Genomic DNA, 72,089 nt, shown 5'->3' with positions numbered 1-72,089 from the left:
GAACAAAACGGGAGCTCATTCCTCCCGGGGCGTTCGGGGACGTCTACAATAAGCAACCTGTCCTAGTTTGGAACAGTCTATAGATTTCGATATGCAACTAGGTCGATTGGCCAAAAATGGTACCTCTAATGAGGATTCATGCATGGATTTCTAATGAGCATGGATTTCTAGTGCATGTGTTGCTTTAGGCATTTCTGTATAATTAGGATTCATGCATGGATTTCTAATGAGCTTCTGTTTTGGCTTGGAGTACTCGGTAAGTTTTATGCTTTAGCATCCTTGCATGCGTGTGAGTGACTGCCATGAACAGCATGCTTACCATGAGGCTATTTGCTTATGTGATATAACTGCCTGAATGCCTGTGGGTGAAGGTTGGGTTATTTGGATTGGAACAAATCATTGACTGTGAGTTTTAAGCCCACTAGATAGTGGCAAAACCATCTTTCTTAAGCCCACCTGAGGGTAGAAAAATCTGCATCTTTAAGCCTACTTGCGAGTAGCAAACCATCTTTCAAAAACAAACATGAAATGTTTTGTTCCAATTCAGGTGACCCAGTCTATACTTGTATGCTGTGCGCATCACATAGTAAATCTAGGCTAATAACCGGAATAAGAACACACAATGTTTTCAAAATTTGATATCATGGTTAGTAGAGGCCGATCTTTGATCGGGCGAGCGGGGGTGCTCACGAAGTGACCTTCCCCAATCGTACCCAAGTTCTCGAGCCGAGGCAACTTTGGTGATGACGGACACGTGGCCTTTGGCACCGAGTCAGGGTTTCCTAAATTTCCCATTAAAAACATTTAGGTGGCGACTCTGTATCTGGCAAAGCAGTCCATGTTTGGCACTTCTTTCAAAAATCTGTTTTTCTCAAAAGGATTTGCCGGATTTGGACTCTTTGGTTCAGACTTAGAACCGTGACAATTTGAGAGTCCTGAGCTGTAGTGACCCCAAATGAACAGAACGGGAGCTCATTCCTCCCGGGGCGTTCGGGGACGTCTACAATAAGCAACCTGTCCTAGTTTGGAACAGTCTATAGATTTCGATATGCAACTAGGTCGATTGGCCAAAAATGGTACCTCTGCAAGACTACCTAATATACCTCTTACACCTAACACCGAGAATGAAATGAGGATCAAATGGTATAGCGGTAGTCTAGATCCAACGGTTGTGTTCCTATCGTGGCAGAGCTCGGAACTAGTCATCCTTTTGGCAAGCTTTTTCAAGCAAGCCTCCGGCAAACCGTTTAGGAATAGCAGATGGCCAACACAGTGACTTAGGCGCACCAATGCAAATGCAAATGGAAAGAAACACATAAGTGTAGATAAAATATGATATCATAAGTTCGAGTCATGTTCTCTAAATCCCCAACAGAGTCGCTAGAAACTATAGCTCGGCTTTTCCGTGCCCTTTTCGAAAGCTCGAAAGAAAACCCTCCAGTTCGGACTCACGTGGTTCTGAATCTAATCTCACAAATGCAATGTGAAACTGATAAACACCAAAGAGTCCAAATTTGGCAAATCTTTTGAAAAATTGATTTTAGGATCAAAAATACCAAAATTGGACTGCTTTGCCAGATATAGAGTCGCCACCTAAATATTTTATTTTTGGGGAAATTTAGGAAACCCATGACTCGTGCCAAAGGCCATGCGTCCATCATCACCAAAGTTGCATCAGCTCGGGAACTTGGGTACGAGAGGGGAAGGTCATAAATTTGGCACCCCCGCTCGCCCGATCAAAGATTGGCCTCTACTAATCATGATACGATTTTTTATAAACATTATGTGCTCTTGTTCCGGTTATTAAACTAGCATTACTATGTGAAGCGCACAAGCAAGTATAAACTAGTTTGCTCAAATTGAAACAATTCAATTTCATGTTTGTTTTGTGAAAAGGGATTGAATTTGCCACCTCAGGTAGGCTTAAAGTTTGCAAATTTGCCACCAAACAAAGTGGCTTAAAACTGATTTGCCACTCAACAAAGTGGGCTTTAAAACGTACTTTCGTTGAATCGTTCCAATTCAAATAACAAGCCTTCATCCACAGGTATTCAAGCAGTTTAACAAGTAAGCATTTAGCCTCATAGCAAGCATGCTAGTCATGGAAATCACTCACACTCATGCAAGTATGCTAAAGCACTAAAACTCACCTAGTACTCCGAGCTAAGAAAATATGAGTTAGAAAAATATGCATGATTTCTAACTATACAAGATATCTAATGCAACACATGCGAAGAATGCAATTAATAGGCTCGGCTACTAATATGGCATATGATTAAATTAAATAGCATGCAGTTAAACACGCATTCAAAGAATTATTGAAACAGCAATGCAGTTTGAATGATGCACTAAGCCTCGGTGCATGTAAGACAAGATAAATATAGGTATAAGGTATGCTAATTGAAACATGATGCTCCTAAACTAACCATCGAAAGTGGTTAAGTAAAATGGAGAAAGACGTGGGGTTAGAACACATACACGTTATTACATTGTGCTCTCACGAAGGAGAGTCTGAATGAATAAAGCAAAACTAACTAGCAACTAATTAGGGCTAAGCTAATTAAGTAAATCTAATTAAGCTAATTAACTAATTATTACAACGCTTGAATGAATTAACTAGTAAGCTAACTCATTAAGTTACAACACAAATGTAAGCAAACTAAGTAATTAAAGTCTCTAACTACTCTACCACTGCTCTGCCTCGGGGAATGGAAGATGCACATGCTCGGATATCACCCGAAAAGACCTCCATTTTGCTCTCGAAAGCCTCTGTTTGCAGAGTTGAACACTTGCAGAACCATTTTGCTCCACCTTACCAAAATTCTGCTGAGGTTTGCATCAGTGGCTAGCCGGCCACTGGTAGAGACTGTCGACCAGGTGCTGGCCATCTATAGTGCACTGTCGGCCACCTACTGGCCATGGATGGTGGCTTGCCGGCCACTGATGCACTGGATCATCATGCTGCAACAAAGTACAAACAGAGCAAAAAGAGGGTATTTCCAAGGATTGTCTGCACAGTTCACCCCTCATTTTCGTGGATAAATCCAAGGAGTTGTGAACTTAAGCCACAAACCACCAATCCAAGCAATTTCATTGTATGATGGCTTGTGATTCAAGAAGTGCAAGCTCAATAAATGCAAGACAAGACACTCAAGAACCATCACCCTATCATGCATGATCAAGGGCAATGGAGACCTAGGAAACTTGAGACATTTCATCACTTTGAGTATGAAATGTCCCAATGTTCCTTGTGTTCAATTAACGTCTGATTGAACACACAACCCACAAGTTATTCTCTTGCTCAATTTTAGTCACAAGTTATTAGTTACTCATTTTAACTTACCAACCATTCTTTAATCCAGTTAAGTCCAAAAGGGTGAGTTAAAGTCCTCTAATGGAAAGAAGGCTCAAAACACAAGTTGCTTTGGGTATGAAAGAAGTATCAGACCGTTGGTAATGAACCCCCTAAGGGGTTAAACCATTAAGTATGAAACCTCCACTCCACACTTAAGCAAACAAATGGCTTGAAACCACTTTCAAAGTAAAGAGAAAAGCCAAAAAATGAGGGAGGTTGCAGAGGTGATAAGTGCCAAAATGAAGTGCATAACAACACCAAAGCATGCAATCAATTCAAACAAGGGGTGCCTAATGACTTAAAACACCAAGCTTGTGAGGACTATTACACTACAACCATACAAAACAAGTTTCAACTGACCCAAACAATCAAAACAGAGCTAAAGTAGTCTAAAAGAAAGGAAAAAACATGCTGGAATATAGCTACAAAAAGTTAGAAAATAATGCTAACATATAGAATTAACTAGGCTAGCAAACAAGACAGAAGGAGGGGAGGCTAACCCCTCCAATTTTGAACTTCAAAACATGTTTTTTGCCACTAAAAATACTCTAAAATTTAGTGGTTAAAGGCTCAAAAAAGGTTGGTTTGAAAGTGGGAAACAAAGGTGCAAAAACCTTAGAGGCAAGGAATAAAGAAGGGTAAGACACCTCCCCTAACATTACAAGTCAAACATAACGTTAGGCACAAATGCAAGTCAAAACCACCTTCAAGAGCTCCAACAAGACCTCAAGGGACCTCAGCTCAAAGGTGATCAATTTTGGTTGAGGATGTGTATGCAAAAGAGTTATGTAACTAGGCAAGTGTGCACCAAATTGCAAGAGAAAGATAGAGAGAAATCTAGAGAGAGAAAATTTTTGAGTTTGAAATCTTCTAACCTCAAAACATGAGAGAGGGACTCCCTATATATAGAAAACATGAATTCTATACAAGGAGATCCATCCCTCCACGTGTAGACAGATGCAAGCATCTGTGCAAACAGTTGGCACAGCTGGCATAAAATATATGCAGAAAACACTAGTGGCCAACCAGCCATTAGTGATGGCCGGCTGTTGACTCGACTTTCTTCGCGCGTCCCCTTTTCGGAGAGGTGCGAATTGGTCTCCTACAGTTCGGACTCCTGTCACGGGTCTGAATCTAATCTCACAAAGTACAATGTGAGACTGATAAACACCAAAGAGTCCAATCCGACAAATCATTTTGGAAAATCAGATTTTAAATCAAATAATGCCAAACTGGACTACTTTGCCAGATTACAGAGTTGCCACCTAAATATTTTATTTTTGAAAAATTTAGGAAACCCTAACTCGTGCCGAAGGCCATATGTCTGTCATCACCAAAGTTACCTCGGTTCGGGAACTTGGGTACGAGAGGGGAAGATCCTGAAATGAGCACCCCCGCTCGCCCAATCAAAGATCGGCCTCTACTAAATATGATATGTTGTATTATAAACCTCGTGTGTTCTTATTCTGATTATTAACTAACTTTACTATGTGACGCACACATACAAGTATAGACTAAGTCGCAAGACTTGGAATGAATTCAACTCATGTTTGTTTTCGAAAATAGTTTGAAAATGCCACTCGCAAGTGGGCTAAAGCGCGGATTTGCCACCCTCAAGTGGGCTTAAAACATGGTTTTTCCACTTCGCAAAGTGGGCTTAAAACATTCATTTGTCGAATTGTCCTAATTCAAGCAACCAAGCCTTCACCTACAGGCATTCATGCAATTAATCACTTAAGCAAACAGCCTCATAGTAAGCATGCGAAACATGGCATTTATGGCAATTACACTCATGCAATATGCTAAAGCGTAAAAGCTTACTGAGTACTCTAAGCCAAAAACAAAAGCTAGTTAGAAATATGCATGATCCTAACTATATAAGATGCCTAATGCAACATATGCAATAATGCAACTAAATAGGCTCGGCTATCTAAGATAACATATGAATGTAACAATTTGATACATGTATTCAAATAAGTATTGAAATACGATGCAGTTTGAATGATGCGCCGAGCCCGATGCATGTAAGACAAATGAATGATGCAAACATGCAAGCATAAGGTATGCTAATTAAATTGAAACGTGCCCCAAAACTAACCATCGAAAGCAGTTAAATAAAAAGGAGAAAGAAGTGGGGTTGGAAGACATGCACACATGTACGCACGCACGCTTATTACAACATTGCGCCCTCTCGAAGGAGGGTCCGAATGAATCAACTAAGCTACACTAAGCTAAGCTAATCTAACTAATCTAATTAAACTAATTACACTAATTATTACACAACCAATTGAATAACTAGTAAACTACTTACTAATTATTACAACACAACATAAAGAAATAGCTAAGCTAAAGCTACTTAAGTATTACATAATCAATGCAAATTAGCAAAGCAATTCACATATTAAACTATGCTGCTACTACTCTACTCCAGGATGTAAAAGATGCATGCACTCGGTTTTCGCCCCGAAAAGCCTTCCGGTTTGCTCTGGAGAGGCTCTGTTTGTAGGGTTACTCCAAGAACTTTCTGCTCCACCTTACCAATTCACTGCTGAGGAATGCACCAGTGGCCTACCGGCCATGAAAGCTTATTGTCGGCCATATGCCGGCCAAGAGTGTGCTATGCCGGCCAGGGATGAAGCCACTGCCGGCCATCAATGAGCCACTACCGGCCATTGGTGAGCTGAGTTACCGCATTGCAACAGAGCACAAACAGAAGAAAAATGAGGGTTTTCCAAGGACATGTCTATACTGTGCCCTTCCTTATCATCTCAAAACATCAAAGGAGAGGCACTCTTGGATCCAAAACTACCAATCAAGCATTTTCAATGCATGATGGCCAAAGATCCAAGTTGTACACTTTCAATAAATGCACAAAAACAAGACTCTAGACCATCACCCTATCATGCATGATCAAGGGTGATGGAGACAAAGGAGATTGGCTCATTTCATCACTTTGAGTATGAAATGGACCAATCTACCTTGTGTTCAATATAACATTTGATTGAGCACAATGCAATGCAAACACAACATGCTTATCTTAGTCATGTTTTACTTGTCCAATTCTTGTTTACACATTTTAGTATTACCAAGCCATTCTTTAGTCAATTTGTCCAATGTGAAAGTCCTCTAATGAGAGAGGGGTCAACCAAAGGATGGTTTAAGACATGAGAGAGATCATGCCTTTGGCTAGGAGGAACCCTCAAAAGATGGTTAAAGCCATTGAGCACAAGCTCTATCTCAAGCTTAAACACAATCATAAGGCTAATCAACCCTCAAAACAAATGAAAAGTGAAGAAATTAGGGAGGTTGCAGAATTTTCAGTGCTAAAATGGCATGAAAAATAGTGCTACAACATGCAAGCAACACATGCAAGACATGCTCAAAGCCCAAAAGCGATAAACTAATGAAGAGCACTACACTAGAGGCATGCAATATCAAGCACAAATGATCAAACCAGCTCTGGATAGAGCTTAAACATGCCAAAACAGTGGCTACAACATGTTGAAATTGAAGCACAAAAGGCAAGAAAAACATGCTCATTTATTGGCTCATAAACAAGGCTCAAAGCACAACTCTCAAAAGCAATGAAAGAGTGAGATATGTGAGAGTGTAACAAAGATATATACACTGAAATCACATGTTAAATGATGCTACAACATGCAATCAACACATGCACAACATGTTAGAGGCCTTAAAACACAAAGCTAGTAAAGGCCATTTACACTACAAACATGCAAGGCAAGGCTTATATGACCAAGAGGGCTCAAAATAGAGCTAAAACATGCTAAATTAGTAGCAAAAACATGCTGAGATCAAGTCACAAATAGGTAGAAAAACATGCTCACGTGCTAGGCCATCTACGCATGCAAACAAGACACAAGGAGGGGAGGCCACCCCCTCATATTTTGGACCTCAAAACCAAATTTTTACCACTAAAATTCCTCTGGAATTCAGTGGTTAAAAGGCTAACAAAAAAGTTGTTTTAAAAGCTTGAAAAGAGGCACAAAAGGCTTCACAAGCCAAAGAGCAAAAGAGGTGGCAACCCCCCTAACTCAACAAGGCTTAAACCACTATTTTTAAACCTTAAAAATAGAGTTTTTTATGGTTGAAAAACCAAGTCAAAGCAGTGTAAAGAGATGGCCAATCAATCAATTAAAATGAAGCTTTAAAAGAGGTCAGCTTTACCTTTGAAGCACAGCAACAAAACAGCCACAACTTTGAGCTAAAACCAACCTTAGGAGCTCAAACAAGGCCTCCAAGAACCTCAACTCCAAGATGAAGGTGTTTGGCTAAGGGTGCTAGTGCAAATGTGTAGAGAATTCTCACTTTCAAGCACAAAATATAAATATATATATATATAGAGAGAGAGAGAGAGAGAGAAACTTTGCTCACAAATTTTTTGTAACCTTTTGCATGCAAGAGGAAGGTTCCTATATATAGAAGATACAGAATCCTCTTGAAAAGATCCAACCATCCATGTGTAAGAAGATGCTCCAATCTGTGCAAACAGCTGTCAAAAAATATTTACAAATATCTACTGATGCACTAGTGGCTGGCTGGCCATTAGTGATGGCTAGCTGGCCATTAGCAGGGCCTCATTAATGGCCGGTAGGGCACATCAATGGCCGGCAGGCCAAAGTCCATGGCCGACAGTGCTCCAAAAGCAACATGCTAAAAGGACCAAGACATGGTCCAAAAATGAGACAGAATTGATGCAAGGTTTGGAAACATCAAACCTGGGGCGCTCCGCCGCGAAGTTCGGGCGCTCGACGACCAATCAAACCTGTCACTGGATGTAACTACAAGAACATCCAAGTCTTGAGGACAGTCAAAAATGGGGTCTACACCGGCAGACAAGAAGTCTTTGCCGACAACCTTCATAGATGGCCGGCAGGACACCAAAGACTACAGGAGGGAAAAACCAAGGCATGGTCCAACAATGAGACAAAATGGATGCAGGGTTTGAAAGGCTCAAAGTTATGGCATTCCGCTGAAGACTTCGAGCGCTCGGTAAGCAATTAGACTTGTCATCGGATGTACCTACAAGAACATCCAAGTCTTGAAGGGCCATCAAAAAAAGGGGTGCCTACAATATGATTAATAGTGGGCACAATACAAGAACATGAGTGTCATTCCATGTCCCAAATTGCCATATTTTTAGTTGGAAAAAGTCATCAATCAAACTTGTGAATGTCATTCAAAGCTTGTTCTGACCGACAGATGAGTGTAACCATCAGAATCATTATCACCAGATTATCCAATAAGATTTGAAGAGTTTCTTAGGTTGCTAAATGACTTGAGACACTATGATACCTTCTATAGAAAAATTTATTTTATCCTTTCAAACTATCATTTTTGTACTACTTTAATATTTTGAATTATCAATTTGAATGGCTAAATTATTGAAATAGTTCATCTCATTCTAAATCATCAACATCGATACAAAAAAATAGGCCTGAATCTCGACTCATCAAGACAAGCACACGTGCCTAACCCATTGGCCTATCAAGGTCATACCCAGTTGATAAGAGAGCTTGAGCTTAAGGTTTTAGTTTAGAGTTTAACTCGTCAAAAAAAGCTCCTTGGACTTTTTTTTTTGGTAAATGGGAACCTTGTCCCAGGGGGGGGCTTTTAGGCCCTCACTAGGAGGGTAAAAGAAGAGGCCAATAAAAGTGAACTTGAGTTAGGCATATTAAGGAAAATTCATTGACCAACTAGGCTAGCCGTCAAGGGTAAAAGCTCATTGGGCTTAGCTCACGAGTAAATGTGAACACCATTTTCACAGTTTGACCAGACCCGTTAGCCCGTCTAGGCCAAGCTTGTTGGAAAAGACTTGGACCTAAGATTTTGGCTTATGGCTTTGCCTGATCTGTCAAAAAAACTTGTTGGACTTAATCTGCAAATAGGCTTGGACATCATTTTCGTAGCCTAGCCTATCCTAACCTAGGCGGATGCTAAATCTTAATCAAGCATTCAACACTTCTCGATAAGCTCGAATCCAAATCTCCCTCTAGAAATCCATAATTACACCATTCAAATTCATATTCACTATTTCAATCTGGTTCAAAGGGACCAAAGGGCTGATCCATACATTTGTTCTCTAAGCAATATCTGATATTGACATTTAGGACATTACTTCATAACTTTTTACGATGTTTACACATGTAGAAGCTTTGAAAATAGGACAAGGATCTGTGTGTGTTTATTAATTTATTTTAGGAAGTTTTACAAGAAAATGGGTTTGTAGAAACCTTATTATGCCAATCCCAATTAGCATTACAGACATAGATAGTAACTCAGACAATTCAACAACATCTTCACTTGACATCAAAACCTTTATAATAAAAAATAATAATAATAAAAAAACATTCAATTCAAATAAATGATCTATTAATACACTGATAAAGTACCTCAGACAATTCAACATCATCTTCACTTGACATCAAAACCTTTACAAAAAAACATATGCAATTCAAATAGATGATCGATTAATATAGTGACAATTAAACTCTTTTTCAATATAACATAGAATAACAACATAAACCAACAATCTATGCTAAATAGAGAAAAATCAAAGGACAAAATAGGGGAGTAACAGAACAGAGACACTTACATAGACTCACAAACAACACAAACAACATTCAATCTATCATAGCTTTCATTTTTTACACATATCGTGGAAGCATGTCTCTCCTATTCTCGGCACGACCCAATCGTCGCCGCCATTCTCGCAGAAGATAACTGATGGTTCTTTGATAAACCCAGTTCCACACCATTTGGAATCGGTTGTGAATCCCTACTGACTCACTTGCCAAAAACAGAGCATACAACAGATAGAACACATGTCTGTCATTACTTGGGAAAAGAATGGAAGTCAAAGACACCGAAGAAACTGAACCAAGCACCACCATTCCACGAAAAATTACGCGGGAATAGGCTAGTAATCGAAGTTCAACTTTGTAGGCGAAGCAATACAAGATTAGACTAGCAATGGCAACCCAGAAGGCCTTTTGGTGCGTTTCAAATGAAGAAACATTTTTTTCTTGAAATTTCAGTTCGATGAGGTAGAGGAGCATTGGAGCGAGGAAGGCGAGGACGGCGTGGCGGGGAGTGGACGGGGGCCGGAGGTGGTAGTGGGAGAGGTAGAAGGTCCTCCAATTGATAAATAAGACATTGATGCTGTTGTTGTTGTTCATGTATTGGATTTAAGGCCATGTTTGGCTGATTATGATCTGAAAAAGATGGATAAGAATGAGTTAGAACACAATGATGAATATGAAAAATCAAATGTATAGAGTATAAGATTAAGAAAGAAGGGAAAGGAGAGAAAGTATTAATATATTTACCAAGTTTATGATTTTCAATGAATGAGGTGTTTGTTTGTTTGTTTTTTTTTTTTTTTTTTTTTTTTAGTAGAGAATTTGGTGGCACTAAGAGCTAGAGACAATGTAAATTTACTTTTGGGATTCCATTGACTACATAGAGAAGGGAAATTTTTTTGCATGGATTGGATGATGAAGAAGGGTATAAAAGGGTTCAGGGAGGGCATAGAGGCTAAAATATAAATGGGTGAGGAAACTTTTCCATGGGTGGGACAGCGAAGGGTTGGGAGGCTTTTGGTTAATCACTTTCACAATGGAATATGATGTCAATAGGTTCATTGAGTTCAATGAGTTGGATCATGTTGGATGTCCAACATTTTTGTATGCGCATGTGTTGAAAGTCTTTTGAGACAAAGACAGGTTTTAGTTATGTAGAGGGGTGACAATGAAGAAAAGAGGAAAAAAGGAAGAAACTATCTAAAAAGCTCATGAGTGGAAACTTGGTTAATTAACTGTCCTAATAATATTAAACATTTAAAAAAATTATTTTACAAAATCAATCGTGTGATTGAGATTTATTCTAAGTACAGTGCCCACAATATAAATGTAGAATCCATATCACACATCAGCTGTTTGGGTAAGATTTTAATTCAATATTTTAAGTTAGTAGATTTTCTGTTCGTTGCCCTCCAATACCATATTAGGGAGCAAGATTGTATGTAATGGTGACATTATTTCACATATTTTATTTGGTTTACTAGATATGATCATTTTTTCGTAATATTCATTTTTTCATTTGATTCACTAATAAAATGATAAAAAAGTGTATTACAAATGAAACAATTTGCAATTGTAGAAACATACACTCTGCTTGGTTTTGGTTTCCATAATTCACTTCACAGAAAATTTTACTTTTTTATTTTTTGTATTTTTTTGTTTTCACTGATTTTTTTTAAGATGTTAGGCAATTTTTTTAATTTTTAGACACACCTAACATAAATGCACTTAAAAAGTATAATTTTGTAAAAAAAAACTTTAAAAAACTTCACTAATTACCAAAAATATTTAAAAAATATGAAAAATTCAGTATATGTTTTTGTATTTTTGTATATTTGTTAACTTTTTAAAATGGTGCATATAAAAAAGTAAAAAAATTACTTAAAATTTTTAAAATATTCACTAAAAATAAAAATACAAAATACAAAAAGCAAAAACTCAATTTCTAAAAAATTGAAACCAAACACACTAATAGTTATTCATAAAGATTAATGAATAATTATTTTATTCCATTATATTTCATCAAGCAAACTTATTTTGACAAAATAAGCCAGGTGAAACTAATTTTATGCTCTACTTAACTGAATGAGTGATTACCCATTTGGCATCAGTTAAGGCTCTTATTTCAATGATTCAATATAATAATCCATTATATTCTACATATAAATATTGTTGAAAGGACAAATATCTTCAATCTCCATTTGTTTTGGTCAGTCACAGCTAGCCGATGACCAGATCAAGAGGGCGTGGATTAGATACCCCCTCAATATCCAATGTATTAAAAAAACGGGGGTAGAACTTGAGTTTTAGATTTGTGCCAAAAAAATAATAATAATAATAATAACTAAAGTTAAAACTAGAAAAGATAAGTTAATTTTTTCTTTTCGTTTAATTACTTATAAGTCATAAAAAATAAATGTGCAAATAGTTTTATTTTGACCAACGCCTTTCATTAGTGATTGTGTAGCACTACATGTGAGGTTGTGGGTGACAAATTCATAATTCAAAGAATAATAGATAAATTTGTGACGTATATGCCCTTAAAAAGTGACACGCTATAAAAAAGTTACGAAAATGTTCTAATTTTTTGTGGCAAAAACACAAATTTTATGGTATGTTATATCATTTTGTAATAAAAGTTGCTTAGATCTATGACATGTATCACTAAAATATTATGCTATGAATAATATAGTGCAAATGCTATGAATATTTTTTTGCAAATAATGTTACAAATTATTTTGATAAAAAAATTATAATTTATTATGAAATGTTATAATTATAAAAAAGTGTATCTAAGAGGATTCCTCTGCCACATTGTGCTTTTATGGTACTTTGCTTGCCGTTTGGAATATTTTTGGTGGTGTTTGTTTGTGTTTTCTAGCAATGGTTTTTACAAATTGTACCACTAGCTGTCTCAACCATGACGATAGTGGTTCCTTAAAAAAATAAAATTTGTCAAGGAACGTTACACACACATATATGGGAACCTAAGTTTGAATTAAATTAGTCTTAAATATTAATGTTGTGTTTGGTTGGAAGATTTGAGAAGTGATTTAAAAATAAAAAAGAAAAATGTGTGTGAAATTAGGTGAACTGTAAGTATATTTTATTCTCATTTCACTTACATTTTTTATTTCCCTTTCTAAATTTCTTTTTAAATTTTCCAACCAAATACGGCGTAAAGAAGTCAAACAGCAACTTAAGTCACTGAACTATATTTAAAAAATAAAATAAGGAAAAGAGAGTAGCCTAAGCCACTATGACGTTGACAGCCTACCACCACAGGTAGTAAATGACAATTTTGTCCCTTCAGACTAATTTTGAAAAAACATAAATGTCTAAAGTTAGGGACAAATTTATCATTTTAGTATCAAACATCATTTCAAATACATTTTTTAATACAACAATCAAAGCAAAAAATTCAACCCAACTTCCCAAACACAAAAACTAAAATAGCCTACTAAAATAATCAAATGGCCAAAAAGTTAAAAAAATAATCACTTCCCAAACAAATATATATATATATATATATATTATAACATTCGATAAGAAATGTTTCACTTAAACAATATTCGGGATATTTTTATAATAACCACTCCTTTTTGTATATAAGTTATAATAATTTGTGGTGTTAATATTATAAATGTCATAACTAAAACAAGCACAACGGTTTATTTCAATCCTAAAAAAAAAAAAATGCATAATGATTTATCACTTGAGACATAACCAACAATACAATAATAAATCATAAATACCAAAATGGGTAATAATCAAACACCTCTTGAAATATAATCAAAAACTTCTTCAATCATAACTAAAATAACAACTATTATATGTCATAACTAAGGCATAACTAATATCATAAAGAATTATAACCAAGTCATAATAAATAGAGACGGACTTAAAATTCTAACATAGGAGGCGAACATATATATACTAACAAAATTTTTAAAAGAAAAGCAAAAAATACATCATTGACTTCTACAATCATGAAAATATATATAAATAAAATAATGAATGATTGCTGTAAAATGAGATAAAGTATTGCATAAATTTAAAAAAAAAAAATTAAGCAAGCATAATTTAATTTTGTCAAACTTATAAGACTTGGTGTATTTTTTTTTTTTTAATTAAAAAAGATTAGTGTAAGTTATCCTATAACTTTCTATTAACTACTTATTCACATAAAATGCTTTCACCACTATAGTCAATTTATGTTACTCAAATACATCCTCAACCATTTGCAGTGGAGCAGAAACTTAAAAGAAATAATGTAATCACTAGTTTTACATAAAATCATGGAAAAGCCTCTTCATTTAGACCATTTCTAATGGTTTATTAAATGGATCATCAAATTTAAATTTAATAAAAAAATTATTTTTTTTTTCTACTCTAATGGTTTCATCAAATGAGTATCAAATTGAGCATATCAAAAATCTTTCACCAAATTGATAACGCTTGGACCTTTAATGATTTCACTATTCATAGCCATTGCATTTTCACCACCGGATGTCCCCCTGAATGACCACCTCTTTGCAAAAATTTGTGAAAAACTTACACTGGCCGGTTGACCCAGAAGTGGTCAAGTTTGGTGAACTATGTTCAAGACTTTTATTTTCTTTTGTTTTCTCTAAACAAGCTTCTATACTGTCTGTGTATTGGGCTAAGACCCATTTTGGTTTATCTGTATATAAGTTGACGTCATATATGCAAATCAAGTTTAAATTTTTCATCCCATATACGTCTGCACAGCTCTATAGATATTGTATTTTGATATTTGCTTCCAGTATGTAACGCCCCGAAATAATTTAACATGAACTATCCACACTAATTAACATTCACTAAGGGGTCATAGAAAATCCCCAACCTTTACATCAAAAAGCTCAAATGTTTATACAAAAGTTCCACATGCGATTTATACATTCAAGGATATGGAAATACATGAATCTATAGCATGTGAAGCATCTAGTCTCTGCACAAATGAAATGCCCTTAAGGGCTTACATCTTCCAAGGTAATCGCCCAGTTTCACAAAATGGTCTCTCGAACCCATACACATTAGCCCTTGGCTTACAAAAAGATCACAACAAATGTAAGAGCAAGACTACTCTTCACCAAAACATATTTACGCCCTTAGCTCGGCGGGACCACCACATCCTTACCTGCACCAAAGTCCCATAGGGGTAAGCATAAAACTCAGTAGAGAATTCCTTAACAAAGTATATACATTTATGTAAGATATCCAAATCTTAAAATGCAAATGCAATTTCCGTGCGATGCTATTTCAAAAATAAGCATATGCCATGCTTCTCTTGAAAATCACCATGTGTTTTCATTAACATTATGCAATCTCATCAATTTCCGAACATCAAATTTTAAATCATAAAGGGGCGGTAAATACGACACTGGTAATCCCTAGGCTGGTGTCTGCAAGTAGGCTGGACAAGTGCTGCCAAACTGTCATTTTTACTGGTATTAACCGAAAGGCTCGACACCTATTCGCCCGAGTTTCTGGTCTTTTACCAAGGACACTCAGGCCAACTTATCAAATTCAACTACACCCCCTAACCGGACTTACCAACGTATTTACCCCATAACACATTTCCATAGTTTCAATCACATTGTCGTTTCCTCAATGCATGCCTCTCAAACATATTTCAAGATGCAAAATCACTAGTTTAAAGAGAGTGCAATGCAATGGTTATCAATGCTACATAACAACTCTCATCTTTAAGTGTCTCAACAACAACATGATGTTAATTATAATTCCCCTTTCTCTTTCTCTCAATGTCATTCCACACTTGACCATATATTCAATTGAAGCTACCAACACATAGCGACACTTCATCTTTTTGCACAATTCACCACAATGTAATTCTTTCAAAATTACATGCCATGTTTTGAACATCTACTTTCAAGATTTACTATTTCATATTCCATGGAATTCAACAATATGACAATTCTTGACCATATGTGCATGGGTAAAATTATACATATATACATATTTAGCAGGAATTTCAAGTTTTGATTTCCAAAGACCCTCATTTACCAAGATGTTATCATGCTTACCACACAATGTAGAATCACACTGTCACGACCCAAACCCGCCCCTATGGGTTTAGCACCGTAACCGGCCAGTAATCCGAGATTACCGAAGGCCTGCTTAACAATAATACAGTAATACAGAGTACAGGGGCTGGCGGAAGCCAATACAGTAATTAAATAATGTCCAATGAGCTGTGAGAGTCTGTATGCCAAAAAGACTTGTTATTCAAATGTATATAGTCAGACAAAACAGTACGTACAAATATACAGTCATTCAGTTTAGGGACCTAATCCCTATTAAACAGTACAGTAACAGTCTATACAGTCGTACAAAACAGATACAGAGACAGACAGGAAAATTAAAAACACCCCTAAGCCGTAACTTGACAGGCTCGGAACCTCGCATTGAGGCACATAGGTTGGCTTGACAAAACTGGAGTTACCCCGACGCTTCTAGCTGCGGTCTGGTGCCTGTACACCTACATATATATATGAGCATTGAGCTAAAACCCAGTGAATAACACAATGTGTAAAGGGGTTAAGAATGAATGTCCTTACAGTAATGAAAACAGTTCATTAAATCAGTATTTCAGTCGTTCAGTCAGTGCAGTCATATGTGGTACATCCATTAGCATAACAGTACAGTAAACAGTAGGTCTAAAAAGACCGAGCAGTAAATGATGGCCATCAGTTAGTAACAGTAGTGGTTCCAACGAGGGAACCGACAGAGATCTCTGTAGCAGTATCAGTAAACAGTAGGTGCTAAGGATGCCACAATACAGTTCAAAATATAAGACATACATTCATTCAGTTAACAGTAATCAGTTCAGAAAGCAGTACAGTTCAATTGTTCAGAAGATAATCATTTTAAACATATCTTTACACAGATGTTACTCACAGAGTTCTGGGTTACAATAAAGCTAGAGCGCGTCCCCAGTCGCCAACCCTACACAGTTACAGATTAACACACACTAAGCCACACAATTGGGAAAGATAACAGCTTAATCCCTAATGCCTCGGTGTGTTTCTACATCTATATCCTCCTTAAGATGTCTTAAACTAGGCCTAAGGATGCCTAGAATGAGATGAGGATGTAAAGATGCACTTTCAGACTTTTCAGAAAACAGGGGTCACGCTCGAGCGTAGGTTACTCCGCTCGAGCGGACATGTAGACAAAGGTTTCCGCTCGAGCGTAGACTTACCCGCTCTCGAGCGTTCTGCCAAATAGTCAAAAGTGCTGGATAGGCGAAAATCACGCTCGATTGGGCGCTCGACACCCACTCGAGCATGAGACACAATGTCCTGCTCGAGCGTCAATTAATCCGCTCGAGCGGACTTCAAAACAGAACAAAAATGCTGGGAGCACGATTTCCACGCTCGAGCGCTAGTCACCCCGCTCGAGCGTGAGTCCAAATTCTGGAAATTCCAAATTTGAACCTCAAGCTCAAAACCAAGTTTTAAACCATAAATTTTGATCCTCTTGGGCCAATTTTCCAGAAAACACATCAAAACTCATAGTTTAACATGATTCAAAGCTCAATTTGCAAAATCAAAGCCCAAGGGTGTTTCAAATAAATCCAATTCAAACCAATTTCCAAGAATCTGAAAAGCATGCAAACATGCATGAATTCAAACCAATTTCCAAGCTTCAAAACATGCTCTAGAGAGCCAATTGTTCCAAAAACAAGATGAAAACATGGACTACTCTTAAAACATGGACATGCATGTGAGGAAATGTGAACTACAACCTCAAAACTTCAATATATATATATATATGCATGCAACAATTAAGCTACAATTCAACAAGTAAGAGCCATAACTTGGCTCAAGGCTTCAATTTGCTGTAAATCATGCAAGAATTAGCTCAATGACAACAATAAGAAGATGAGTTTCCTACCTTAGTCTTGTATGCAAGGTTTAGGAGCTCAAATTAACAATCAACCTTCAATTTCTTCAATTAGCAAGCAAAACTCAAGATGGAATCCAATTTCTCTCACGCTCTCCCTCTCTTCTCTCTTGGTCGGCTAAGGCTCAAGAAAAAGGGCTGAAGGAGTTGTGTTGTGATCAAGTGTAAAGCTCTCAAAGGTGTTAAGCTAGTGGCCCACTAATGGTGGCAAAATGGTGAATAAACCAACTCATGCAATCTTTCAATATTTAGTCTAGTTTAATCGTACCTAATCGATTTTCAGATAAATACGCTATAAAATCACATAAATTACGATGATCATAAAACACCAATCGATTTCCGGTTCGGCCGCCGATAAGGCCTTCAATTAATAGTTTAACCATAAAAACGCAAACAGATAATCAAACAATCAAACAGATAGACATACAATTGAACAGATATACTCAGTCAATTCAGTTTCAATTTTAGTCAGTCAGTTCAGTAGTTTATTCAGTTCACTTATCAGTCATAATCAGTTTAGTTTAACGGTAATCAGTAGTTTATCGGTAACGAGGGTTGTTACAGTCTCCCCTCCTTAAAAAGAGTTTAGTCATCTAAACTCGAGTTACCTTCATTTTGGAAGAAAACAGGGTTCAATGGAAACAGTTCAGGATATCTTTTAGCCATGTCATCTTCCCTTTCCCAAGTGGCATACACGCCACCATGGTTTTGCCAGTCAACTTTCACTAACGGGATCTCTTTGTTTCTCAACTTCTTGATCCATCGGTTTACAATCTGAATAGGCCGTTCCTCAAGTGTGTAGTCGTCACTCAGCACTACACGAGTTGGCTCTATTCCATGGAAAGGATCCCGGAGGTAGTCCCTCAACATAGAAATGTGGAAGACGTTGTGCATATGCTCCATTTCAGGAGGAAGCGCAACTTGATACGCCACCGGATTGATTTTCTCGATAATCTCGTACGGTCCGACATATCTCGGCGCTAACTTGTCTTTGACTCCAAAACGAGTCTGGCCTTTCATCGGTGTCACTTTCACAAAAACGTGATCACCCACTTCATACTCTCTGTCTCGTCTGCTAACATCAGCATAACTTTTCTGTCTACTCTGTGCGGTTTTCAGTCTCTGTTGTATTAATTTTACTTTCTCAGTTGTTTCATAAACAATCTCGGGCCCAAGCAAAGGCCCATCTCCAACTTCTGCCCAGCAAATTGGAGATCTACATTTTCTGCCATACAATGCCTCGAAAGGCGCCATACCAATACTCGAATGGTAGCTATTGTTGTAGGCGAATTCAGCCAATGGCAAATGGCTTTCCCAGTTTCCCTGAAAATCAAGGACACACATTCTCAGTAAATCCTCCAGAGTCTGGATGGTTCTTTCTGACTAGCCATCGGTCTGAGGATGATAAGCACTACTCAATCTCAATTCGGTACGCAATGCAGTCTGTAAGCTTTGCCAAAATCTCGACGTAAACTTCGAATCCCTGTCAGAAACAATGGACACAGGCACTCTGTGCAGTCTAACAATTTCATCAATATAGAGTATAGCCAACTTGTCCGCATTATAAATTGTCTCAACAGGTAAGAAGTGAGCAGATTTAGTCAGTCTATCAACAATAACCCAAATTGAGTCCATACCTTCACTAGAGCGAGGTAATCCAACGATAAAATCCATGGTAATATGTTCTCATTTCCACTCCGGTATCGGTAAGGGCTGCAATAAGCCTGCGGGTCGTTGATTTTCGGCTTTGACTTGTTGGCAATGAAGACATTTTGATACAAAATCGGCAATTTCTTTCTTCATTCCCGGCCACCAGAAATTCAGTTTCAGATCTTGATACATTTTCGTATTCCCTGGATGGATAGAAAATTTTGAATTGTGGCCTTCTTGTAGAACTCTTCTTTTCAGTTCAGTATCATTCGGTACACACAGTCTTTCTTGAAATTTCAGTACATTATTTTCAAATTTGAAACCCGATCTTGGTTTAGTTTCCCTTTCTTCGATGATCTTCTTCAAGAAGTCATCCAATTGCTGTTTCTCTTTAATCTCTTCAATCAGTGCCGGTTGAGCAGAAATAGCAGCTAAGGTTCCACCTTGTTCTCGTACAACAATTTCAATTTCAGATTTTTCAAGGTCACAAAGCAATTCTTTCTGCCCGGTAAGCAAACAGGCTAAATTTCCAGTCGATTTCTGACTCAATGCATCGGCAACGGTGTTGGCTTTTCCCGGATGGTACAAAATCTGTAGGTCATAGTCTTTAATCAGCTCTAACCATCTCCGCTGTCTCATGTTCAGTTCTTTTTGTGTGAAGAAATATTTCAAACTCTTGTGGTCGGTATATACTTCACATGTTGCCCCATAAAGGTAGTGACGCCAGATTTTTAGTGCAAATACTACTGCAGCAAGTTCCAGATCATGGGTCGGGTAGTTCTTTTCATGCGGTCTCAGTTGTCGGGAAGCATAGGCAATTACTCTCCCGTTCTACATTAAAACACATCCCAAACCCTTATGAGAAACATCACTAAATATGGTATAACCATCCGTACTTGAAGGTAAGGTCAGAACTGGTGCAGTCACGAGTCGAGTCTTCAACTCTTGGAAAGCTGATTCCCTTTTGTCAGTCCAGTCAAATGATATTCCCTTCTGTGTCAGTTGAGTTAATGGTAAGGCAATTTTGGAGAAGTCTTTGACAAATCTTCTGTAATACCCGGCTAGTCCCAAAAAGCTTCGAACTTCTGTCACATTTGTTGGTCTAGGCCAGTTCACTACAGCTTCAATTTTTTGTGGATCAACAGAAATTCCATCTTTGCTAACAACATGCCCCAAAAACATAACATGATCAAGCCAAAATTCGCATTTAGACAGTTTAGCATAAAGTTTCTGTTCTCTTAAGGTCTGCAGGGCAAGTCTCAGATGATGTTCATGTTCTTCTATACTTTTGGAGTAAATCAGTATGTCATCAATGAATACAACAATAAAGTCATCAAGGTATGGTTTAAAGATTCTGTTCATAAGGTCCATAAATGCAGCAGGTGCATTGGTAACTCCAAAAGGCATAACTAAAAATTCGTAATGTCCATACCTCGTTCGAAAAGCAGTTTTATCAATGTCTTCTGGTTTAACTTTCAACTGATGGTATCCGGATCTGAGATCGATCTTAGAAAACACTTGAGCACCCTGTCACTGATCAAATAAGTCATCAATACGTGGCAATGGGTATTTATTTTTCACAGTTACCTTGTTCAGTTCACGGTAGTCAATGCACAGTCTTAGTGAGCCGTCTTTCTTCTTCACAAATAAAACAGGAGCACCCCAAGGCGAAGTTCTAGGTCTAATGAACTTATTATCTAACAGTTCCTGCAGTGCTAGGTCTAATGAACTTCTTATCCGGCTGAATGAGCTCAAAACAAGTATTAGTGTGAGGCCCCTGACTTTTTTGTAAACCTTATTAGGTCCCTAAATTTTGAATTATTATAATAAAGCCCTTAGTTCGTCGATTAATCGCAAATTAAGCCCTAGGACTGAAAATGCATCACGGGCGAATCCATACAAACCCTAATCGATCCTGGAAGCTTAGAAATCACTTCTAACACTCTAATATTAACTACTTAACTCTCAAATTTTAGATTAATAGCTCTAAACCTTAACTTTCAATTTTTACTGTCATCGTTCGGTTATTTACCTTTAAATTCAAAGCAAGATAATACAAACTGAATTATTTTGAAATAGATACTTTAATTGAACCCAAGCCCGCACATTTTATTAAATCACAAATTGACCCCAAACAAGTACTATTATATATTTATATATATACACCTTTACCCAAAAATCTTTTTTAATAATATATTTTACAATTTCCAAGATTTGTACAATTATATATATATATATATATATAACATGTCCATCAATTCACCATCACATGGCTAGCCGTCATACCCCCCCTAGACTATAATCATTGTACTTTAAAATCTCTTGAAATCTTGGAGCAATAATGACTTTGGTACCTATAAAGATTTGCTATATATATGTGTGTACTTCAAACTAGAAGATATTTACATTAGTCCTAGACCTAACTAGATCATAATTAAATATATCATTAAGGTTCTAATCCTCCTCATTTCATTACATTTAATGTGAAACCCCGGAAAAATGTATTTTCCTTAAAGCCCCTCAGTTTCTTAAACTATTTCGAATCTTGCCGGATAGCATTTTTAATTTTTATCGAAACAGGAATTACACTAGCCAGATTAGGTTCCCTAACCTAATTTAATTTAATTCTACATAAGTAAGGTTCCAATACATGAGTTTAATTCCAAGCCCTCACTTCTTTAATTAAATTCTAAATTTACCCAAAACTAGTACTTGTACCTTGTACCTTGGTATACCATCAATCTTGCAATATATATGTCTATAGGTATGTATACACCTTGAGGAATGTGCCTAGGACATAAAATAATAAAGAAATTTCCCTTCACCCTTCCCTATGGCTAGCCTTCTTAGAAGAAAGTGAGAAGCCAATTTCCAAGAAACATCATCATGATATTCTAGGAAACCCAAACCTAGTGACCTAGACCTAGGGTGCAAGTTTCAAAACTAGTTCCCTTTTAACTAAGTGTTGCCTAAATCATTGACCAAGCCTCCCTAATCCCTTCCATTTCCTTAGAATCCAAACAAATCCTAACATTTCCATCCATTTCCAACTAAGGGACTTTTTAGACTTTTTGCCTCAAAGGTTTGTCTATAAATACCAACACATCCCCCTAGCTTGCAAACACACATAACACACTCATCCACACACATATTCTATTAGAGAGAGGGAGGAGAGCAAGAGAGAGAGAAGTCTAGAGATGGAGAGGGAGGAAGAAGAGAGCCTTCTTATGCAAACTTAGTAGGTAAGCCACAACACAACCTTCTCTTTCATTTTCCTTTTTCAAATACATGTTTCTAAGGGTTCTAATAATGTTTTCAGATCTGTTATTGCTAAGTTACTTTTGTTAAAAATGCTAAAAGTTGAGCATTTATTCCATCTCTCTTGTATTTTTCCCATTTTGGCACAAAACCATCTTCTTTTGTACCAATCTCTCAACTTTTCAAGAGCACTCTTTCAAACAAATTTTCTGAGTTAAACATGTAATAGTTAGCATATTTTTTTCACAAAAGAAATGAAACTTTCCCATGGTGGAACCCCCTTTTTATAAATTTTCTTGTTTCGGACATTCTACCTTAAAACTTGTTTTTGCAGTCTATGTCAAAACCTTCCTTAAGGAGTTATCTTTCAACTAAAATTGGTTTCATCGAAAGACATTGAGCGGTTAGCAAGAAAATCAAGTTTTCGTAACAGTCGACAGATCTGGACAGATTCTGGACAGTGCTGGACTATTTTCTAAATAACTTAAAATCAGGAAAAGCAATCCCATTTCCGAAAAAAACGTTCTAGGAACTAGATCGAATTCTCTATGAACCATAGGAAAACCGAGTCCGGTGGATGAACCTAAGTAGTCCTTCCATATTAACCTTCATGTGATGTTAAATCTGGAAATTTGTTATGTTTGGATGTTTTACACCCTTGTATTCATGAAAATGTTTAATGGCTTATTATCATATCTTGGCATAATGTTGTATGGGTATGTTATGTTATTTATCTTCTTATCATGAGGAGGCATGCTTATGTGAATTTTATTTTATCGTTTAGTTGAACTAACCTTGACTTAAAACACCTAATTCGACGGGAAACCTAATTGGGTGGGTATTGGGTTTTCGAACACTTGAGTAATGAAAAGATGAGAATATGTGTTATATGGACTATTGGGATGCGTTCCCTATTCGAAAGTTGAAGTCTTGCGCAAGTGGTTTTCGAAACCCTTGAACGGAGCGGTTGTATTCGGACCCTAGGTGGCTTGGTGTGAGGAGGGATTCGGGCAAGGCCCTATTTTACCGTCTCTTTTGAGGCCCTGCGGTTGGCGCTACGCGGTATATAACCGTTGGTAGGCATCCGAGGTTAGTTCTGCAACAAAGCAGCAAAAGAGGGGGCATACCGAATAATCCGCGTCCGATTCTTGTGGTTGGGAGGACGAAATCTCTTTGGGGGATTTCTAGTTTACTAACATCTAACTTGTAACCATTTATTTACTTACTTACTTGAGTATCATGCTTTACTACTTGATGTTATAATTGTGATTGTGTATTGGACTGGGAAAAAGGGATGGGGTGTGTGTGTGTTTACTGGGCATTCAAAGCTCACGGCGTATCATGCCAGGTGACGAAGAGGAACTCATAGCTGGAGACGTCGAACCTGAAACCTTTGAAGACTTTTGGCTATCCTAGAATATTAGAAGTTTCCTTTTGGATATTTTGTAAGACTCATTCGAAGTTTAAAACTTTCTTTTGGGATGTAATGTAATGGAACGAACTTTTGTAATAAAGGATATTCGTGGTTATATGTTCTATATATTTATATCGTTGCTTATGAGACCTTGTGTCAATACCTTTTAAGATCTGTCAAAAGGGTAGTGCGCTACCTAAGAAAGCTGGACTTAGAAGGGAGGCTATTTTGACTCCTCCGGCGATCTGGGATCTTACTTGGCTATTGACCATAGGACTCATTAGTGACTCTCCCTTGTCTGCAACCAATAGCGTAGAATCGGGGCGTCACAATTAGGTTGAATTAAATTCAGTTCTCAAATTCTATTAAAATAACAGGAAATTCAAAATCTTCCTTCCTTTTTTTTTCATCATCTGTAAAATGCTAATACACACTTTCTAAGAAAAATCAAAATATCAAAATCTTCTTTCAATTTTGTCTTCCTCCATTTCCTCAGTAGCCAAACAAAGGTAATCTAAACACAAATAAGTAAACTAATTGAATATGTAACTAAAGAAAACAATACGTAATTAGATCAAAGTCAAGGCTTTTTAGTACATAATACTACAAAAATCACAAGATCAAGAATGAAATAGAAGATTTGAAGAGAGAGAGAGAGGGGTACGGAGTTAAGGGTGTCTCAAGTGAGCTAGATAGTGTAGAAATGGCCCAGTCGAGCTTGCTCTAGACGATGTTGGATTGAGAGGATGAGAGAGAGTGAGAATAAGAATGAGAATCCTAGTTCTAAACTAGGTAATGAAAACATATAGGGGAAATTGTAATAACCCTCATCACTGCTTACCGATAAACATTGATTACCGTCAAACTGAACTGATTATGACTGATAATTGAACTGATTAAAGTACTGAACTGACTGACTGAAAACTGGAACCGAATTGACTGAGTATGTGTGTTAATCTGTATTCTATCTGTTTGATTGTTTACTTGATCTGTTCACGTTTTATGTTTAAACTGCTAATTGAAGGCCTTATCGGCGGCCAAACCGAGAATTGATTGATGTTTTATGATCCTCATAGTTAATGTGATCTTATGGTGTATTTATCTGAAAACTGATTAGGTATGATTAAATTAGATTAAATATTGATCAATTGCTTAAGCTTGACTTAATTACCATTAGACCACTTAGTGGCCCACTACTTGAATCATCTTTGAGCCTCATTACACTCAGACATACACATTTCATCAGCTCATTCCTTAGACTCAACCGGCCAAGATAGAGAGTGAGAGAGAATTGAGTGGATCTTGAGTTCATTGGTAGAATTGCTTGGTAATTGAAGTGTAGATTGCCCCAAACCTTGAATACAAGACCTAAGGTAGAGTAATTGCCCTCTTGTTTATGAATTAAGCTTGTTCTTGTATGATTCATGCTTCATTGTAGAACTAAGTCATGTTTTGGTTCATTGTTGTTGAATTGAAGCTCAATCCTTGCATGCATGGTTGTATTGTAGATGTTGAGTTGCTTTCATGGCAAAATGGTACTTGCATGTTCACAATTATGTTTAAGTCCATGATTTCATCATGGTTTGGAAACAATTGGCTCCTTAGAGCATCAAATTGAAGCTTTGAATTGATTTGAATTCATGCATGTTTGCATGTTCATCCTATTCTTGAAATTGGGTTTGAATTAAACACCTTTGGGCTTTGATTTCTCAAAGTTGAGTTTTGAATCATGTTTAACTATGTGTTTACAAATGTTTTCTGGAAATTCAGCCCAAGAGGTCGAGTTTTGAGTTGTTAAAACTTGGTTTTTGGCTTGGAGGTGCAATATGGGTTTTCCAGATTTTGCGCTTCCGCTCGAGCGGGGACTGGTGACGCTCGAGCGTAGAATCCGAGCATCCAGTATTTTCTCTGCACTGTTTTACAGTCCGCTCGAGCGAAGGGTTGGGCGCTCAAGCGGAGGCATGTGTCTCACGATCGAGCGGAGATTTCACCCATCCAGTACTTTTACAGTACGCTCGAGCGGGAAAGTTGACGCTCGAGCGTGTACCTTGTTGCATGTCCGCTCGAGCGGGTAAAACCGCGCTCGAGCGGGACTCTGTTTTTCTGAAACTTCTGAAACTGTGTTTTGAGTACATCTTTGCATCCTCATCCCATTCTAGGCACTCTTAGGCCTAGTTTAAGACATCTTCATGAGGGCGTAGATGTAGAACACACCGAGGCATTTAGGGATTAAGTTACTATCTTTCCCAGCTGTGTAGCTTAGTGTATTCACTCTGTTAACTATGTAGGGTTGGCGACTGGGGAGACACGCTCTAGCATACTGTAGCCCAGAACTCTGTGAGTAACGTTTGTGTAAAGATATGTTCCCAAATGATTATCTTCTGAACAACTGAACTGTACTGTTTTCTGAACTGATTACTGTTAACTGAATGAATGTATGTCCTATATTCTGAACTGTATTGTGGCATCCTTAACACCTACTGTTTACTATTACTGTGACAGAATTCTCTGTCGGTTCCCTTGTTGGAACCACTACTGTTTACTGACTGATGGCCATCATTACTGTTCGGTCTTTTAAGACCTACTGTTATGCTAATGGGTGTACCACATATGACTGTACTGATTGAACGACTGAAATACTGTTTAAATGGACTGTTTTCATTACTGTAAGGACATTCATTCTTAACCTCTTTACGCTTTATGTTATTCACTGGGCTTTAGCTCACTGCTCATAGATATATGTAGGTGTACAGGCACCAGACCGCGGTTAGGAGCGTCAGGGTTACTCCAGTTTTGTCAAGCCAGCCTATGTGCCTCACTGCGAGGTTCCGAGCTTATCATGTTAAGGCTTAGGGGTGTTTTACAATTCCTCCTTCTGTACTGTCTTACTGTTTTGTATGGATCGAATGCTTACTGTATTGTTATATAGGGAGTACATCCCTATTCTGAATGATTGTATATATGTTGTGTATACCTTTCCACTGAATGTAATTATGGTTGGAAAGTCTTTTTGCATGCAGACTGTCACAGCTCATTGGACATTGTTTATTTACTGTTTTGGCTTCCGCCAGGCCCTGTACTCTGTTTTTCTGTTCTACTGTTTTGCAGGCCTTCGGTAATCTCAGATTACTGGCCGGTTACGGTGCTAAACCCATAGGGCCGGGTTTGGGTCGTGACAGAGTGGTATCAGAGCGATACTTACCACGAGTTATACCGCACACACGTGTCCAAATGAGCTATAGGGTGTCCTAGAAAAGTAATTAGGGCATCTCATGAGCATGATAAGTGTGTGATATGACTGACTGAATATATGCTAATGTGTGAAACTGTTAAACAAATGACTGCTTATGTTTAAAACGGTTATAACTGCTTATAGTGAAATGGATAACGCAAACACTGCAAATGAAACTGAATCCTCATCCACTGAGGCCAGAATGGCCAGACTGGAACAAATGATGGAACTGATAACTGCAAGACTGGACCAACAACTGAACCAACAGCCCCTACCTCCTCCTCTTCCTCCTCATCCTCCGGTAGTACCGGAACAGAATGTGAATGTTAATGATGGGGACATAATTGCACTGACCCATAAGTTCAGCAAAATGAAACCGTCGTCCTTTCAGGGAGGCCTAGAACCGTTAAAAGCTGAAGCATGGGTTCTGGAGACTGAAAAATTGTTTGAAGTTTTCCCATGCTCTGAAGCACACAAAGTACTGTTAGCCACCTTTACATTACAAGAAGAAGCTAGAAGGTGGTGGATGCTCATCCGTGATGAAAATACCGTTCTGACTTGGGCTCAATTCAAAGGAGCCTTCTTTGAAAAGTACTTCCCTCAGTGTGTAAGGGACAGAAAGGTGACTGAATTTGAACAACTGAGACAGGGCACAATGTCTGTTGCTGAATATGAAACGAAATTCACCGAGCTTGCTAGATATGCACCGTATATGGTGGATACTGAGTATAAGAAGGCCAGAAAATTTGAAGGCGGCCTTAATGTTGCAATTCTTGACCGAATAAATGTTTTGGAACTACCGAATTATGTAAATGTCCTTGACAGAGCCTTGATGGCTGAATCAAATATTGAAGCACTGAAAACTGAAACGCCAGCGTCTGAATGGCGGGGTAAAAGGCAGGGTTTCAAGTTTAAGAAAGGCAAGCATAGTCCATTGAACAAGAAACAGAATACGGGGTCAACGACTACGTCTAGTCAAGGAAACCGTACAATACCGCCCTGTTCTGAATGTGGTAAAAATCACAAGGGAGTTTGTTACAAGATATCAGGAACCTGTTATAGGTGTGGCAAAGTGGGCCACATGGTTAAAGACTGTCCCTCTGCTCCACAAGCTAGTAGTAAAGCTACACCAAGCGTAGCGGCATCAACTGTTACACCGAAACCGAACCCCAAAGCTACCGGGAAAGAGCCCATGAGGCAGGGCCGAGTGTTCGCCCTAGTACCGGGAGACGTCCAGAATACCGAGACCGTTGTGTCAGGTATTCTCTCTATTTGTACTCAGAATGCTTATGTACTGATTGATTCGGGGTCTACGCATTCTTATGTGTCGCATGTTTTTTCGCGTAAATTGAATAGACCCTTAGAACCTATGAATTATCTATTAGCTGTATCATCATCCGTTGGGGGATCTATGACCTGTGCATACATGTACCCTGCTTGTGAAATCATTGTTGGAGATGCACATCTGTTTATTGACTTACTGCCATTGAACATTGATCATTTTGATGTAATACTAGGGATGGACTGGTTAACGAAATATCATGCCACCATAGACTGTGTAACGAAACAAGTAGTTTTCCATCCACCTGGTCTACCTGAATTTGTGTTTAATGGGGTTGGAGTAGTACCTCCCCCGTATCTGATTTCATCTGTGAAAGCTATAAAATTGATTAGAAAGGGCTGTAAGGGATATCTGTGTTCTGTGTTGACTGTGTCTACTGATGATAATGCTAATGTGAACTGTATTCCTATAGTCAGAGAATTCCCAGATGTTTTTCCAGATAATCTTCCAGGAGATTTGACTGACAGGGAGATTGAATTTACCGTTGATGTGATTTCCGGAACACAGCCAGTTTCTAAAACTCCTTACCAAATGGCTCCAACTGAACTGAAAGAACTGAAAGTGCAACTGCAAGAACTGTTGGACAAGAAGTTCATCAGACCTAGTACCTCACCGTGGGGCGCCCCTGTTTTGTTCGTAAAGAAGAAAGACGGCTCACTGAGACTATGCATTGACTATCGTGAACTGAATAAGGTAACTGTCAAGAATAAATACCCATTACCGCGTATCGATGACCTGTTTGATCAGTTACAGGGTGCTAAAGTATTTTCGAAGATTGATCTCAGATCCGGATACCATCAGTTGAAAGTTAAATCAGATGACATTGATAAAACTGCTTTTAGAACAAGGTATGGACATTACGAATTTTTAGTTATGCCTTTCGGAGTTATCAATGCACCTGCTGCATTCATGGACCTCATGAACAGAATTTTTAAACCGTACCTTGACAATTTTATTGTTGTATTTATTGATGACATATTGATTTACTCCAAGAGTATAGAAGAACATGAACATCATCTGAAACTTGCCCTACAAACCCTAAGAGAACAGAAACTGTATGCTAAACTGTCTAAATGTGAATTTTGGCTTGACCATGTTATGTTTTTGGGGCATGTTGTTAGCAAAGATGGAATTTCCGTTGATCTGCAGAAAATCGAAGCTGTAGTGAACTGGCCTAGACCAATCAACGCGACTGAAGTCCGAAGCTTTTTGGGTTTGGCAGGATATTACAGAAGATTTGTCAGAGATTTCTCCAAAATTGCTTTACCGTTGACTCAACTGACTCAGAAGGGGATATCATTTGACTGGACTGACCAAAGAGAATCTGCTTTTCAGGAGTTGAAAACTCGATTAGTAACTGCACCGGTTCTTACCTTACCTTCAGGTACGGATGGTTATACTGTGTTTAGTGATGCTTCTCATAAGGGTTTGGGGTGTGTTTTAATACAGAATGGGAGAGTAATCGCCTATGATTCCCGACAACTGAGACCGCACGAAAAGAACTACCCGACCCATGATTTGGAACTTGCTGCAGTGGTATTTGCCTTGAAAATTTGGCGTCACTACCTGTATGGGGTGACATGTGAAGTATATACCGACCACAAGAGTTTAAAATATTTCTTCACACAGAAAGAACTGAACATGAGACAGTGGAGATGGCTAGAACTGATTAAAGACTATGACCTACAGATTTTGTACCATCCGGGAAAAGCCAATACCGTTGCCGATGCATTGAGTCAGAAATCAAATGGAAACTTAGCCTGTTTACTCACTGGACAGAAAGAGCTGCTTTGTGACCTTGAAAAATCTGAAATTGAAATTGTTTTGCGAGAACAAGGTGGAACCTTAGCTGCTATTTCTGCTCGACCGGCACTGATCGAAGAAATTAAAGAGAAATAGCAACTGGATGACTTCTTGACGAAGATCATCAAAGAAAGGGAAACTAAACTTAGACCGGGTTTCAAGGTTGAGAATGATGTACTGAAATTTCAAGAAAGACTGTGTGTACCGAATGATACTGAATTGAGAAGAAGAGTTCTGGAAGAGGGCCACAATTCAAAACTGTCTATCTATCCAGGGAACACGAAGATGTACCAAGACCTGAAATTGAATTTCTGGTGGCCGGGAATGAAGAAAGAGATTGCTGATTTTGTATCGAAATGTCTTCATTGCCAACAAGTGAAAGCCGAACATCAACGACCCGCAGGCTTATTACAGCCCTTACCGATACTGGAGTGGAAATGGGAACATATCACTATGGATTTTATTGTGGGATTGCCTCGCTCCAGTAAAGGTATGGACTCGATTTGGGTTATTGTTGATAGACTGACTAAATCTGCTCACTTTTTACCTGTTAAGACAATTTATAATGCGGACAAATTGGCTATACTCTATATTGATGAAATTGTTAGACTGCATGGAGTGCCTGTGTCCATTGTTTCTGACAGGGATTCGAAATTTACATCGAGGTTTTGGCAAAGCCTACAGACTACACTGGGTACTGAATTGAGACTGAGTAGTGCCTATCATCCTCAGATAGATGGCCAGTTAGAAAGGACCATCCAGACTCTAGAGGATTTACTGAGAATGTGTGTCCTTGATTTTCAGGGAAACTGGGAAAGCCATTTGCCATTGGCTGAATTCGCCTACAACAATAGCTATCATTCAAGTATTGGTATGGCACCTTTCGAGGCATTGTATGGCAGAAAATGTAGATCTCCGATTTGCTGGGCAGAAGTTGGAGATGGGCCTTTGCTTGGGCCCGAGATTGTTTATGAAACAACTGAGAAAGTGAAACTGATACAACAGAGACTGAAAACTGCGCAGAGCAGACAGAAGAGTTATGCTGATGTCAGAAGACGAGACATAGAGTATGAAGTGGGTGATCACGTATTTGTGAAAGTGACACCGATGAAAGGCCAGACTCGTTTTGGAGTCAAAGGCAAGTTAGCACCGAGATACGTCGGACCATATGAGATTATTGAGAAAATCAATCCGGTGGCGTATCAAGTTGCGCTTCCTCTTGAAATGGAGCATATGCATAACGTCTTCCACATTTCTATGTTGAGAGACTACCTCCGGGATCTTTTCCATGTAATAGAGCCTACTCGTATAGTGCTGAGTGATGACTACACTTACGAGGAACGGCCTATACAGATTGTGAACAGAAGGATCAAGAAGCTGAGAAACAAAGCGATCCCACTGGTGAAAGTCGACTGGCAAAACCATGGTGGTGTGTATGCCACTTGGGAAAGGGAAGAGGACATGGCTAAAAGATATCCTGAACTGTTTCCACTGAATCCTGTTTTCTTCCAGAATGAAGGTAACTCGAGTTTAGAGGACTAAACTCTTTATAAGGAAGGGAGACTGTAATAACCCTCATCACTGCTTACCGATAAACATTGATTACCGTCAAACTGAACTGATTATGACTGATAATTGAACTGATTAAAGTATTGAACTAACTGACTGAAAACTGAAACTGAATTGACTGAGTATGTGTGTTAATCTGTATTATATCTGTTTGATTGTTTACTTGATCTGTTCACGTTTTATGTTTAAACTGCTAATTGAAGTCCTTATCGGCGGCCAAACCGAGAATTGATTGATGTTTTATGATCCTCATAATTAATGTGATCTTATGGTGTATTTATCTGAAAACTGATTAGGTATGATTAAATTAGATTAAATATTGATCAATTGCTTAAGCTTGACTTAATTACCATTAGACCACTTAGTGGCCCACTACTTGAATCATCTTTGAGCCTCATTACACTCATACATACACATTTCATCAGCTCATTCCTTAGACTCAACCGACCAGGATAGAGAGTGAGAGAGAATTGAGTGGATCTTGAGTTCATTGGTAGAATTGCTTGGTAATTGAAGTGTAGATTGCTATTTGAGCTCCCAAACCTTGAATACAAGACCTAAGGTAGAGTAATTGCCCTCTTGTTTATGAATTAAGGTAGTTCTTGCATGATTCATGCTTCATTGTAGAACTAAGTCATGTTTTGGTTCATTGTTGTTGAATTGAAGCTCAATCCTTGCATGCATGGTTATATTGTAGATGTTGAGTTGCTTTCATGGCAAAATGGTACTTGCATGTTCACAATTATGTTTAAGTCCATGATTTCATCATGGTTTGGAAACAATTGGCTCCTTAGAGCATCAAATTGAAGCTTTGAATTGATTTGAATTCATGCATGTTTGCATGTTCATCCTGTTCTTTGAAAATGGTTTGAAATTGGGTTTGAATTAAACACCCTTGGGCTTTGATTTCTCAAAGTTGAGTTTTGAATCATGTTTAACTATGTGTTTACAAATGTTTTCTAGAAATTCAGCCCAAGAGGTCGAGTTTTGAGTTGTTAAAACTTGGTTTTTGTCTTGGAGGTGCAATCTGGGTTTTCCAGATTTTACACTTCCGCTCGAGCGGGGACTGGTGACGCTCGAGCGTAGAATCCGAGCATCCAGTATTTTCTCTGCACTGTTTTACAGTCCGCTCGAGCGGAGGATTGGACGCTCGAGCGGAGGCATGTGTCTCACGATCGAGCGGGCGTCGAGCGTCCGTCGAGCGGAGATTTCACCCATCCAGTACTTTTACAGTACGCTCGAGCAGGAAAGTTGACGCTCGAGCATGTACCTTGTTGCATGTCCGCTCGAGCGCGGGTAAAACCGCGCTCGAGCGGGACTCTGTTTTTCTGAAACTTCTAAAACTGCTTTTTGAGTACATCTTTGCATCCTCATCCCATTATAGGCACTCTTAGGCCTAGTTTAAGACATCTTCATGAGGGCGTAGATGTAGAACACACCGAGGCATTTAGGGATTAAGTTACTATCTTTCCCAGCTGTGTAGCTTAGTGTGTTCACTCTGTTAACTGTGTAGGGTTAGCGACTGGGGAGACACGCTCTAGCATACTGTAGCCCAGAACTCTATGAGTAACGTTTGTGTAAAGATATGTTCGCAAATGATTATCTTCTGAACAACTGAACTGTATTGTTTTCTGAACTGATTACTGTTAACTGAATGAATGTATGTCCTATATTCTAAACTGTATTGTGGCATTCTTAGCACCTACTGTTTACTGTTACTGTGACAGAATTCTCTGTCGGTTCCCTTGTTGGAACCACTACTGTTTACTGACTGATGGCCATCATTACTGTTCGGTCTTTTAAGACCTACTGTTATGCTAATGGGTGTACCACATATGACTGTACTGATTGAACGACTGAAATACTGTTTAAATGGACTGTTTTCATTACTGTAAGGACATTCATTCTTAACCTCTTTACGCTTTATGTTAGTCACTGGGCTTTAGCTCACTGCTCATATATATATGTAGGTGTACAGGCACTAGACCGCGGTTAGGAGCGTCAGGGTTACTCCAGTTTTGTCAAGCCAGCCTATGTGCCTCACTGCGAGGTTCCGAGCCTATCATGTTAAGGCTTAGGGGTGTTTTACAATTCCCCCTTCTGTATTGTCTTACTGTTTTGTATAGACCGAATGCTTACTGTATTGTTATATAAGGAGTACGTCCCTATTCTGAATGATTGTATATATGTTGTGTATACCTTTCCACTGAATGTAATTATGGTTGGAAAGTCTTTTTGCATGCAGACTGTCACAGCTCATTGGACATTGTTTATTTACTGTTTTGGCTTCCGTCAGGCCCTGTACTCTGTTTTACTGTTCTATTGTTCTACAGGCCTTCGGTAATCTCGGATTACTGGCCGGTTACGGTGCTAAACCCATAGGGCTGGGTTTGGGTCGTGATAGAAATGGACGGATACGCATTCCCGACCCATTCCCGATGAATATTTAAACAACACCACTTATTTGACCCGACATGAAAGAAAAAAAAAAAAAAAAGAGGATAAAACCCATGCATATGAGTTGGGTCTCCATGGGTACCTATAGGGTAGGTTCTCCATTGTCATCCGTAACAACATATCACATTAAGGGGTTGTTTGAGGTGTCCTAAATAAGTGTACTTTTTGTATTTTTAGACTAAAAAGTTGAGAAAAAAAATATGAATGTTTGGGTTAACTTTTTGACTTTTTACGAAAAATGTGTATTAAAAAATTATATAAATAAGTGTATAGGACAAGTTAGTGAAGTAGGCCGTATAGGTTGGACAGTGTAGTGGGCTGATTAGGAGATGAGAAATGATTGCCTCCTTTTCGGGCTTAAATTGGACGGTGTTGTTCGGCCCTTAGGGGCCACCACGGGTTCCATTTTGCCAATTAGAACCGTCGAATGTGTAGAACTCATCGAGTACTATATGCTTGTAAAAAATCACGATGATCGAATATCGATAGCTATTTGATCGTGTTAGTTTTTTTGTCAACCGTTAACTATAACACCATCCATTTTTTATATAAAACTGATTTGATCATGTAGTTAGCGATATCCGATCAACGTGATTTTTTTTAAATATATAGTACTCGACGAGTGTTACATATTGAACGGTTCAGTTTATCAAAACGAGACCCGTGATAGGCTTTCATTGGCCCAACATTACCTTCTAATTTAATGAATATATATACCTAATTTTCTTTTTTTTCCTTTGACAATCCACTCCCATCAGTTTGTATGAGTCACATCAATTGGTTGATTTGTATTAAAATATTATGTAAATTAATTTTTTTATATTTTTAATTTATGAATAGTGATAATTTTTTAATTTTTTTAGCTCCTTTTTAACTTTTTGAATTTTTTTAGGATGCCAGACCAAGCCTAGACTTTTATTCAAATTTTTACTCAAACTCAAATTTGAAGAAAAATTTGAGTAAGCATTGGAGATACTTTTAGCCAATCAAAACATTCATGAAACACTACCTAACTATGCCCCAGTAACACCGAATAATCTCTCCGTTTACAGCCCTCTCCTCCAACTCAACTCAAGACGGTCACAGCATCTTCAATACCCTGTAGTCTCTCCCATACAAATACTTAATACACACCCACACAGACACTCAACCCCTATATATATATATATATATCGATACACTCGGAAGTCGAAGAAACGAAACCTAACTCCACAGATAGGCCATGGCTTCCATCAAAGACCGCGACAACTTCGTCTACACCGCCAAGCTCGCCGAACAAGCCGAACGCTACGATGGTGTCTTTCTTCTTCTTTTTTTAGATCTACAGTTTTTAAGCTAATTTTTTGGAACTAGGTTTTTATTTTTTATTTTTTAATTATTTATTTTTATCTTTTGAATTTGATTTTGTGTAGAAATGGTGGAATCGATGAAGACAATAGCGAAGCTCAATGTCGAATTGACTGTTGAGGAGCGAAATTTGCTTTCCGTTGGGTACAAGAACTTGATCGGTGCTCGGAGAGCTTCGTGGCGTATTTTGTCTTCGATTGAGCAGAAGGAGGAAGCTAAAGGTAATGAGCTGAATGCAAAGCGGATCAAGGAGTATAGGCGCAAGGTTGAGTCCGAATTGTCGAGCATTTGCAGTGACATTATGAGGGTGATCGATGACTATCTTATTCCATCTTCTTCTGCTGGTGAATCATCAGTGTTTTTCTATAAAATGTCAGTATGTTAATTTTAATTTTAAATTTTTTTTAAGAAAAATTGAATTTTGGTTTCTCTATTATAAAAAGTTGAGTGTATTTGAGGATTTGTTTCGGTTGTTGGCTGCAGGAAAGGGGATTACTATCGCTATTCGGCGGAGTTTAAGTCTGGTAAGGAGAAGAAGGAGGCTGCTGATGAGTCACTCAAAGCTTATCAGGTGTTCAAATGTTTTTTTTTTCATTTTACTTGGAATTTTTTGTTTTGTATCTGCTTAAAGTTGTGAAAGGTGAGATTTTAGTTAAAACATTTTGTTAGTGTATCTTGGTAATTCCTCAAGTTAGTTAGTACTTTAAGGCCTTGTTTGATTAACTTGATTAAGAGTGAAATGATTAATAATCCCATGAATCAGTGTAAAGATTAGTTATCCAATTAAATTAGTGACAACCATTACTTGTGTATTCATTTTTTTTTTCTTTCTTTCATACTTGAAATTATGATCCTCAATCCCTCTCAATGTTAAAAATTCACCAATTTCGTCGGATTGAATATCACCTGTACTTTACATATTATCCGGTTAATAAAATTTACAATCAAACATGGGATTGTGGGTCCATGGATTAACAATCCCAATCCTATGCTATAATCCTACTAATCAAAAACGCCTTTAAATGATCAATGCTTGAGAAGTAAAGCTATTCTTTAAATGTTCACACCTATTAGTTGAATTTGTTACTTTTGGGTGAGAGAGCTTCTTGGTGCATCATTGTGTAGAGAAAGCTACTACTTTTGGTTTATGTTCCCTTATATTATGTTTCTTATTACTGGTTCCAACTTCCATCTAATTCATAATTTGATTCAATGAATTAGATACTGTGTGTGTGCCATGTGGGTGTGATTTTTTTAGTTAAGATGTGGGCATTCATAGTCTTCATCGTGGTATTGTTGCTAAGATGGTCAATCTGGTCTATCATTGAATGTTGTCTATTTGAGGTGTTCGATCTAGCCACTTATTTGTGTAATTCATTTTTCAGGCAGCTATTACTGCAGCAGAGTCTGATCTATCTCCTACTCATCCCATCCGGCTAGGCTTGGCCTTAAACTTCTCTGTCTTCTACTATGAAATTATGAATTCTCCTGAAAGGTATGCTTACTCATACTGTCATTTGGTTTTTTGTGTTTCATTTCCCCTTTTGAAAACCCATGTGAAAATTTTTAAAAGGTAATTTGGTTACAGGGCCTGCCACCTTGCAAAGCAAGCTTTTGATGAAGCTATCTCAGAGTTGGATAGTCTGAGTGAGGAATGTTATAAAGATAGCACATTAATCATGCAGCTCCTTCGGGACAACCTCACTTTGTGGACTTCTGATATTACGGAGGATGGAGGTAACTCCTGATTTTGCAAGAATGAACAATTTGTATAGATTTTTACCTCTCTTTGTTTTGCCAAATACTGCCTATTGCATGTTAAGTTACCATCTTCTCGAGTAGGTGATCTCTCTCTCCCTCTATGTATCTCTCCGGGTGGTGGGTGATAGATGAACTAGTGGAGCATGTAATGATCTAGATTAGGGATGGCAATGGGGGTTAATGGGGTGGATATTAATTCCCTATCCCCATTCCCCTATAATAAATTTTTCCCATTCCCCATTCCCCATGGGTACCACCCTCCTCATTTCCTACTGGGTTTGGATTTTCCCCAACCCACTTTAATCCTCATTTTTATTTTTTATATTTAATGTTAACAATCACTTTTTTTTTTTAATTATTTTTTTTAAAGGTTCACAATAAAAGCTAAATATACCTTCAATCTTTTTTCTTTCTTTTTTAATATATTTAATGTTAGCAACTTTTTTTTTTTTTTTTTTAAGGTTTACAACAAAAGCTAAATATACCTTCAATCTTTTTTATTTCTTTTTTAATATATTTAATGTTAATAACTTCTTTTTTTATTTTTTTTTATTTTTTATTTTTTTAAGGTTTTAGCTAAATATACCTTCAATCTTTTTTCTTTCTTTTTTAATATATTTAATGCTAACAACTTATTTTTTTTTATTTTTTTTAAGGTTCACAATAAAAGCTAAATATACATTCAATCTTATTTTATTTTATTTGGTTCAACAATAAAATCAAATACACATGAATTAATTAATTAAAAAGTTTGTTTTATAATAATCAAATATATAATTTTGAGACAATCAAATAAGTTTTAGTAATTAAAAAAAAATGTGGAAGAACGTGGAAGATTAAAAAAAAAATTATAACCATCTCTCTCTCTCACTCTCTCCCCTACATGTTATAAGAACCTGTTTATAATGTTATAAGAGCCTGTTTGAAGAAATAAAATGTGAAAGAACCTGTTTGAAGAAAGTGTTATATGACCCATATTAAATTGCATCAGGGCATAAACAAGGAATTGTTTGTTGATCTCTTAGCCACGGACATTTTCGACATTAAACCATATTTCTCTTAGCAAATTTGAACATTTCATTTTAATTTATCCAAAATCTAATTATAAATTTTAACAAATCTGAACCACTCATTTTAAGATATCTATACCTTACCACACCCAATCCATCCTACATCTTCTTTCTTTTGTCCCCCGCGAATTTTGTTGTTTGTTACTTTTAAAAAACAAAAAATGTTTTTTCAATTAAATTTTTAGTAATTTCACAACACCATCACCACTATTCTCACCTTCACTATCACACTACCATCACCATAGCCACTACCATCATCACTACCGCCATCACCCCACCACTATGTCACAATCCCTACTTTCACCTTCGTTCCATCACCACCACCACCACCAAATATAAAAAAAATATATTTTTAATTTTTTTAATAAAAAATATTTTTCATTAAAAAATATTTTCTATCTAAATAAATGAAGCACAACATTGGGAAACAAGCTGGTTTCAGTTAAATCTGTTCATAATTAAGAAAAGTTCTTTTATTTTAAAAAAAATTATTTAGTAAGACTTTGTATCCCCTTTTTGTTTTTCCAGCAAATAAATCTTTGTACCCATCCTTTCTATTAACCAATCACGACTCATGCTTGTTTCGATTCTCTACAATTTCCTTATTTTCAAATACATTCATATATATATATATATATATATATATGTTGTATAAATTGTGTGATAACATAAAACAAATAGATTCATACTCGTTAATTGAAATTTCAGAACAAGCAAATCATTTTGAAAATTACAATACATAACAAAATAAAATAACATAGAAAAGCAAACCGAAACCTGCACTAGACAGTGTCCTTAATTTTTTTTAAATAAATTAAGAAAATTCTAGATATGCATTAAATTTGACAAGAATAATGTGACAATGTTAATAAATGTGTATTTGATTTTATTGTTGAGCCAAATAAAATAAAATAAGATTGAATGTATATTTAGCTTTGGTTATGAATTTAAAAAAAAAAAAATGGTTGTGAACCTTAAAAAATAAAAAAAATAAAACAAAAGAAAAAAGATTGAATGTATATTTAGCTTTGGTTGTGAATCTTAAAAATTTAAAAAAAAAATGGTTGTGAACCTTAAAAATAAAAAAAAAATAATAAAAAAAAAGATTGGAGGTGTATTTAGTTTTGGTTGTGGATCTTAAAAAAAAAAAAAAAGAGTTGGTTGTGAACCTAAAAAAAAAAATAAATAAATAAAAAAAAGATTGAATGTATATTTAGTTTTTGTTGTGAATCTTAAAAAAAAAAAAAAATGAGGAAATTAGTGGGTACCCATCCCCAACCCATCCCCTATGGATATTTAAAGAATATCACTTGCCCTATCCAATGGATAAGAAAAAAAGGAAAAACCATGTATTTGGGTTGGGTCTCCATGGATACCCACAGGGTAGGTTATCCATTGCCATCCCTAATCTAGATTAAGAGTTAGATGGTCTTGATTTGGGTGAGGCATAGCCCTCTGATTACAAACAGTGTTCAGTTGGACCCTATAAAGCACGGACACAGACACGGGACACGACACAGTGACGCAAATTTTCAAAAAATGGAGGACACGACATGTTAGGGACATGTTCAATATATATAATTAAATTTATTTATTATGTCATAAAATTAGAAAAAAAAAACTCATTGAAGGTAATGAAAAATACAAAGTAACACTGTTAAAATTATTTAAAAAAAAAAAATTTCATTGATTTAACATCATATATCATTCACAAATAACATAAAAATTACATTCCATCAATACTTAACATGTCATTCCAATCTACCAACCATTATTTGTTACAAAATGCATGAAAACCAAACCACAAAATGTAATATTATCCAATGTACATCATCCATTACAAAAATCATAAACATCACAAAATGTAAACCTAACTAGAGGAAACTAGCACAACATCTTCACCATCGCCTCCATCTTCTCCATCTCCATCATCTGTAAATAAGACCGCTTCCATAGCCGGCTCATCAAGTGAGAGGTTAGCTATCCCAAGCATTCCAATGTCATCAAGTGAGTCAAAGTTATCTCCCGCAATTTCCCACATTTTTGTCTCTCCTTTGCGAGTATTGGGAGCTCCTCCTTGATAAAAGACAAAGATTGCTATGAATGAACACTAAGTCCTTTGCTTGTTGAGGAACCATTTTGTTCCTTCTCATTGAGTGAATAATAAAGGAGTAAGTACTCCAATTTCTCTTACAACGAAGAGGCAGGTTGCATAAGTAGTCTCAAAGCTAGTTTTTGAAGTGTTGGTACATATGCATCATATGAACACTACCAAGTGTAGGGATCCATGTGCCACTTATTATGAAAGGAATCATATTTGGAGAATGCTTCAACATAACTCGAAAATTTTCCAAACTCTATTATCACCTTGGTTTGCTCTGTGATATCTTCAAAATACCTCTTAAAACACTTGTTCCTCTCACGTGTCACCTCTTCATCCTTATGCGGAGGAACTCTATTTGGATCCTCATGGAGCCACTCATCATGGGTTGTACCCACAATACAAAATAGGAAAAATAATTATTTCAAGAATGATTAGATAAATCCATTAAAATAAAATATCTAAAACAATTTTAAATGTGGTACTTACTTCGGATTCAATGACTGTGCCATACAATGGGGAGGAGTGTTCTTATTCCAACGATCTACGAGAATTTGATGTGTTGCATTGTAAAATGTAGAATCCTCATCTACTATTTTGCTTTCATGCCTATATATTGTCATCTTCACTTTCTCTATCATTGTGTCCCACATATCATACACTAAGTGAAGACAAGGCTTGTCTGTATCACAAGTCCTAAGCATGTCATATGTAGAACCTGTGACGGAAAGAATATAATCGATGTAGTCCCACCACACATCATCCAAAATCTTTTCTTTGACAAATTTTGCCTCCCCAACATCATCCTATCTATAACAATTCCACTTGGCAGTGATCACCATTGCTTAAAGACCACGCTTTATAAGCTTCAATCTATTGAGCATAACAATTGTGGAGGCAAATCGTGTTTCGGCAACCATAAGCAACTTAAAAGGCACAAATTCATTGTATATAGCTAATCGCATTGAGTGATTAGAGATAAAACTAATTTGTTCCATCAAAGAAAACTAATCAGCCAAAAGAAAAAAGAAAAAAGAAAAAAGAAAAAATAATTAGAGAGAGAGAGAGAGGCCAAAAATAAAAAAGAAAACGAAATAAATTACATTCCGTAAGCACAAAAAAAAAAAAAAGAAAAGAAAAGAAAAAAAAAGAAAAGGAGAGCGAGAGAGAGTGAACAAAAGAAAATCGAACAACAAGAAGAGAGAAGAAGTTCAAACAACAAGAAGAAGAAGACAAGAAGAAGATCGAACAAGAAGAAGAGAATCGAAGAATATACCTTGGATATTGCAGTGAGCAGCAGCAGCAGCAGTAGCGAGCCTTTCTCTAGTCTGTTCTTTTCAATCTGTTCGATTCTAGGGTTCCAAATTGGTTTAATTGTTTTAATTTTTGTTTTTTACAATTTGATCCCCACTTCAAGTTTCAGAAATTATGTTTTGTACTCTCGGGAGTGTCTGAAATGTGTCCACAGTGTGTCCGAGTGTCCACAGTGTGTCCGAGGCGTGTCCGTGTCTGACATTGATATGTAGGCCCCGGAGACGTGTCCGTCCACATTATTATTTGGCACGATTCTACCCTAGAATTAGCCTAATAATGATGTCTACTATATTCAGCCAATTTTCAGCATTATAATGATGAAAGTTTAGCCACCAGCCACCAATAAAGTCTAATTTTCAGCATGATAATGTTGAAAGTTTAGCCACCAGCCACCAAGATTTTCCAAGCATTATCATTACTTTGAAAATCTCATTAAAGTGTATCTTTACTTTTAATTTTGTATTTCAACTATTTGTCTTCTATTGTATTGAGATGCTTATAAATATGTAAGCTCACAATGTATTGAGCACAACTAGAAGAAATAAGAAAGCTTTGTTATATCTCTAGATGTGTGATACATCTCTTCTTGGGTGTGATTGCCCTTGAACCTAGGTGTGATTGGCTAGTTTTCTTTGTTTTAATTACCATTTCCCTTCATTATTTCTGCTACATTTTCCTGCCTAAAATCAAGCCTGTTTTTCCTGTCTTAAAACTCAAATTTCAGCTCTCTAAACTCTACCTTAGAACACCAAAACCTATTCACAATCTGTCCTAAACCTCCCATAAACGTTCAACCTACCTTCTCATTTTATTTAACCTATTTTGGTGCTGAAAGTTTAAAGATCCTGCATCAGTTTGGTATCAGAGCAGGTTCAACACCATGTCTACTTGTACGGGAAGAATTTCCACGGGAGACTCACTGACAATCAAAGGGATGACCTACTTCTTCAGATTTGGGAGCAGAAGCAAAACCTTCAGTCTCGTGTGGGTGACCTTGAAACAAGGTTTGCTCATACTGTGGCTAACCAGGTTGCCAACAATGGAGGAGAACTATCCGGAGGCATTTTTAATGAGGAAGAAGGTGAAGAGCAAGAGGGGCAGCAAGTGGAACTACCACGCAGCCCAATGCCAAGAAGGGAAGTGAGGGTTGAAAGACCACAACCAATGCCACTATTTCCTTTTGTTGACTGAAATAGGAACTTGCTCGAAAGTTACTGTCCTGAATCTCAAGACAACGCTGGCGATATTACCAAGGTAAAGGTAGATGTGCCAGATTTTGTTGGGAGACTAATCCCAATAGTCTTCGCTGATTGGTTGTCTTCAATTGAGGAGTATTTTGATTGGTATGACATGTCCGATAAGAGGTGAGTTTGCTTCGCAAGAATGAATTTGGTTAGTCTTGCAAAAGTATGGTGGAATGACATTGAAGGTGACATAAGGAGATTGGGTGAAGCACCAATTTCTTCTTGGCAAGAGATGAAAGCAAAGCTTCGTGAGAAGTATATGCCTCCTACTTACCAAGAGAAGCTTTGTGAACAACTTGTCAATCTCAAGCAAGGCAATTTGTCAGTGGTAGAATACATGCAGAAGTTTGACGAGCTAAAGACACGACGTCAAATTAGTGAAGATCCTTGTCATACTTGGCTAGATTCAAATCTGGTCTTAGATTTGATATAAGTTGAGAGTTGCTTCGACAACCCCTTTACAGTGTGGGGCATGCGTTCCAAGTGGCTCTTGACATGGGGGAGTACTTACATTTGTCGGTAGTGAAGAAATCTCCTTCCCAAGTCGGGGAGGCAGCAGCGAGAAGATTTAATGATGGTGACAAGGGTACTAGGGCAGCTTCCTTTTAGCCTAATCAAAGGTTGAATGATATTAAAGGGAAGAATGTGATAGGTGGCGCTCCAAGAAGGCCCGAAGGCAAAGACTTTTGTTTTTGATGTGGTGGCAGAGGACATATGGCCTACCAATGTCCAACCAAGTCCAATCTCCACCTCGGGATGGAACATGAAGAGGAACCGACTCATCAAGAAGGCCACAAGAATGACGCAACCAATGAAGAACCACAATATCTTGCTGATGATTCGGAAGATTCAGATGTAGATGAGTCTTTTGCCATGGTGGTTCGTCTCATTCTTGCTACTCCAAAGACTGAGAAAGAAGACTAGAGGACTACCATTTTCTAGACATTAGTTACTTGTGGAAAGGAACTACGCAAGCTAGTCATCGATAGAGGAAGTTGCATGAATGTAGTCTTGGCTTTAACAGTTGAAAGGCTAAAATTATCTATAGAGCCACATCCCCAGCCACATATCGTGTTGCATGGATCAACAACACCACTATATCGGTAAATCAACGATGTTTGATCTCTCTTACTTCTGGTAAATATACGGATTCTATTTGGTGTGATGTTGTTCCTATGAATGTTACACACATATTATTGGGTTCACCTTGGCTCTTTGATCGTGATGTGTGTCATTGTGGAAAGGAAAATACTTACCACTTTCTGTGCAATAAAGATGATATCACTCTTTACACAGAGTACCGAAGAACTGAACAAAATAAAGAAAAAGAAGCCAAAACATGCTGTTGAAAAGAAGAGACAGCAAGCTGCCACCGAGAAGAAACCTCTCCAATTACTTACCATGAAGAAGTTTGAGCAAAAAAGCAAGGAAGTTGGGGTTATCTATGCTGTGGTGACCACAGAATTGAGCAAAACAGTAGCTGTCCAGCCTAAGGAAATGCCTCAAGAAGTGATCCAGCTCCTCAAAGATTTCTTTGATGTTGCCTCAGAAGACTTACCAACTGGTTTACCACCCATGCGCCACATCTAGCATGCAATTGATTTGGTTCCTGGTGCACCACTACCCAACTTGCCAGCTTATCGAATGAATCCTAGTGACCATGCCGAATTGAAGAAACAAGTGGAAGAGCTTTTGTCAAAGGGATATATTAGAGAAAGCTTAAGTCCATGTGCGGTACTAGCACTGTTGACACCAAAGAAGATGGCAGGTGGTGAATGTGCGTAGATAGTCGTGCCATCAACAAAATCACCGTCAAATACTAATTCCTAATTCTGTGGCTTGACGGCATGCTAGATATGATGGCCGGAGCAACTATCTTTTCAAAGATAGATCTCAAGAGCGGTTACCACCAAGTTCGCATACGACCTGGAGATGAATGGGAAATAGCTTTTAAGACCAAAGATGGATTGTACGAGTGGCTAGCCATGCCTTTTGGGTTATGTAATGCACCTAGCACTTTCTTGCGAATTATGTCGCAGGTACTCCGACCGTTTGTTGGTCAATTCCTGGTTGTGTACTTTGATGATATTGATTTATAGCAAGGCCAAGGAGGAACATCTTTTTCATCTCCGACAAGTAATGAGGGTTCTCCGACAAGAAAAACTCAACATCAATATGAAAAAAATGTTTCTTTATGACTTCTAGAGTAGTGCCTTTGGGCTTTGTTGTGTCTGCTAGGGGAGTGGAAGTAGACACAGAGAAGGTTAAAGCCGTCCTTGACTGGCCTACGCCCACTACTGTGCATGAAGTAAGGAGTTTTTATGGGTTGGCTACCTTTTATCGACGATTCATCCAAAACTTTAGCACCATTATGGCACCAATCACTGATTACATGAAGAAAGGCCAATTCACATGGACAAAGGCATCTTCCAAAGCCTTTGAAGAAATCAAGGATCGTATGGTTCAATCTCCAGTATTGCACCTACCAGACTTTGCCAAAGTGTTTGAAGTAGCTTGCGATGCCTCTCATGTTGGTGTAGGAGGTGTCCTTAGCCAAGAGGGCCATCCAGTGGCATTCTTTAGTTAAAAACTAAAAGATGCCAAGCAAAAATACTCCCACCTATGACAGAGTTTTACGGGGTGGTGCAAGCCTTACGGTATTGGCGGCATTATCTTATTCCCAAGGAATTTGTTCTCTATTCTGACCATGAGGCTCTCAAGCATATCAACAGTCAGAAAAAAATGAACCCGAGGCACGGGAAATGGGTCGAGTTTTTTCAAGCTTACACTTTCGTCATCAAACACAAGGCGGGCATTGAAAACAAGGTTGCTAATGCTCTCAGTCAAGTAGTGTATGTGCTTACTATAATGGCCGTGAAAGTTGTGGGGTTTGAAAATTTGGAAAACGAGTACCCCACATGCAAAGATTTCAGCACTATACGTGCTGAATTACCAGCTGGAAAACAACGTGATGATCCGGATTTCTCCCTACAAGATGGTTACTTGTTCAAAGGGCATTGTCTATGCTTGCCTTCTACATCTGTTTGTGATTAGGTTACTTGGGAATTTCATGGAAGGGGTCACTTTGGGCGAGACAAAACAATTGCTATGATAGAGGAAATATTCTTTTGGCCCAGTCTCAAGCATGATGTTGTTGTGATGGTTTCCCAATGTTGTGTTTGTCAATTGGGAAAGGGGAGAAAGAACACAGGCCTCTACATTCCAATCCCTCATGAGCCTTGGCAAGACCTAAGTATGGACTTTGTCTTTGGGTTACCAAAGACCATCAGAGGACATGATTCCATATATGTTGTTGTCGATCGCTTCTAAAAAATGACGCACTTCATCACTTGTTCTAAAACAAAAGATGCCGTGCATGGGGCGAAGTTGTTCTTTCAGGAAGTGGTGCGACTCCATGGGCTTCCCAAAACCATTGTGTCAGACCAAGATGTCAAATTTACCAGTTACTTTTGGCGGACATTATGGCGTCTTATGAATGCATAGCTAAAGTTCTCATTTGCTTTCCATCCACAAATTGATGGCCAAACAGAAGTTGTCAATAGAAGACTTGGAAATCTACTTCGCTGCTTAGTAGAAGGTAAGTTGTCAACTTGGGATCTGATCTTTCCTATGGCTGAATTTGAGTATGATAGCTCTATCAACAGACGCACTGGTCATAGCCCTTTTGAAATTGTGTTAGGCATGCAACCAAGAAAGTCAATTGACTTGGTCCTTTTGCCTCATTCTGGTCGACATAGTGTGGAAGCAAATGAATTAGCTGAGCATGTCAGAGCAATTCATGCTGATGTACATCGTAAAATCGCTACTATTAATGATAGCTACAAAAGTCAAGCAGATTTACGTCGTCGCCATGCTGAATTTGAAGTTGGAGATAAAGTTATGGTGCTTGTCCGACCTGAGCGTTTTCCAACCAAGGTCTCGTTTGAAAACAAACTATTTTAGTAACTTCTTGACTTTTTGGCTAAAATATGAGTTAAAAAAAATAGTATGTTTGGAATGACTTTTTGGTTTTTTACGAAAGATGTGTAAAAAGTAGAGAGAAAAGAGAATCTTTAACTTTTTGGTATAGGTTATAGGCTTTTTGTTTTTTTTAGTAACTTTTTGGCTTTTAGGCTAAAACTATAACATGCCAAACGAGGCCCAATAAGTATAAAAAGCTCCAATACCGAAGCGTTGGCCTGTATAAAATTCTTCACAAGATCAATTCAAATGCCTATGTTTTGGAATTACCAGATGACATGGGAATTAGCAACATTTTTAATATTGAAGACCTAACCTTCTGTTGTGGTCATGTTGATATCTCGTCTACCGATGTTGCTACTGCTTGCCTTCCTCCAATTACTAACATTCGTGATGAGATAGAAATTGTTGTGGATACAAATGTTGTTGCAACTCGGAGTGGTGGGTACCAAAAGCACTTGGTGAAGTGGAAAAATTTACCTTTGTCAGATTGCACTTGGATTTCTGATGATGAATTTCAAAGGATTGATTGAGATTTGTGCAAGAAGTACCATTCTTTCAACTCGTCGGAGTCTAGTTTTCCCAAGTGAGGGAGAAATGATGCAAATGATATGGCAACTCCTTTTGAAAAATATTACAAAAGAAGAGGGAAACCAAATTCAAAAGCCAACATTATTATTTGGCAAGATTCTATCCTAGAATTAGCCTAGTAATGATGTCTACTACATTCAGCCAATTTTCAGCATGATAATGTTGAAAGTTTAGCCACTAGCCACCAATAAAGCCTAATTTTCAGCCTGATAATGTTGAAAATTTAGCCACCAGCCACCAAGATTTTCTAAGCATTATCATTACTTTGAAAATCTCATTAAAGTGTATCTTTTACATTGAATTTTGTACTTCAACTATTTGTCTTAAATTGTATTGAGATGTTTATAAATATGTAAGCTCACAGTGTATTGAGCACAACTTGAAGAAATAAGAAATAAGAAAGCTTTGTTATATCTCTATATGTGTGATACATCTCTCTTCTTGTGTGTGATTGCCCTTGAACCTAGGTGTGATTGCCCTTGAACCTAGGTGTGATTGGCTAGTTATCTTTGTTTTAATTACCATTTCACTTCATTATTTCTACTACATTTTCCTGCCTAAAATCAAGCTTGTTTTTCCTGTCTTAAAACTTAAATTTCAGACTAGCCACAATTTGTCCTAAACCTCCCATAAACATTCAGCCTACCTTCTCACTTTATTTAACCTATTTTGGTGCTGAAAGTTTAAAGATCCTGCATCAATCATGTTGTAGATGTCAGTGTTTTTAAAGGCTTAAGGTGCACTAAGGCGCTGAAGGTCTCTCGAGGCCTAGGCGCGGGCTTTATTGAAGCAAGGCGTACAATCTTAGTAAAACATAGATAGATTAACGTAGACTAATCATTCACAGTACTAAGACAATTTTTTTTAAAAACAAAAAGTAATCAAGACAAAGGGTGTGGAAAATAAATGAAAAATAATTTGTAATCTCAGTGTAATGTAATGTGTGATTAATTAATTATTTGCAATTTTTTTTTTCCTAACAGAGAAAGGAAAAAAACAGACCACCAGTGTAATATAATTTCTAATTTCAATCTAATATAATTTGTAATTTCAGTGTAAAATAATTACAAATAATTTATATTTTACCAACAGTGTAAAATAATTTATAATTTTAGTGTAATATAATTTATTTTTATTTTACATACATATATTTGGTTTTTTTTTATTAATATTTATAAATATATATTATATAAGATATAAGATAATATATACTTATATATAAGATATAGGTAAAACAGAGGCTAGATAAGACAGAGAGAAGCCGGGAGATAGAAAGAGAGAAGAGAGAGAGAGAAGACAAGAGGCCAAGGCGAGAGAGATAGAGAGAGCGATCGAAGTCGAAGGGAGGTCAAGTCGTCGAAGTTAAGAAGACGAAGTCGACGGGAGGTCGTCGAAATTGAGAAGATGAAGTCGGCAAAGTCGAAAGGAGGTCGTCGAAGTTGTCGCTAACCAGGTTTGTTCTCCTTTTCTCTTTCCTTTGTTCTCCTTTCCTCTTCTTCTCTTTCATGTACTCTTCTCGCTGCCGTGTTGTATTACATGAGTTATAACCCTAGTTGGAGCCTCTCCCACACAGATCACAGCCGTTAGATCAAATTCAAGAAGTGAAAAAAAAAAAGCCCCTTAGGCTCGCGCCTTGCACCTCGCTGCGCCTGGTCCAAGTTGCATCCAAGACGCGCGACTCTTCAAACGCGCCTCGCCTGGGTCCCCTTCAGGCGCAATGGGTGTGCCTCGTTGCGCCTTGCGCCTAGGCGCGCTTTTCACAACACTGGTAGATGTAACATTTTTTCTTGTGGCCTTGCTTTTGTTTATGAACAAGACTTTCATACATCTACTATTTTTTCCCTTGATTATTTTTTAACTAACTATTTACAGGATAAAGAATCCTCTTCCTTTGTTTATTTGTTGATTTCATTTGATTCCTAGAGAGAGCCTAGCCTCTCAACATAGGATTTTGGTATTGGATTTATTTTTTAAAGGGCAATACCAAGCTAGGAAGGATGGTGGGCGTCGTAGGACGAGATGGTAGAACCTAAAAGGGGATAAATTAGAAATATTTAAGAATAGAATGGATAAGGAAGGTACTTGGGACTTGGAAGATGATGCTAATACTATGTGGAACTTGATGGCCAGTTGTATGAGGAGAATCTCAAGGGAAGTGCTTGGAATGTTGAAAGGAACGGGGCCTAACTCTAGGGAAACTTGGTGGTGGAGGGAAGAGGTTCAAGGGATAGTTAAGGCAAAAAAAGAGTACTTTAAAAAGTGGCAGAATGATAAAACTGAGGAAAACTTTAAGAGCTGTAGATTGGCTAATAAGGAGGTTAAGAAAGTAGTGAGAGTCTAAATTGAAAGCTTATGATGACCTATATACTAGACTAGATAGTAAGGAGGGAGAGGAGGGTATACAAACTTGCTAAGATACGGGAGAGGAAAACAAGAGATTTTAATGAAGTATAGTACATCAAGAGTGAGGATTCTAAGGTATTGGTGAAGGATGAAGAGATTAAGGAAAGATGAAAGAACTATTTTGGGAAAGTATTAAATGAGGAACATAGAGGTACGTCAATAGGGGAAGAAATAACTAGTAATTCGATAAACCAAAATTATAGGTTCTATCGCAGGATTAGGAACTTTGAAGTGGAGATTGTACTTAAGAAGATGAATCAAATAAGGCTTTAGGACCCGATGATATCCCTATTGAAGCTTGGAAGCATTTGGGTAACAAGGGGATTGCTTGGTTGACTAGATTGTTTAGCAAAATTTTGTTAATTAGGAACATGCTTGATGAGTGGAGAAAGAGTATTTTAGTGCCAATCTATAAGAATAAAGGAGATGTCTAGAATTGCAACCACTATAGAGGAATCAAGTTAATGTGTCATATAATGAAAGTGTGGGAGAGGGTGATGGAATGCCGATTGTAAGATATAATAGAGGTGTTAGAGAATCAATTTGGATTTATGCCTGACAGGCCAACAATGGAAGCGATCTATCTTTTGAGGAGAGTATTAGAAAAGTGTAGAGAAAAGAAAAGAGACATTTATATGGTGTTTATCAACCTTGAGAAAGCATATGATAGAGTGCCTCAGGATAGAATATGGTGGGTGTTAGAAAAGAAAGGGGTGACAAAATGTTACATTGATGTGATTAGGGACATGTATGAAGGGGTGGTGTCCATTATTAGATCGCCTGTTGGAGAGACAAATGAATTTTCTATCATTGTAGGGTTACACCATGGATCTACCTTAAGTTCTTATTTTTTTGCTTTAGTTATGGATGAGTTGACAAGAAATATTCAGGATGATGTGCCATTGTGAATGCTTTTTACAGACGCTATCGTGCTAGTGGATTAGACTAGAAAAGGAGTTAACACAAAGTTGGAGATTTGGAGAAAAACACTTGAATCTAAAGGATTCCAGATAAGCAGAACTAAGACAGAGTACATGGAGTATAAATTTAGTAACAATAACAATGAAAGTAGAGGAGAAATGAAGATTGAGAACTAAGAACTGCCTAAGAGTGAACATTTTCGTTATTTGGGTCGATTATCACAACAGCGGGGGAGATTGATGCAGATGTGGCTCATAGGATTAAGGCCAGATGGTGTAAGTGGAAAAGTGCGTTTGGAGTACTGTGCGATAAACGAATACCCACTAGACTAAAAGGTAAGTTCTACAGAACGACTATTAGACCAGCAATGTTATATGAGACGGAGTGTTAGACAACCAAGAAACAACATGTAGATAAGATGAGTGTGGCTGAGATGAGGATGTTAAGGTGATGTGTGGCAAGACTAGACAAGGTAGAATTAGGAATGAGTGTATTCGGGAATGGGTAGGAGTAGCACCAATAAAAGATAAGTTGAGAGAGAATCGATTGAGATGGTTTGGTCATATTCAACGGAGACCAACAGAGGCAGTAGTGAAGAGACGCAATGCAGTGACGGTAGATGGAAGTGTTATGGGACCGGATAGGCCTACATTAACGTTGGCTAGCGTTGTAAATAGAAATATGGATCTATTTAATTTGACTAACGGAATGGCCTTTGATAGAGCCGCGTGGATAAGAATGATTCATGTAGCCGACCCCATTTAATGGGACTTAAAGTTTGGTTTGGTTATTTGACAATGTGTTTTTTTTTTTTTTTCCTTTCCATATTAGCTGGTCTTAGTTCTCACAAATTGCATCACATCTACTAGGAGAAAACAATTCTGACAAACTGCATGACATCTACAAATTGCATGCCATACTCAAACAGTTCTAACAATTCTGCTCAACCCTGGTCTTAGTTCTCACAAATTGCATGACATCTACCAGCTTGGCTAGGTCCAGGTCTGCTCAACCTGAGCCTATATTCTTTGTCTTTTGGAGGCCTAGAGCTGCCCCAAGTCAAACCTGAAGTTTTTGTCTTGAACCCAACACTGTTAATGGTTGCTTGGATTGAATTAGGTTTGAGCGGGATCAATCTTCAACTTCCCTTTTCTAAGAAGTACAAACACTTCCAAAAAAGTAGCATGAATTGTGTCGGACACCGACACTCGTTGGACACTTCTCGACGCATGTCTGACACTTATCCAAACGTGTCTTATTGTTTTTAAGAAAATTTAGACTTGGACACTCTTTGGACACTTGAAGGACACATGTGTCCATTACTTAAACGCGTGTCCATTGATTAGATTAGATACACACAAAACTAATTATAAGTTTGAACAAAAAAACTTTAAATATGATGATAAAAGAAAACCAACGCCAATGTATAGAAATTAGTGTTATTTGCATTTATTTATTGTCTTGAAATGATATATTCATATACATGACGTATAATAAATATACAAAATTAAAAATTCTGTGAGTGTCCTCTATGTGTCTTGTTATGCATTTTTTTAAAAAAATTTCGTATCAATATGTCCGTGTCCATATTTGTGCTTGTGCTTCTTAGTTCCTTGTGATTGAACCATAAATGGAATTATGTGTTTTTCCATACACAAAGTCCAATCTACCACAAACGTGCCTTCTTAAGTTCTGTCATGATATTTACGAAAAAAAAGTTCTGTCATGATAATTTATTCTTTTCTTTGTAGAGAACGGAAAATGTCATTTGGTTCCACGATTATTTGAATTAAGCTTAAAACTTGAAGATTCATTTCCTTTTGTCGTTGTTTTCCCTTGGGTGGGTTGTGGATCCGTTTGGGTAATGATTACATGATCAGGCATGCATCTTGTGTATGACTTGCAATATGTACCAGAAAAGGAAGGTGTTGGAAGATAGATGCTTGGATAAGAAAGAAAAGACAATGATTTTAGTTCATGAGAAAAGCAATGTGTGTCATTGTGATACATATTTAATTTGTTAACCAATGCATGTAAAATAAATGATGTTGGTAAATCATGCTCGGAGGGAGTGAAATGAGAGAAAATTATAAAGAGGATTGTGTTTTTTTTAAGAAATAATCGAGGTGTGGCTTTGATTGATGGGTTAGATCTTGGTGCAATTAACAAACAAGAGGTGATTTTGCTGAATTATCCTTTTTATTCAAAAGAAGTGGTAAAAGTTTTGAAAATGTTCATTGAGGTTGGTGCTCTTGGCTCATGTGTGACTTGTCATTGTGTTAAAGATGACGATATGATATATTTAATTCATTAAACAATGCATGTAAAATCAAATGATATTGATAAATCATGCTTGGAGGAACAAAAATGAGAGAAATTTATGAAGGGGATTTCATTTTTTTTAAAATAATTTTTTATAAAAGAAATAATTAAGGTGTAGCTTTGATTGATTGGCTCTATTTTGGTGCAATTAACAAGAAGAGATGATTTTGTTGAATTGGTTTTAGTGGAAAGAAGTGTTCGAGGCTTTGAAAATGTTCAATGAGGTTGGAGCTCTCGGCTCATGTGTGAGGAGAAAGGGCCTTTGACCAAAATTGTTGCGTGTGCTGAGTGTCGTGGAGTTTAAGGAATTCAATCATTATTGTTTAAATGGTACCTTTACCAGTAAAGTTTTCGAAGAAAGAGGAGACAATTTTCATTAATTCACAGTAAAATATATTATAATAGTAGAGGCTAGGTTACATGGACTCCGGTAAAGGTATTGGGCATGGGTGTGTGTCTAAATGCTGAATTCATCTAATTCTGTTGTCTAAGGACACGAGGACATGATAAAGTGTTCATGTTTCTTAATGTTCTTTTTATTTTAGGGTGAAATAGTGTTTACAAGGTGACAAAGAGCATTCCATGAATTATATGGAAGTTTCATTATAATTATATGGTAAACTTGAATTAGTAGACATGCTTATTGGATATGTGCCCAACTATAAATGTTGGATACACATTATCTCATACCCCTATACTTGAAGTTTACTCTTGAATTTTGGTCATTTTCATTTCAATAAATTCTATTTATTTAAAAATAAGTTATACAGCATTAGTTACTTTCGCTTACCTGGAACTTAATTTCGGACTTCGCATTAGGTGACCATGTGAATATTTTTACCTTTCATTTTTTTAATTTTTTTTCTTTCAAAAGTTAAACATAGTGAAGTTTTACTCAAACCACCTTTGCGATTACTTGTTTATGAGTTTGATTACATAAAGTCATCTGACTGTGTAGATCACATCCATTGACGACATAATAGCTTTTGTTGACCGGTGCTATAGGGCTTTACCTATTGAGATACTTGCGTAGGGTTTTGGATTATGCTCTCTTAGGTTGTTCAAGAATCCTTAAATAGACTGGCATTTTTGCACATCAGTTCTAGTTGCTACTTGTCATGTTAAGCTGAAAATTCAATTGTTGAGCTCTGAGGTTAAGAACGTGCTTCCATTCTAAATATCTAGTACAAGTATATTAGAATTAGCTTAGTGAAAGAAGAGGGCTTCTGCATGATTTAACTGTGTGAAAAGAAATGTCAATATTATGAACTAATTTATTGTTATATGCGGCCATGTGCTTATGCATTTGTATCGTCCTTTCCTCACTGGTTTATGGATTTTGCGTTAAGTGTGTCAGATTCTAGTTTCTTTATATTTGTATAAATTTTGATTATGTTAAGTACTTGATTTGATTGCTATTAGAAGCTTACTATTGCATTTCATTTTATTTATCTCATAAGAGCTAATATTATTTGAAACAAACTTGAGGTTAGGATGGAATGTGGTGCAAGGTACTAGATAATCTATAAAAACATAATTTTTTATTTTCTTAAAAAAGCCATGACTATCTTGGAGGAATTTCAAGAATGAGTTTGTCGGGTCAAGTCATGGAGGGCCAGGCTGTGTTCATCTTGCCCTTGCCCTTGCCCTTGCCCTTGCAGAACCTCCTTTAGCCGGAGCCTCATGCTCTAGGTTTTCCTTTCTTTATTTCTTTTTTTTTTTGTTTTTTTTGTTTTTTTTTTTTAAGTTGGATTACAAAGAGAATGACATGCTTTTTACTTCAGAATGTTTTTAACTTTGGATAGATTAAAATTTCTGAGTTGTGAATGACTTGGCAATGACAGAAACTGACATGAATTTTAGATCATCTTATAAACATTTGAAGACTAACCTATTAATAAAACTTGACAAATAATTCTAGAACTTGTTTGGAATGGTGATAAAAATAGCTGTCATGTTTAACTATGGTTTTTCTTTTTTGGTCACTTATGTTTTCTGTCCTGGTGACTCCCTTGGATATTTCGTATCATTGTATCTTTTTTCTTTTCATTTTTTTCATTGCCCGTGTGTTTCTCTAGATTTTCTTTATTTCTGAATTTTTTTCTCTTCTTTTTCCATTTTATAATATATTAATCGTTTCATTTTACAATATCAGAAACCCAGAAGGCAGATGGCTCTGTTAGACCAGTTGGAGCTGAAGACTGAAAATGCAGGGTGGGCATTTGCTTATCTTGTGACTTATATTTCATTCCGCTTGGATAATTTTTAATGGACTTTGAATATTTCTTGCAGTTGACTGTCTTGAGGCATATCACATATAAATGGGAAGTTGCTGCCCATTTAACTTGGGTATTTTTCTTCCCCTAGTCTCAAAAAGGAAATTCAAAATTCTGATATTGTTGTTTTCCCTATTTCGTGGTTCTTAATGTTATAGTTCTATGCTTGGACCTTGTTTTCCATCTGCCAAAAGAAAAAGAAAAGAAGGCAGTTTGTCTCAGTGATTGATGTCGATAAGTAGGAACACTTTGAGCTATTTGTGAGAGTGTAAAACCTCTGCGATTGTTATTGATTGTGCAACATCTGCTATGAAACATAATTAGCTGGTTTACTGCATATTGTAAACTGGAAAGATTCAGTGATTGGTTAACAGGGAGCAAATGAGTATTTACATACCTCTTTCTAAGTGTTCCATTTCAGTGAGGTCAAGTATAGCTTTCTTTGTTTGAATTAGGTTGCCTAATTTTTTTTTCCCCCTGCTGTAAATTTCTAGTAATGAATTCGATATATTGGTTGGTTGGTTATGATTGAGGCAGTAAATTTTCATTTTTTTCCTTTCTCTCCCACCCTCTCCCAACCACCACTCCCCCACTTATCATCACCATTGGTCATCACATCTGGTCACCTCCACCTTTGGCCACCTTCGCAAGCAAAACCTTTTTTGGTCAATGTCACTGACCAATGTCGTCTGAGCCCTCTGGCAACCACCTTCCACTGGGCCCTGCAATCGATAATCATCTCTAGCCCTCTGGCAACCACCTTCCACTGGGCCCTGCAATCGATAATCATCTCTAGGTATCAACAATCACCTTTAGCCACCATCTCCCACCAACATTGACTTTCGACCACGACCTCTCACTAGAAATCACTTTTGGCCACTACCTCCAATGGATGACAAAGCTGGCCCTGCAGCCGCTTAGAGCCCCCATATTTGGGCCAAAAAATAAGCTTCCATTTAAGAATAATGCTTATTCTAAGGCTTAACATAATTTTTTTTTGGGTCAGATCTCAATTGAATGGAAGGCCCCAAATTTTTTTTTGAGAAATTGTTTTGATTTTTACATACTAAAACCCACCCAAGTATGCTAAATACTAATACAACATGATTGTTTATGATTGTTTTTGTTAGAGGAGAATCCTAATTATTTTGATATTAACTTGTCAAAATTCAACTAAGTCCAGTGTTTAACACTAAACCCAAAATCGAAATTGTTTTATTAGTGAAGGGGCCAAAATAATTGATTTTACTTTATTAAATAATTTAAATTTCTTCTTTACTCAGTCACCATTTTGAGATTGAACTTTCCTAGGTTCTCTTTAGATGCTTTCAGATTTTTGTATCATTCTAGGTTTCAGTTCAATTGTTTATTAACTTAACTTGAAAATTAAAATCTCCAGAATTTGAATTGATTGTTGCTTGTTGGATTATGGATTTATTTAATCAAACTTTCTAGAAAGTATTTATGTATATATAAAATTAAAAAAATGAAAAAAAAAATATAGAAGAATTAATTCAATCTCATGCTAGAGTTCTTGGTTCTATTTGACGAGTAGAAATACGAGAACTATAATGCTTCCGTAATAGTGTGGTGTAGTTGGTTCAAATTTTTTGTTTTTGATACATAACACTAGATTTTTTATTAGTATTTTTTTTTCTTCTTCGTAAACTTTAAAATATAAAGCAATAAGGTTAGATTTTATCCTTCAAAATTTTTGTAATAATTTCTTTTTAAAGTTGATTTAATTTTGTTGTGAATGAGATCAGATATATTGATGGAATTGTTTTTGGGAAAAGTTAAATGTAGTTTTATTAAAATAAAATAAACAACATACATGAAAAAGAACACCAATAAGGTCCCAAATGACCAAACAATAAACCTAACACAAACAACAAAATACAAAAGTTGCCTAAAAATTTAGTTGCGGTTTGGAAAAAACCACTAATCTTCCCATAGATGTGGTTTGAAAAAAAAAAAAAAAAAAAAAAAAAAATTGAACTAGATTTAAATAAAAAAATAGTCTAAATCTACCAGTACCATCGCTGTTGTTTCTACCTCCCACTACAAGAAATTACAATTTTGGTAACAAACAAATTGTTGCCAACAACCAGTCATTGGTCGCCAATACCTTTTGGTATACTGCCAATACCTTTTGGTGACAAACAAATTTCGTCGCGACATTTGCTGCCAATCCTTCCATGCTAAAAAGTTTGACAAAAATATTGTTTTCTCCGAAAATTAGTTTTGCCAACAAAATAGTTTGGTTGACAAAGATGATATCATTTTATTAGTTTATTTGATTTGTCCCACCAAAAAAAAAAAAAAAAAAAAATGCTAACAAAGTATTTGTTGCCTAAAGAGCCTTTTTGAGACAAACCATTTTTGTTACAAACAAGTACTTTTGGCAACCAACTAAATTTGTATCCAAAAGCTATCAATTGCAACAAATTAGTTTTATAGCTAAAAAATACTTCTTTTGGTGACTAAATAAATTCATCACCAAAAGTAGTGCATTGCAATAAAATTATTTTGTCACGAAAAAATGAAATTTTTTGTGTAGTGATTTCACGACCAACCATTTTTGTTGTCAAAAAGTCATTTATTTTTCTAAATTATTATTCAAAAATAAAACTGAAAATTTTGCTATCCTCAAACTATGACCTGTAATTGCAATACTCATTTATCCAAACAAATTATAAATTCATATTGTAACAAGCAATTAAACTCAAGCATTTCTAAAATCAATACTCATCCATCTAAACAAAATATAGGTCCATTCAATTCATAAATCCATCCAAAATATTTAATCATATCCATATTCTGCAAAAGTAAATACAAAATCCATCAATGACCAAAAAATAAAGACAAAGTAGTCAACTAAAACTTCGTAACATCCAAATAAAATAACTAATAAATCCAACAGCAAGCGATTTCATGTCCATTTTTAAAAAATAAAATAAAATAACAATTAGTGTATATTGAATACACTTATAACAAAAGTTATATAACTCTTCAAATTTACAAGTATAATACTAATTATGTAGTTGGACATTGTATTGACTAGCCATTAGCTTTGCCAACTATTTTTAGACATAGGTAAGGTGTCTGTGTTGTTCCTTTCTTTTATTTTTTAATTTTTTTTTCGATCAACAAAATGAAGATAATTTTATTGACGATAAGCAAAATACATACTGATAATACATAAAGGAATGGGTACAATTTGCATCATAGCAACACAAATTAATCCCAACTAAGTTAGCACCGAAATGTATGCCCAATCATGTGCAAATACACCATCAAGGGTTAGTGAGATGCCTATAAAACAAAAGAGAAAAGCATCTTATACTAGTACAACTAAGTATAAATAAGAAGAAAAACAACAGGCTTTGAAATAGAGCATAAAAATGCATCATACCAGGTGTTACAGGGTCAATTTTCGTTTCAAATTTTTAGCCTGCAATGACACTAAGTTACAACACTTAGTCTCAGCCAATTATGAATACACACCCACACGAAGTGTTAAACAAGTAAGAGAGTAGGCAGCAAGAGATTACAGAAAAATTCCCAACCTTTATTAATTGCACCAACAATACAAATGAGTGCCAATGGTAACTCTTGCAAAACACTTAGTTATTTTTGAGTTCCATGGCATGCCTTAAATAGACTTACAGTCAGTTACAAATTACAACTAGCATTACAAGGAAAGCATGCCAAGTGGCATGGCAGTTGACACCCCCAACTGCCTAGGGACTTAGGAACAATTCTGGGACTAACTGCTCATAACTGCTATTGTGTCTAGCCTTGGTTCCTGATTTCCAGGCTTGCCTTGTCTTTGCCCAACATAAGTAACTGCTGCCAACAGATATGCATAACTGTTGTTAACTGCCATGTTGTTTGCCTTATCAAGTCAGCCACGAATTTGGTTGTCTTGGTCCCCAGACCAAGTTTTGCATATTGATTGCTTTGAACCCCCAAGTATGCTGCAGCCCACATTTGGGTCATGTTAGTGCCTTGCAAATTTGCAACTGCTGCCCATACTTTAGCTAAGGGTTGAGTGTTGATGCCTCAACATTTTTGCCAACTTTTCACCTTGCCGTCTTAGCATGCCACCAGTATGCCATGGCCTCGGTTGGACATTGGCGCAAGGTGTTTGCCAATGCCAAGCATGTAGCCTTCAAGTAGAAGGTGCTAACACCAGGCCACAAGTACAAACCTACAGGAAAGTAATGAAGAGTGGGCGACAAGCATAAGTAGCTAAATGAAACAGAACATAGCAATGGTGGAGTAATTACAAGGGGTTGGACAACTTCATTTAATGCAACCTTTCACCTTGATACTCTTAAATCCATCCAAACAAAACAAAAAATTTTATACTTAGTTGTTTGATGGTTGCTTTAAAAATTTTACCCCCAAACGACACATTTTCGATTACATTTTCACATTTTCTATGCTAATTCTCTATCCACACATCCTATAGACGTGTCATCGACTTTCGTAAGTTTGATTATAGTTAGGTGAGGTGTCCAGGTTATTTTTTGACTATTTGATGGTTCCTTTAAAATGTTTGCCTCCAAACGGCTCATTTTCGGCTATATTTTCATTTTTTCTGCACTAATTCTCTATTCGTACATCCTATAGACACATCATCAACTCTCCCAAGTTTGATTATAATTAGGTGAGGTGTCCATCCAGTTTCTTGGGCTGTTTGGTGACTGGTTTATAATTCTACCCCCAATGGCTCGTTTTCCGTAACATTTTCACATTTTCTGTGCTAGTTTTGTAATCATACATCCTATCAACATACGTTAGCTCTCCCAAGTTTACAAAGGCTTAGGCAAGGTGCGTGTGCCATTCATTGGGCTGTTTGGTGATTGTTTCATAATTTTTTCCTTGAACAACCATTTTTAGTTAATTTTTCACATTATTTTGCTCCAATTCTCTTAGCATACATCCTATCGACATACCGTTTGCTCTCCCATGCCGTTCCTTCAACCATTTGGTGGCTGTTTTATGATTCCCCCCCTCCCCCACCAAATCATCTGTTATCAGGTACTTTTTCACATTTTTTTTTGGTTAAAAATTGAATTTTCTAAGATATATATATATATATACATACCAAATAGATGGTCCACCACGACGGTGCTTTAAGCTTTAAGTGCTAGGACATTATGGATTGGATATTTGCAATATGTTGTCCCTTCTCTTCCATTTTCTTCTCGTTTTGCTCACGGCAAGTCACTGCTCCTGTAACTCTTTTTGTTGATGCTCGAGGACAAGTCGTTGCTCCTTTAACACTTTCTATTGCTGCTCACGAGAAACTTCGTGGTCAGATTGGACCTGCTCCAGCTCATCTTTGAGTCTTTCTATCTCTTTATCACGTGCTTGTGACATAGCATCAGTTCTCGAAGTAGAGGAAGGGGGCTTTGGGCCAACCCCAAAGCCTCTCAGATACCCTGATTTGTTTCCAAGCACCAGTCTTGAAATCTTTGCTTGTGTCATTTCCACTTTGGATTCTAAAGCCTTGTCTTGCTCCCTCTTCATATTTGAGTGTCAATATGAATTTGAACACTTGGATGAAATTTTTAAAAACAAAAAAATGATTTATGCAACCATACAATTGTTAGGTACTAACATGTAACTGACTGCAAATAGGCTTTAATCAATCATCATTTTTCTTGGACCAATGAGACGTCTTGTAGAAATCTACAATACTAGGCAATTCATTGGAAGGATTACCCATTGCCTATGAAATTTAATTTACAGAACAAAATTAGTTATTAAATAATCATATATAATATATAAAAGTTTAAATGTTTGAGTGCAAAATGTATCACCTCAATAGACATGGCTGCAGGAAAAGATAGAGAGCCCATAGTGTGATTATATGACAACTTTTGTTTTTTTGTTTTTTTTTTTCTTTTTTTATGCTAGCTTTGGAGTGCTTCTAACAAAAATAGGTACAATACTGAAATATTTTCTTACATATAGATGAGAAATACAATTGTATCTTTGATGAGAAAATTTTTACCACATTTGCATCCACCCATACACGATCAATCAAGAATGCACAATCCTCATTTGAGGTCACATCTGGATGTATATGACTATAAGGGTCTACACCCTCTTTCAATTTTGCAAGATAGTGGCACTTCATATGGCACATCCATCCTTTATGGAGCATTTCATGTCGGCAACTCCTTGGGCGATTTCATCATTATCAAATTCCTCAGTTATTTTGTACTTGTCCTATAAGCATGACAAATGAAATACTTATACCAATTACATCAAATTGTTTGATTAGCATAACAAAAAATGGAATTTTTTAATTACCAGGATAGCTCGTGTGATGGCATCTTTAATCCCGTGATTAACATCCTTCTACGTTTTGACCCCTTGAATAGGACATAACCTTCTAATCTGCACCCTTATCTCATTGGCTGCAGAAGAGGCATTAAGACCTGTAAGAGCATTCAAACTTGTTGGGACTGGAACATCGAGCCTTTTCCCACCGTTTTGAGTGATCGCTTTCATAGTACCCTTTTTCAACTATCTTGCCCCGTACTCGTTTAGGGGCTACTGATGCATCTACTCAAATAACAAAATAATTGTCCAAAACTGTAATAAAAAGTATAGCATTAAGTACAATTATGAACTAAAATGATCTTACCTACTCCACTGCATTGTATCTGAAAATCAGACCCAGAAGGAGATGACGCAGCAAGCCTAGTTGGACTTGATTGTGATAATGGTAGTGTAAGAGATATTGCAACTGGTGGCACACATCTTTTTTGTCCGAGAGGCATAATTTAAACCCGAGTATTATAAGTTTTAAAGTTAAACCTATGAACATAATTTATGAATTCAAAACATTATATAATTAACCACCAAATAAAAATCAAAACGTTATATAATTAACCACCAAATAAGCAACAATTATAAATAGCTAGCATAAGATTGCAACCCTATGAACCACAATATTTAAAAAAAAAAAAAAATTGTACCCTTTCTAGGAAAAAAACAAATGTCTTCGCACATTGTTTCATATACAAATTATAAAAGAAATACATTAAGGTTCTTCTTCATTGCTAAGCTTCGCCATCAATTCATCTTCGTCATCACAAATGAAACCATCGTCATTATCACCATCAACTTGTGCTTGTTCACTAGACTGCAAGACCACCTCCTCTGGAATAATTTCAGCATCAATATTATTATCGACTCTACGCAAACCGTGAGTTGTGAACAAATCTTCAACGACAATTGGCATGACTCCAATAGTTTCTTCTTGTTGGAACATATCATCGAGAACATTCATTAGGTTCTGCATCATCCCTCTGTAGTACATCCCAAATTCCTCGATGTTGGAATCGTTCTACAACTTTCTGATTTTCACCTAATTTTGTATCATTAACATTAAATACTTGTTGGATTTGACGTAGTAATACAAAAGGGTCATTTTGATACCAATGACTTCTTATATCAATATTATGGAATGGTCATCGACGCACAAAGTCCTATTACTACCAGTTTTGAACCATTCGCATTGGAACAAAATAACTTGATGTCTAAACATGTAAGTTAGTTCCCACACTTTGCATAAGTAACCATAGAAGTTTATTGAGTGTCCTTCATGGTCCCCTTCCACTCCAACCCACTGTTCTGACTTTTACGACAATTGTCACGATCTTTGGTATGGAATCCGACACCACTAGAAATGCATCTTGAATATGTGTTTACTATTGCACTAGGGCCATTGGCCAATGACCAAATTCATCTATTGCATCTAGGGACCCTTGACTCCGCAATTGATTCATCTACATAAAGCACCAATATTATGTTAATTGTGATAAAATTTTATAGTTTAATGCATCATGTGTCAGGTAAAATTGTATGCCTTACATGTTCTTTGAACCACTCAGGAAATTCTTTATGATGTCTTTTTGTGATGTCATATGCACTTCTATTCTCCAACAAGTTTTTGTGTTCCTTGTTTAAGAAAGCATGATTCATAAGGAATAGGCATAATTAAAAGAAGTTAGAGAAACACAAATTTAACCTATTTTAAACTTAAAATCGAATTCAAACGTACTCTAGATATTATTCCACTTTGGAGCTATTGTATAGGACAAACTAGTGAGCCATCTCTTGTTCGTTGAAGGGAAAATATGGTGCCCTTATAATTAGCCCAAAGGGATGAACACTATGAGTGAACACTACCAACCTTGGGCCACGCTCACCACCATCATCATTCCTTTCATCTCAATTAAACACTATTTCGATGCCATTGAGATACATTGAGCAAAATGTTGTACATTCTTTTGAAATGTGAGCCTCTGTGATCGAAACTTCTGGATAAGCTTTATTAGCAACAAACCCTTTTAGCATTCCGAGTAGTCTACAAATAAATAATACGACCATATTACACTATAATCCTAACTAGCACTAAAAATTCATTATAAATTTACTATAGAGTATCCCAATTACCTTTCAATCGAGTACATCCATTGATACTGCATTCGCTCTCCAAGCCTAACCTCTCGAGGCAAGTGAACAACCAAGTGAACCATGACATCAAACAAAGTATGAGGAAATATTTTTTCAAGCTTGCAGCGTACATGAACGATGTGATCCTCCAACTTTTCCAAATCCGTTAGCCTTAATGTCTTCGAGCATAGTTGTTGGCAATAATTTTCTAACTCAAAAAGTGTAGTGCGAATTTCCTTATTAAGGTACCTACGCATTCCAATAGGAAGAAGTCGTTGTAGAAGGACATGACAATCATGACTTTTCAAACCTGATAATTTACCACCTTGAATGCTCACACAATTGGAAATGCTTGTTGTATAGCCATCAGGATACTTGATTGATTTCAATAAATCACGAAAACCTTGCCTCTCTGTTGGGGATAATGTGTACAATGCATGGGGTTTCTTAAAGGACCCATTTGTTCCCCTTTTTAGGTGCAACTCCTTTTGTATTTTCATATCCTCTAAATCTAGGTGTGCTTTTTTCTGTGTCCGTGTTTTTTCGCGTCTTCAGAGACAAAACAAATTATTTGTTACAGAAAGTAAACTTTTGCCAATAAATATAAGTTTTGTTGTGGAAGGCGAACGTTTTAGCAACAAAATATAATAATTCGTCGGCCATTGTAGACGCCCCCGAACGCCCCGGGAGGGTGAGTCCCGTTCTGTTCATTTTTGGGGTCACTACAGCTCGGACTCTCAAATTGTCACGGTTCTTAATCTTGAACCAAAGAGTCCAAATCCGGCAAATCGTTTTGAGAAAACAGATTTTTTTTGAAAGAAGTGCCAAACATGGACTGCTTTGCCAGATACAGAGTCGCCACCTAAATATTTTAAAATGGGAGAATTTAGGAAACCCTGACTCGGTGCCGAAGGCCACATGTCCGTCATCACCGGAGTTGTCTCGGCTCGGGAGCTAGGGTACGATTGGGGAAGGTCAGCTATGAGCACCCCCTCTCGCCCGGTCCGAAGACCGGCCTCTACTAACCATGATATCCATTTTTGAAAGCGTTATGTGTTCTTATTCCATTTATTAACCTAGAATTACTATGTTATGCGCACAACAAACAAGTATAGACTAGATTGCCTAATTTGGAAATAAGCATTGCATATCTGTTTGTTTTGAAAAGTGCTTTAGAATTTGCTACTCGCAAGTAGGCTAAAACACGGATTTCAACGAGTTTTTCCAACTCAAACAATCCAACCTTCACCCACAGGCATTCAAACAGTTTATTCACATAAGCATTTAGCCACATGGCAAGCATACTGTCATGGCAACACTCACACGCATGCGGGATGCTAAAACATAAATACTTACATCGTACTCCGTGCCAAAACAGCAAACTAGTTAGCAAATATGCATGTCCTAGTTCATGTTATTTTGCCTAATGCAACACATACAGGATGCAATTAGATAGGCTCGGCTAACCTAAGCATGGCATATGAAATGCGATCAACTATCACATATTCAATTTGGAATTGAAGTACAAATGCAGTTAGCGTGATGTACCGAGCCCAATGCGTGCAATACAAATGCATGAATGCACGCATGCATAACACAAGGTATGCTAAATTAAACGTGCCCTAATACTAACCATCAAAGCAGGTAAGTAAGAGGGAAGAAAGAAATGGGGATTAGAAGACATACACACCACTCACACACACTTATTACAGATTTGCCCTCGCTCGGGGGACCAAATAAATAATACAAATTAACTAACTACGCAAGCTAATTAAATATTACAAACAATTAACTAGTTAAGCAAATTAACTAAGCTAATTAAGCAGTAAACCGCCTCGGGAGGAGGGCCTGGTTCAATGCATGTTCGATCCCGCTCGGAAATGCACCGCCATGCATAGGCTGCCTCTGTTTTCCTTCCTTTACTCCTTTGGAGGTTGTCAAAACCTCAGGACTGTTTCCTTGGACATCGGGGAACACCACCGGCTGAATGGAATTGCCACCGGCAGTGGGAAGTGGCCACCAGCACAAAATGAAGCTATCGGCAGTGAAAGTATTGCCGGTCGGCACTTGACACTGCCGGTCGGCAGAGTGTTCCTGCAGAATCTGCAAATGACAGCAACAGAGGGCAAGGCAAAGCATGGCAGCACAATTCAAGGCATATATGCACCATTCATGTCCCTTATCATGTTTGTGACTCAAAAGGACATGTGTCTCGATTCTCGGACCACCAATCACGCATTTCCATGTATGATGGCCCAAAGAACCAAGTATGCAACTTTCATGTCAAATGAAATGCAAACCAATCAAACAAACCAAGACCCAATTCCTATCACCAATTCAAGGAACAAGGCATGCATGCAAGATGTTATGCAACCTAGGCTTACAAGCTAAGGATGCAACATGGCATGGCAAGGCACTTATGCAAGCATACAAGCAAACATGAGGCAATACCAACCAATGAAGAGGTGGTCTAAAACATGATTTGGGCAGCTCTAAATAGGCCCAAAACAGTGGCTAAAATGACCAAAATAAGGGACCAAAATACACATACACACATGCACATGTTAAGGCCCAAATGCTTAAGCATCAAAGGGCTATTTCTAAGCACATTTGAATGAGGCAATCATGGACAAATAGCATGCAACATAAGCATTGAAAATCATGCTAAGATGGTGTCAAACCAAGCAACGAGTCAAGCTAAACATGCAACAAATGGCCTAAGTGCTTGGAGCAAGTCAAAGGGGCTTGAAGCATGACCAAGCCAACCAAGCCTCACAAGGCTAAGGAGACCTAAAATAGGTTCAAGGCAGACCTAGATCATGCAAAGGGGGCCCCCTAGATGGCATCTAAGTGGCTCAATTCAAAGGCATGCATAATGGCCAAAGCATGGAACACACTACACAAGCTTTCAAAGCATTAAAGATACATTCAAGGTAAACATATAGGCATACAAATGGGACTGAAATGACATGGTAGATGATTCCAAATTACCAAATCAATGCAAAAATGTCATGCTATACATTCATACACTTAGGGCCGACAAGCCGGAATGCAAAGGGGCTATACAAAGCATGCTAAATCTGACCCAAACAACTATGGATAGACATAAAACATGGCAAAATATGCACAAAACCTTCACAAGACTAAGCCTAAAACATGCTCTAACAAGGGCTAACAACCTAAGGCACATTGAGGCAATAACAAGGCATTACATGGTAGGTATGCTAAGCATGCATGGTGTACCAAAACCAACAATAAACAAAGGCATATTATGATATAATAGGCACAAAAAACAGCCAAGGCATGGTCAACATGAAGCTTAGCTAGATGCTCCCTCAAGAGGCCAAAAATGGTCCATTTCAAGGACAACAAGGAGGGGGGTTGGCCCTCTCCTTTTAGAGACTTCAAGGCACTATCTTTACCACTGAAATCCCTCAAGATTTCAGTGGTGAAGAGGCCCAAACACCAAAGTCTCGAAACTTGTACAAAATAGCACAAAATGAGGCCTTTCAAGGCCTAAGAGGGATCAAACACCTCCAAACCACAAAACACTCTTAATAAACAACCAAGAGGGCTAAAAAACAGAAATTTTTTGTATTATACACCAAGCTCAAAAATGATTTTAAGATAGGCAAAAACAAGATGCAAAAATGGGGTAAAAAGGGGTAAGATTCTTACCCTTGAAGACCTCTTCAACAATGGTGCTCCAATGGCCCTCCTTGGCTTGAATCCAACACCAAAACTTCAAAACCAACCCCTTAGAACCTCAGTAGCTAAGTCAAGGTGAAACACTATGTGTTTGTGTGCAATAGTATGACACAAACACACTTTAACACACACAAGAGGGAAAAAGAGAGAGATAATGTGTATCAAACCCTAACCCTAGAACTCAAACCCTAACAATGGCTGTCTAAGCTCTCTCAAGTGTCTCAAGTGTCTAACCTTTGCAACAAGAGAGAGCCCCTCTCTTTATAGAACTTCTTGTCTTGTAAAGCTTACAAGACAAGCTTCATAAGAGGGAGATCCATCGATACACGTGTATGGAGGGGAGCCAAAAGCGAGACAGCTGTCTTAAAATATCTGCAAAAGCAGATGCACAGTAGTCGGCCGGCCAAAAATGCCATTTTGGCAAAAAAGAGTGCCGACCGGCACAAAATAGTGCTGACCGGCAACAAATAGTGCCGACCGGCAATAAAAAGTGCCGATGGCAGCAAAAACCAGCAGGTGGCCTCTAGCCACTGCCGGTGGTGTGTGGGGATGCCTCACAAGGCATTCCCTGCCCCTCCAAGGAAAAATGCAAGTGTTTGGTGCAAAACCAGACACTAAACGGTCGAGTTCGGAGATCCTGAGGCAAGGCGCGTAGCCGAGACCTCCGGGAACTCCAAACGAACACAAACATGGATGATCACCGGGTGTTCAAACGGTGACGTCCAAGTCTTGAGGACGATCAAAAATGGGGTGTCTACAGCCATAGTTTGGCGCCAAGCGCTTTCTTCCCTCTATATGGTGGGAAAATATTTAGCAACAAACAAGGAATGGATGGCAACAAAATATTTTGTTGTGAACGGTAATTCTACTGTGACTAAATACTTTTTTGTTGGCAATTGTAATTTTTTTTTATTTTTATTTTTGCCGCAATATTAAAATTTTGGCACCTTTCCTAAATCTAATGGAGACAAAATAGATTTGTTGTCAAATATTATCCTTATTCGAACTACGTAGTTTTATTTATAAAAGCCCTCTAGCAACAAACCCTGCGGTTGCCAAAGATGTGATATTTTCCTTAGTTTTCTTTCTCCTATCACACAACTAATTCCTCTCTCTCTCTCTCCCCCCTATATTGAGTCACTCACTCTTTTACATCGCACAAGATCCTCTCACTTCTTCATCGTAACGCCCCAAAAATAATTGACATTAAACGCAACTCATAATAGTGATACGATTGATCAATAATCTCACATCTTCTATTCAATTTATCTTTGATTATTACAAAAGATGATATATGCAATATATATTCATAAATTCTAGATTTTGAATCTGTAGCATATGACAGGGATACAAGGGGAGGAAAAAAAATAAAGTCAAATAAAGAGATGTCTTAATGGCTTACAACTTTCCAACACGATGCTTGGTTACAACAAAATGAGTTTAAACTCAATACAAGTAAAGCCTGAGGCTTGAACACGAATATTTACATCAAGAAACAAAATGTGAAGCCTTAAGTTCTGAGTCCTGCCAAGCTATGCCCTTAGCGGAGGCATATTATTAGCACTTGAAAGTTGTTTTCACATAGGGTGAGTCAAAACCCAGTAGAGATACTTTAACACAGTATATGAATCTTAGCAAAATCACTAGGTGAATGCACAATGCATGCCATTTCCAAACGTTTATCGTTTTCCATCTCAAAATAATGGAATGCTAGATTATATATCAATTCATGAAAATAATCGTTTATACAGAAATAAGCGCAGTTGATACAACACACTTGGAATCTCTAGGTAACTGTCTGCAAGTGGGCTATACAAGTACTACCAAAGCCATTTTTATCGATACTAACTGGAAGGATCGGCACCTAACTGCACGATTTTCTGGACTTTCACCAAGAATAGACAGGCCAACATAATAAAATGACAAGCACGCCCCCTAACTAGATTCACCATGACATTCACTCATTTTTCTCAAAAATCGATACATTTACAATATTCAATGTGTAATGATGCTCAACGCACAATGAATGAGAAATTAGTTTCAATTCAACCTAATCCTCATGCAACATCTACAATAATCAAGACCATCCACCACCGATAGCCCAAAATAGATATTTCTATTCTAGAGATAAATTTAATTCAAAATATACAATTTCATCAATTACAATGGGAGTAATATTACATATCCAACTCCACCATCATCATCTACATCAACTTTGTTCCAATATCACAATATCCAACAATATTTTTAATTTTCTTTCACAATTTCCAAACATTCAAAATTTAGGCAAACCCCCTATTTTTCTTATAAAATCAATTTTAAGAAAAGATTTCCATTATCTCAACCCAAACCTTCCATAACCATCTTCCCACAACCACTTTTGATAATCAATTTAGAAAATCCCTCTTTTAATTTCAAACCAAACACTAAGTTTTACTAAAAATTCCCAAATAACTAATCCCTTCTCAAAGAGCAAATAACTAAGCTAAAAATCATATAAAGAGTCAAAGAAATCCCTACCACCAGGTAGCAGACAAGGAAAAACAATAGGTAGAACTTGATGGAGTCAAAAACACCAACTTCTTTGATTAGAACGAAGCTGTCGACGTGCTCTATCTTTTACTCCAATGGGCGAGGGTTAGGAAATCAACAAACTAAGAGTATTTTGGAGTAAGAGTTTAAGAACTAGAGAGAGAGAGAGATTAGATCTAGGGTTTTGAAATGTTTAGAGAGAGAAAGAGATGAAAAAGTGATCCAAAATGGCTTTCTCTCGGATTGATAAATGCACAGACCGCTTGAGCGACCAAAACACTGCTTGAGCGAGCAGACACAATAGGTGACACCGCTCAAGCGACCAAAACCACCGCTCAAGTGTACAATGACCCCCTCCCAGTAATTCAGACCTATAAAAGTTCGCTCAAGCACAAGAAGAGTTGCTCGAGCTCAGATATCAAACTCTCACTAGTTTTACAGACTGTAAAAGACCGCTCGAGTACAAGAAGAATCGCTCGAGCAAACAGGCAAAAATCTAGGCAACGACTTTTTGAAAAACTAACTTCCAAACCTGTTTCAAACACAACCAAAAATCCCAATAGCCAAACACAACAAGCAACAAGATGGAAATGAGTTGAACAATAGTTAAATAGATGATTTCTCAAACGAAAAAGAAATAAAAATGTCGGGTTAGAACCATAATTGTTATAATCTCTTCCCTTAAGGAATTTCGTCCCCAAAATTTAAAATCAACTAACATTTAAAGAAAATGAAACAATTCCCATATCATCTAGATTTGTAACAAGGATACACCAAGTTTTTCAACATCGACTATCAAGGTTCAATCTTCCTCAAAACATATATGATGGTCATAAAGTACAATAGTTACAAAATTTTCAGCATAAATTTCAAACATCAACAAATAGGTCCGGATACTTCCCACGGACTTCTGCCTCACGCCCGTCATGTTGCCACAACACTTTAACAAATTAAATAGTCTTGCCTTGCAAGACTTGGTCTCAAGAGTCTAAAACGCGTACCGGTCTCTCCTCATACGAGGCATCCTCATCTATTTCCAACTCGGTCCAATCTAACACGTGTGAAGGATCCAGTTCATACTTCCGGAGCATACAAATATCGAACATGTCATGAACCCCAGACAGTTGGGGTGGGAAGGACAAACAATAAGGTACCTCCCAAAAGGCCCAATAAACCTAGGAGATAACTTCCTGTTCTTCCCAAACCTCATCAAGCCTTGCCTCGGTGATATCTTCAAAAACACGTGATCTCCTATGTCAAAAGGCAATGGTCTCCTCCTATAGTCGGCATAGCTCTTTTGGCGACTCTGAGCCGAAACCAATCTCTTATGAATAAGTGTGACTTTCTTCGTCGTTTCTCGGACTAAATCAGGACCTAACGTAGGTCCATCATCCACCTCGGCCCA

The 72,089-nt window shown here is 37.2% G+C and overlaps 1 protein-coding gene across 1 annotated transcript; it reads left to right on the top strand.

The window, feature by feature from the left end:
- Positions 1 to 35,574: 35,574 nt before the first annotated feature.
- Positions 35,575 to 56,367, top strand: LOC114319735 (14-3-3-like protein D). Its single transcript, XM_028266791.2, has 7 exons — positions 35,575 to 35,924; positions 36,042 to 36,348; positions 36,460 to 36,547; positions 37,362 to 37,471; positions 37,565 to 37,713; positions 55,840 to 55,898; positions 55,977 to 56,367. The coding sequence occupies exons 1-6, from the start codon at positions 35,852 to 35,854 to the stop codon at positions 55,887 to 55,889; spliced, it is 777 nt and encodes a 258-aa protein (XP_028122592.2). The 5' UTR covers positions 35,575 to 35,851; the 3' UTR covers positions 55,890 to 55,898; positions 55,977 to 56,367.
- Positions 56,368 to 72,089: the final 15,722 nt, after the last annotated feature.

Source organism: Camellia sinensis, chromosome 9, assembly GCF_055761805.1.
Source record: "Camellia sinensis isolate YWXY chromosome 9, ASM5576180v1, whole genome shotgun sequence".
NCBI lineage: Eukaryota > Viridiplantae > Streptophyta > Magnoliopsida > Ericales > Theaceae > Camellia > Camellia sinensis.
Note: the sequence above shows the minus strand (reverse complement) of the source record. Positions and strands in the feature narration are given on the sequence as shown.

Coding starts and splice junctions, on each gene's coding strand:
- LOC114319735 (XM_028266791.2), top strand. CDS start 35,852: ATGGCTTCCATCAAAGACCGCGACAACTTCGTCTACACCGCCAAGCTC. Junction 36,349..36,459: donor TCAGTGTTTTTCTATAAAAT/GTCAGTATGTTA, acceptor TGTTGGCTGCAG/GAAAGGGGATTACTATCGCT. Junction 37,472..37,564: donor ATTATGAATTCTCCTGAAAG/GTATGCTTACTC, acceptor ATTTGGTTACAG/GGCCTGCCACCTTGCAAAGC.